The sequence below is a fragment of the Anabrus simplex genome, chromosome 1 (genome assembly GCF_040414725.1).
Source record: "Anabrus simplex isolate iqAnaSimp1 chromosome 1, ASM4041472v1, whole genome shotgun sequence".
Classification (NCBI taxonomy): Eukaryota; Metazoa; Arthropoda; class Insecta; order Orthoptera; family Tettigoniidae; genus Anabrus; species Anabrus simplex.
The window spans coordinates 1,007,747,244-1,007,819,332 of NC_090265.1; the positions used below are offsets into that span (position 1 = coordinate 1,007,747,244).

General features: G+C 38.0%; 2 protein-coding genes across 4 annotated transcripts in view; one reads left to right on the forward strand and one right to left on the reverse strand.

Moving 5' to 3' along the window:
* Positions 1 to 3,567: 3,567 nt before the first annotated feature.
* Positions 3,568 to 43,295, forward strand: LOC136857890 (tubulin alpha chain). Its single transcript, XM_067136928.2, has 4 exons — positions 3,568 to 3,790; positions 14,625 to 15,097; positions 28,039 to 28,395; positions 42,606 to 43,295. The coding sequence occupies exons 1-4, from the start codon at positions 3,610 to 3,612 to the stop codon at positions 42,897 to 42,899; spliced, it is 1,305 nt and encodes a 434-aa protein (XP_066993029.1). The 5' UTR covers positions 3,568 to 3,609; the 3' UTR covers positions 42,900 to 43,295.
* Positions 43,296 to 49,194: 5,899 nt separating this feature from the next.
* The window catches only part of LOC136857891 (uncharacterized protein ZK1073.1), a 405,857-nt gene continuing 382,962 nt past the window's right edge, over positions 49,195 to 72,089 (reverse strand). For all 3 annotated transcript variants that reach the window (XM_067136930.2, XM_067136932.2, XM_067136931.2), the window contains exons 6-8: positions 68,416 to 68,531; positions 66,618 to 66,780; positions 49,195 to 50,406 (exon numbers count right to left, since the gene is read on the reverse strand). In XM_067136930.2, the coding sequence (XP_066993031.1) occupies positions 50,173 to 50,406; positions 66,618 to 66,780; positions 68,416 to 68,531 (513 nt within the window). In that variant the 3' untranslated portion in view covers positions 49,195 to 50,172. The remainder of the gene's footprint in view (positions 50,407 to 66,617; positions 66,781 to 68,415; positions 68,532 to 72,089) is intronic.

The window sequence follows — 72,089 nt, forward strand, 5'->3', positions numbered from 1 at the left end:
CTCATTTGATGTTTGGGCTTCACCGATAGCCTTGTTAGCCTTCGGTATACGCCGCTACTGATCTATGTCATTGTATTACTATATCATTAACAATGGCTGTTGGCTGCAATAAATCATTAATACATGTTTTGCACCTGTTTCCATCTTGGGTCAGCAGCAAACAATTTCTCGGCTTTCAATTGATCGAATGAAAGTTTTTAGTGATGGCGCATTTTATTGACATTTTCATAAAAGGATCGGTTACCGTATGTGAAAACTTTCACAAAATAGTGCACTGCGACAGTTATGTGCGTCGTCTTTATGATCGTTTCTGAAAAGTTGTGTGAACTGTATAGGCTTATCTCCATCATCGCATGAACCACGTGGACTGCAGTCAAAAGATGACATATCGTTTCGTCATGATCTTCCTTCTTGGAAGAAAAACCTTCATAAATGCTTAGAAACATATACAGTATTCTTTGTTCGGAAACGCATCAATTGTTCCTGTAACAATCATTTATTCTCCAGGCAACACACCCACAAATAAACTTCATTACTTTCCAAATTCTGTGGTTTAGTCTCTTAATTTTCCTAATTGTACACTCAAAATTTCCAATTCATTTATAACAGTATATTTAATTAAAGCAACAAAATGGTGAGTAAAACTTCTTATCGTGATTTTTTAAACGTGCGACAAATTACATATGAAGAGTTGCTTAATGTTGGGGTTGTGTTTCAAATGCAGACGATGCTTATTTACAATACAAGGTAGGCGCTATTAAGTGTTGTAGGAGAACTAGGCTCATATTATCTATTGTCATCGGATTTTGACCATATTTCGAATCAGAGTGAGGGAGGTTCGGTTTACAAGTGGCATCAAATGAGTGCATCATGAAGACAACGTGTCAAGTAGAAGTAGTCCAACAGGCTATGTGGCCGCCGCAATTAACTTGCCGTCACAATGTTGCTGGAGTTATTTAAAGTTACTAAGTGTGAAGTTAGTCGATTATTTTCTTCACTGAGTGATGTGTCAGCTGTAGGCAATTTACATGTAAAGCATTAGCTTAAGAAAGAATACGAATCGAAGTACAAAGATGTCATGGTGCAGAATGACACCAGAAGCAATGCTATAAATAAACGGTGCACTAGCACTCTGTTAACCTCGCAAGTCTGCTAGCGTCAAAAGGGTGAAGTTCATCGAAAATGGTCGTACAGACGGAATGAAAGGAAAAAATCATTCCTCAGTTAAACAAAATCAATGTCAGATCGAGAGGAGCCCTGCGGTTATCGCATCTATTGCACCATTTGTGGGAAACTAAGAAGTGAGCTGAAGTTATTTGCGTGTGGTACACGCATTGTAAATATAAATACAGACATCCTGGAGTTCCTGAAGTAAAGCTTAGTATTGTGTTGTAGAAGGCGATGGTATTCTTAATCGGAGTTCTATATAGAACGGTTGTCTTGTGAGGTCGAAGGAGCGTTTTTTGCCACGCAGAGAGTTTTTTAAGATACGGCCTACTCTTTCTAGTGTAGCTAGGTTATCCTGTGATAAGTGTTCTAAGGCGTATGCCATGATAGGGAAATCTTGACGTGGAATAGGGCTATTTCTGTCTCTATAATATTTGTCGAAGGACCTCGATGTCGTTCATTGCTGCTCTGTCTTTGGTGTGTTTGGTGAACACTCTTCCGTGTTTGTTTGAAAAGACACGCCTAAGTACTTGTAGGAATTGACCCTGGCAAGTTCATTATTCTTGTTCTTAATGTTCTCTGTAGGATTAAAAAAAAGCGAAAATATGGATAGATATGTACCGAACAGACGCTATGATGACGTCAGAATGGATGAATTCTGCCTACGAACTGCGGCATATCATATCGCGCTTCGCGGTCCGTGGATTTCATTACAAGCTGTGCCATAGAAAATACCATCCACGAACCAGATGAAAATTGTGTTTGTTAATTGTGTGGGAAAATTTGCCAACGATACCACGCCAAAAAGAACAGTATATTTAGTTAAACTGTGTAATTAAGTTATTTTTACTTCATGTATGCACATTGTGCGATTTTCCTCCATAATAATAATAATAATAATAATAATAATAATAATAATAATAATAATAAATACAAACATCTTAAGGCGGGTCCAGACTTGTTGCGTATCCCCGTATCGTATCTCCGTTGCGTACCGTAACAGTTTGGAAGGTACCCCGTGTCGTCATAACGTTGCAAAATGTTGATACGGTGATATGCAACGGCTTGTTCGCTCACTTGGAGGTCTTTTGCCGTCACATCAAAGGGACGATGCGCAGTGCAGACGTGCTACTTATTCGTATTTTCGATTCAGTGTTTATAGTCGTAATGTAGTGGAGTAAGGAGAAGAAGGACGCGATATGGAAATACCCAAAACACAGAAACCGGGCGAGTTGGCCGTGCGGTTAGGGACGCGCGGCTGTGAGCTTGCATCCGGGAGATACTGGGTTCGAATCTCACTGTCGGCAGCCCTGAAGATGGTTTTCTGTGGTTTTCCATTTTCACACCAGGCAAATGCTGGGGCTGTACCTTAATTAGGCCACGGCCGCTTCCTTCCAACTCCTAGGCCTTTCCTATCCCATCGTCGCCTTAAGGCCTATCTGTGTCGGTGCGACGTAAAGCCACGAGCAAAACGCAGAAGATTTTAATAAAATGACAAAAAATGGGATCCATGGAATGCATCCTTGTGAATTTTTTGTCCATTCAACTGACTGATTGAAAATTTATGCCCGCCAACAGAAGGGACCCATTTTTATACTGCCGTACTAGCATAAATCTGTGATATCCATAAGTGTCCTGATTTCTTATTAGCATTAGCATACGTGGCCACTGCTACCTTCAAGTTAAGTGTAGTCATTGCTTATTGGAAGCTGGCGTGAAACTGAGATTCAGCTCATTTCTTCCCGATGCATGGATTTGATATGGGTTCTCGAATACGGATACACATGGATGATGCAGTGCAGAAAAATTCTCACGTTGCATCGTATCGTATCGTATCGCTGGATGATATGCAACGAAGACACGATACGGAGATACGCAATAAGTTTGGACCCACTTTAAGATATACTATTGCTTAGTTCCATGGCTGAATGGTTAGCATACTGGTCATTAGTACGATTCTTGGCCAGGCTGGGAATTTTAACTATGTACAGTAAATTAATACATTTAATACGCTTCATCTACATACAACACAGCACTGTCAACCAGCACAGACATCTCTGTTCAAAAGATTAGCATCAGGAAGGGCATACGATCGTAAAATGGCTAAATCTACAAATCCAAATAGGAAGAAGAGAAATACCATAAAAGACCAACCAAAAAGTCCTTTTTGTTCACACTTAATCGTTTCAATGTGTGTAAAATAAGGCATTTTATTTTCCTTCCAATTATTCATTCCTCACAATCTAAAAACAATTATTTACAATAAAATAGATAAATAAATGTATTAATCAGTTACAAAGTCAAGGATACAATGCCATCAACCATTTTAATAATGTTTCTACATAAGCATGACCAGTAAACAAAGATAGTTTTAAAATATTTATTTTCTGCATGTTTCAGAGGGAATGCATTTCAGTTCACGTGGGACAAGCAGGGGTCCAGATGGCCAACTCCTGTTGGGAACTCTACTGCTTGGAGCACGGTATTCAACCTGATGGCACCATGCCGTCAGAGAAGACATGTGCCTCTTCAGATAACTGTTTCAACACGTTCTTCTCAGAAACGGAATGTGGGAAAATGATACCTCGTGCAATTATGGTTGATTTGGAGCCAACCGTAGTAGGTAAGTAGGTTGTATCTTTAAATATGGAACAGATAAACAAGATTTCTATGATCATATTTCAGTAATGAAATAGGCTACAAATTTACTCTAAAAAAAAAAAGAAAAGAAAAGTATAGCAATTAGCTAAGCATAGTGTCACGGTAAGGGTGCCTGCAGATACTGATCTCTTGAGAATGTTCTGACCACTTATGGTGTACTTCCTGTCACAAAAAGTGATCGGTTGCCACAATCCTCTATTTTTAATTAGTTCTTCAGTGGCCTCCTTTAGTTCTGTACCTCTTATATTTTAATCGTTAGAAACTAAGTCTAACAAATGTCATCATGGTATGACCATTTCAGTGTGTGGGCATTGCCTGCATCACCTGAAAATGGGATGGTGGAATTCCTTTGCTCAACAGCAAACTGGTCTCTTAGATACTTCTACTTCTGCAGTTTTGTTTCTAAAACTAACACAAGTTAGTCTATAGGTTAGAACTAGTGTGAATCAGTATTTACATAACACATACTGGTACATATTAAATTGACCAATTTTGCAGTCATATATTTTTCAACTGAATCTTCATTCAAGGTCCTTGCTTTTACTTTTTTTAGAATGGGAGCATCTACAGTGGGGAAAATCGTTGCTAAGATGGTTGTTGTGTGAGCTACATCCAAGACATGTACCCATACCAACAAGGGACAGGTTTTAATCTATAGCAGATTTCTATCACATTTTGAAGTTTACTCATGCTACTCGTGCTGTTAATGCGAAATATGTCTGCATAAAATGCCCAACACACTCAGGCTTTATGTTTTATAATTCTAAAAACTTTTATTCAGTTGTGCTGTAAGGTGTTGGAGATACAAATTTATAACTGTGGGCATAGGGAGATATAAAGAACAGAGTGATGCAAATATCATCAGAGCTTCTGACCTTTACCAGTTGCTTCACAATAAACAACTAGAAATTTCCAAACTGAACAATTTACCTAACGCCAATTTTAGATGCCCTTTCATGTTGTTAGGCGATGAAACATACTCGCTACTTCCACATTTGTTGAAAACTTTTGGTGGAAACAATTTAACGTTTGAACAACGTTTCAATAACCATTTTGTCACGAGCCAGAAAAATGGCTGAATGTGCCTTTGGAATTTAATATTCCAAATGGCGTTTTGTACTAAACTTACCATCTCCATTCATTTCTGCACTTATTTCTTCCCAGCACTTATCCACCACATTTCTGTTGCAATGGTAGGCCTATTGTCTTGTTTGTCCCATATAGAAAGTTTATAGTACAAGCAGTGATTAAAACCTCACTATCCATTTCTTTTTTCTTGTCTGCACTTGACCTGCCCTGACAACCACTGAACAAGAACTAAATGATCCATTCCAGTAGTAAGTTAAACTTATCAGCATGGGTTGCAAGCGGTGACAAGTATGAACCTGCTTCTTGCATGTGTGTATCTCATTTGCTAACATTCAAACATTCTTGGTGCTGGGCGGTGCCGGTTGTCTGAAAGCGGGAAACCTGCTTTCTTTGTGTTCGTACCCTTAGCCTTCTTTTTCTGTGTATGTACCTCAACAGTGTGTAGCGTTCATATTCTATCATCTGGCAAGGAAAAGTGATCTGTTGAGTTAGAAATTTCTCTCTCTGTCTCTCTTCATCCCTTCCTCACCCCCCCCCCCCCCACTCTCTCTCTAGATACAGGGTGCGGCAGAAAGACCTGATGAATTTCAAATGTAAATAACTCAGCAATGCAACAAGCCATTTAAAGATTTATTGCACAGTTGGAAAGAGTAGTGTTTGCAATTTGTGTCACATACACATACACACTAAGTTTCAAAAATAATGTCCTCCAAATGCTGACCGTCCTGTTCGATGCACCTCTGAAGCCTCTCCCTGAAGTTGAGGAGATTGCGTAACGGCATGTCTCACTGCACAGACGGTCTCTAGTGTTCGGATGCTACGAGGCCTATCAGGCGGCTTCGCTTTCAAACTCGAACCACTTTTTCTCAAACCGCTCACCCATAACAGAATGGTGTTCCTGCTCGAAACTTTCTCATGTCGACCTAAGCCAAAGTGTCTGCAAAACAAACGCTGTGTTGTGATAACAGAGTCGGCATTTTTGAAATAAGTTTCTATCACGAAATCTCGGTGTTCACCACTCCACGCCATGCTAGCGATTGGCTGACTGACTAGCCCGGACGAGACGATGCACGTGTTCTCCAAGGCCAAGATCGCGCACCACAACAATAACACCTGTTTGAAAGCTGTGGCCAATACAACCTTTAGTTCGCTCCAATCTACTGTATGTGACATAAATGGTAAACCCTGCTCTTTTAAACTGTGCAACAAAATTGTGAATGGCTTGTTGCTTTGCTGAGTTATTTACGTCTGAATTTCGTCAGGTATTTCTGCCGCACCCTGTACTTGTATACTGATAAATTTCATGTCAACAAGTTGTTCAGTTCAGCTTAAATATATTTAAAGGACCATTGGGAATTCAAAGAAAAAATTTTAATAACAAGGTTAATGCTGGTCAGTGAGGTAGTTTGTACGAATGATAGACTTTAAAACCTTTAGTCTCACGTAGTATATGGGATTCTACTTAGGTTAAGTGATGAATGCTGACAAAACCAACACACCTACTGTTGGAAGACCTGTTATTACATTTTGGGGCTTCCATTTGGCAAGTTTCTGCTGAAAGCTCTGATCCTGGATGTTTGCTGCTATCCCCCTTAGTGACCTAATTCAGCTGATCCTGTTCATGTTGACTATCATAAAGCTGTATCTTAATTAAGGCCGCAGTCACTTCCTTCCCTGTCCTTCTCATGTAGAAGAAAATAATACATTATATGGACATGGGTCCAGAAATGCTTTATTTCTGTGTTAGAACTCATTTTCTACAGCTCTATATAGTACATTAATCATGGGAAATATACAGAAACAGAACATACCAGCTTACCATATGAAACTCTTTCTTACTGTCAGTGCTAACAGAGGTCATTTTGAACATTTCATTTCATTTCACTTCATGACCCATGTCCATATAACATATTTTCTTCTTTGTGTGAGAAATGTGTCCTGAAAGTCTGGCCATACCTTATTGTTACAGTTTGTATCTATAGTATACTGTATATACAGTTGTGTCTCGGAAATCCGAGGCTCCATTAAATCCGAACGTTATTTGAATTTTTCTTTTTGCAAATTTAAAATGAGTTTTCTACAGCATTTCATTCTCTGTTTATTTATACTTTGCCTCCCCTCTACTGAGATTGTGCGCATATTTGTTGTCGTGCCTGAAACAAAAACGTTTTTGAGAAAGAAGTGTCTGTCTATTAAAGCAGTTTTATTGCTGGAAAATGCTGGGTCACATCTAAATGAACAGGAACTAGTATGTGATGGAATTCATGCTTTATTTTTACCCCCTAACATAATAAGTTTGATACAACCCATGTATGGATCAGGCCATTTTAGAAGGTCTAAAAAAACAGTATCGTACCACCTGCTACATTCACTCCTGGAAGCAACAGAACGAGAGGAAAACATCATGAACTTCCTCAAACAGATAACCATGAGGGACGTACTGTAGTGTATGGGTTAGCAGAATCATCGAACAAAGTGAAGCCAGACACTCATTAAATCATGGAAGAAGATTTTAGGAAGTGCTGAGTCTGATGACAGTAATTCCAATGACAGCAATGATGATGATGTACCAAACTTGTCAGATCTAATCTCACAAACACCCAGATGTGAAGATGCTAGTGAAATTGAAGTTACAGAATGGATGAAGAGTGATGAACAGTATGAACTTACAAACACTTCAATCATTAAAATGTTGAATGAACCAACGGAAGATAGCGATGAAGAAGTTTTAGTAGAGACGGCGCCAAGTATGTCTCATAGTGAGGGTCTCACTGCTTTGGAGGCAGCACTACGTTATGTAGAACAACAACCAGAGTCAACTCCAACCGACACCCTGCTCTGCAAACGATGGCATAATATTGTTGCACAGAAACAATGCAATATTCAGAAACAGAAGTATATTAAGAAATTAAAAAAAAAAAGAAACCTTAATCCATGCCATAATACTAAGAAATGACAGTACAGGACCTTAGCTTCAGTCGTTAACGATTTTTTTCATGTTTCACAATTTTCCCTGTGGTGTTCCTTGTAGTCCGAGTTATTCCAAATCCGAGGTACCTTCCTCACAGTTACCTCAGATTATCAAGACTTTACTGTATTTCTAACACTCATCACTCATAACACAGCAGGAATGCACATCTTCACTGTCGATATAGAAATTAGAAATTACTTCTAGTTTGTTAACAGAACAACTACAGTGCAAAATTCAATTGCTATAAAATTACTTTTGAGTGTGCTGTCAACAAAGCAGTTATTGCAAGTGGGGTGTCAAACAATATTACATTTTTGAGATTTTAAGTTCACATGAATAGTAATTTAAGTTCTTGATTTTACAATTATTATTATTATTATTATTATTATTATTATTATTATTATTATTATTATTATTATTATTATTATTATTATTATTATTATTATTATTATTATTATTATTATTATTATTATTATTATTATTATTATATTATTATTATTATTATTATTATTATTATTATTATTATTATTATTATTATTATTATTATTATTATTATTATTATTATTATTATTATTATTATTATTATTATTATTATTATTATTATTATTATTATTATTATTATTATTATTATTATTATTATTATTATTATTATTATTATTATTATTATTATTATTATTATTATTATTATTATTATTATTATTATTATTATTATTATTATTATTATTATTATTATTATTATTATTATTATTATTATTATTATTATTATTATTATTATTATTATTATTATTATTATTATTATTATTATTATTATTATTATTATTATTATTATTATTATTATTATTATTATTATTATTATTATTATTATTATTATTATTATTATTATTATTATTATTATTATTATTATTATTATTATTATTATTATTATTATTATTATTATTATTATTATTATTATTATTATTATTATTATTATTATTATTATTATTATTATTATTATTATTATTATTATTATTATTATTATTTATTATTATTATTGGACCGCGCAGAGAGCCATGGAAAGGTCAATGCTAGGCTATACAAAGAAAGATAGGAAAAGAGCTGATGACATCCGGTCTGTTACAAAGGTTAAAGACATCTTAGAGAGAGTACGCTCCTTAAAATGGCAGTGGGCTGGCCATGTTGCACGAAGAAATGATGATAGATGGACAAAACTAGTGCTGGAGTGGAGTCCGAGAGAACATCGAAGGCCTAGAGGAAGACCACCGGACAGATGGGACAAAGATATCAAGAAGATCGCTGGTACCACTTGGATGAGATCTGCCCAAGACCGTTCTACTTGGAGAAGACTGTTGAAGGCCTACCTATACCCACGACTTAAAGAGGCCACATCATTTTAATGATTGAAATGGCTGATTGTATATATATTATTATTATTATTATTATTATTATTATTATTATTATTATTATTATTATTATTATTATTATTATTATTATTATTATTATTGTCTTCGGAGTTCAGATCTCCCTAATCCTCCTCTCTTCATATCTTCACCCCAGTTATACTGTATATAGGATGACTAATTGTAGTTTGAACTTCAGTGGTAACTGGTGACAAAAGTGCTAAGTGTGCTACGGTCTAAAATAAAACCAATAAAAACTCACCTAATGCTAAAAAATGAAATGCTTTTTTTATATATATTGTTAGGTTCTTCAGTCTATTGAAACTAGTCTTGAGTAACAAATCTACAAACTACTTAACAAAAAAAGTAGTATCAGTATTATACTGAAAAAGAAACAACTTAATTTAAAAATAATGAAGTCCAAGCGGCGCTCCTTTTTAGTGCAGAACTTCTCTATCACTTTGGCCTCTTCTGTTTCAGCATGACTCTGACCTATGCTGTGTCTGATCTGCCTCACAACACTTAGGAAATTAGACTGTGCATTCCTTACTTTCATTGCATCTTTCGATCTTGATTGTAACTGTTTGTATAAAAGGTCTACATTTTGGCATTATTTTGCTAAAAAAAAGTTAACCAGTAAATAAATTCTTTGTTATTCAAATAACATAACAAACTAATCGCACCATGGCAACTTTTGTCATGTGATATTTTCTCCAATTCTTGCAAACATTCTTTCAAACTTTCCTTGTTCTCAAATACTAAATTCTTGGTTCTAGATTTAAAGTTCCACCGAATCACAGGACAACTTGGAATTTGACGAGCCACCACTGATTACAATACAGACAATCATTGTGGTGACCTTGAAAAGTATGCAGAGAAAGTTCAAAAATCAAGGAAATAACACCCTTACAAATTTGTTTTGTGAAACAGCTTTTTCCATAATTAAATTCAATTTTTTTGCACTAAGATAGTGAATATATCTGCCCAACTCCCCCTGTTGCGCCACTCATCACGGAACATCCACCAAATGTTTGCATGATTAGTATGTGAGGTTTATCTTTAAACATAGGATTTAGTTCATTTAAGATGCATTAAGAAATTTCATCTCCACTTTGACCCCCAGTTTATAAAATCCCCAAGCCTTTCAAATGGTTCGCTGTTACCTTCGTAATGAAAAACCAGTACCAATTGTGACTGTTGACAGATATTAGCTGTTTCGTCTGCCATTACTGCAACAAAACCTGCTTCCTTCATTGTTTTATGACAGACTTTTAACACACACTATAATAGTTCATTTTGAATAGTTTTGGAAGTCCGTTTAAACACTTGATTTTATTCCATGTGTTCACTGATTTTGTCATGACCTCTCAGTGTAAGCTCAAATTCCCCACAAAACTTGATACAATCAATCATTTTTCTTTCTGCATGTTGTTTGTGTTTCAGTTTTTCTTCATAACATCCACGATAGCTGTTTTGCTACATTTACACTGAGATTCAACACATTTTGTATTTGTTTAATATTATCTTTGTGTTGTTTTATGAATTTGTTCAGGTGGCCTAAATTAGTCATTCCCATTCTACTGCATGAATGAGAATCACTGTTACCAAAGAGCAGACAAGGGAAACAGAAAAGAGCATTCCTTATCTCACACTTGTTTCATACACTGTCCTATGAAATTTTCTATTATAAACACAATTTTTACTGCCTTTTACTTTCTGATTTATGATAAAATCAGGTGTTGGACTCTCTGTTTCCCAGTCACCATGTCTTGTGACCCAGAGAAAGCTTACGACACTACCTGTTGATTATCTTCATATTACACCAGTGGAGATTTCAGGGAAATTTGCTAACGTTTATTGAGAACTTCAACTCCATCCGGCTCTTTCAATCTGAGTGGGGAGTGCGTTTTCTCAATATTACATTCAAGAAAATGGAGTATCACAGGTATCTGTACTGAGTGTCACGCTGTTCATAATTGCCATCAACAGCATAGTTGCCATTTCTGAGTCCGCAGTTGTTCCACCGCTGTATGTGGATGATTTAGCTCTACATTTCAGATCCAGAAGGATGGCAGTTGCTGAGAGACATCTACAGCAAGCTATTAACAGAGTCGACAGATGGACCCTGAAACATGGTTTTTGATTTTCAGTGGCAAAAACTTTGGTTGTACACTTCTATTGATGTTGGCTTATGCATCCTGAACCAGAGTTCTGCTTGCAAAACAGTGTCTTACCAGTGGTAGACACCTGCAGCTTCCTGGGTCTCCATTCATGCTCACATGCAGAGACTTAACATACTTAAGTTTCTCAGCGGTACCTCATGGTGGGCTGACCGTGCAGTGCTGCTACGTTTCTACATGGCAGCTGTCCTCACCTGAATGGACTATGGTAGTGTGGCTTATGGTTCAGCATCCAAAATCTATGCTGAACCTTTTAGACAGTGTTTACCATAGTGGAGTTAGGCTGGCAACGGGAGATTTCCATACTAGCCCCATTTCTAGCTACTTGCTGAAGCGGGAGTTCCACCTTTACGAATAAGGAAGCAGCAGTTACTCCTGATGTACGCTGCCAAAATTCATGAAATGCAGCTACATCCAAACTATCAATGCATCTTCAGTACTCAATACCACCAGAGGTACCAAAACCGTCTGAATGCCACACGGTTGGCTGGGTTTTGAGTTGATAGCTTGTGTTTTGAATTAGATGTGACTATTGTTGGTTTTCATGAGCGTTCTTTTAGTGAGGTACTTGTGTAGTTAGTTCCACAACCAGATATACGGCTAGATGTTGCTCTTTCGTCACTGATAATGTAAACACGAAGATCTCTCCTAATGTTTGTAGCGTGTATACTCTGGAGGTTTTTGCCATCCTGAAAGTTCTGCATGATGAAAGAAACTACTGTCTCATGTGTACCGACTCATTAAGTTCTCTGAAGTCTATTGACACCTGTTTCCTGCAACACCCACTGATGCCTGACCTTCTAGTCAGGTTGTGTGATGTTGGCAGAAGAATCACTTTTACGTGGTTTCCAAGCCACGTTGGGATTGTGGGAATGACCTTGCGGTTGAAGCTGCAAAAGAAGCAGTACTTTCACCTCCTAGACCTGTAAATATACCTGTTGGGGATATTTGTTCTCAGCTATGTCGAACCATCTTGGCGTCCTAGGAATCTGACTGGCTGGTTATTCGAATTCCCAACAAGCTGAGAGCAATTAAGAAGATAACTACCATGTGATGGTCCTCTCTCCAGCCTTTACGGAGAAAGGCCATAGTTTTGTGTAAGCTGAGGATAGGTCATGGAAGATCTACACACTCTTACCTCCTATAGGGGGAAGCCCCACCCCCAGTGTGTTCTTGTAGTGCCGACTTCACTGTGGCCCACATCCTGCACTGATCTCTCTGGTCTAAGACGGAACCTTGGCCTGCAGGAGACACTCAAACTCATATTAAGTAATGACGCGACTACTGCTGATCTTGTCATTCGATTTATATGTGAAAGTGGATTAATCAACGGTATACAAATTTAATCCTTTACTGCATACTGTTGCCCTCAGGCAACATACAAATTTTCACCTGTATAAATGGATACAGATTGTGGGCAGAGGTAGTTTTACGGCACACCGTCAACTGTACAGTCATTTAAAGACATGTACCAGTGACACTCAAACTCATATTAGGTAATGACACGACTACTGCTGATCTCGTCATTCGATTTATATGTGAAAGTGGATTAATCAACGGTATACAAATTTAAAGTGTTCCATTACTCAGGGAACTTCTGTTCACTTTTGATTCATTTGTGACCTTTTCGGTCCTATAAAATAATTTGTCTTATATTTTTTAGTTCACTTCCAAATTCTTCTGTTGAATAAAGAGTTTTGTTTAATTCTCTTTTCCGATTAATTTGTTCAAAGAGGATGATTGCCTAGTTGTACTTCCTCTTAATACAAAATTCACCACCTCTCCCTAAGTGTTTCACCTTTATTTTTCCTTCTATACTTCTCCTAGAGAATGGATTATTCAATAAACTATCGACTGAATTCATTATGGAGGCCACAAAAGAAATACTACTTGATTAAACTTGTAAGACACTTCATATACATGCAGGTTGCGAGTGAGGATGCTCTACTGGCAGGAATAGCAGGCCAGTTCTAAGTAATTGTGAGATGAGAATCAGTCTGCCTAAGGCTACTTTTAACCTCGTCAAGAGATGGTACTGTCGGCTGTATCACACGCTATGGTAGTTGGCAACCTAATGTGGTGTGAAGATTCGCAGCACGCAGTTACTGTTTCTCCAGGGCCAACCTGATCAAAAAAGGAAAGACTGCACTAATGCAAAATGTTTTACAGAATATTAATTTGTAATGATACCATTTATAATTATTTGAATCAGCAAAATTGTGAATGTGCTATAGTGCAGTAGCACATTAGGGTAGGCCACCCCTGTTGAATTTAAGGGGGATTTAGTCATGACAAAAATAGCATAAATAGTGATGGGGTGTCATCCAACAAATGGATAATAATATTAAACAAAGCAATCAAATTACAGTGTCAGCTATATAGAGTAATATACAGATCACAACACAGAATGTAAATTTACAAATTAAGAAATATGTTTTGACCTTTCTTTTATCAATACCTTTGTTCTGCAAAAGGTCAGACCTCTTTCATTTCTCCTCTTATTAGTGTTAACAGTGAGTGATTTTTTATTTTATTGTATTTCCCTTTATGTCAATAATAATTACTACCACCACCATCCTTGCCACCGCCGCTGCCACCACTACTACCACCACCACCTATCTCAAACTGCAGTGCCTGTAATTTCCTTCAGACAAGAGCCAGTTTCTAAGCCAACAATAATAAATCAAGCTGTAGTGTAAAAGATTTGCAAGACCTATGGAGTTTTTCATTTTTGTTCCTTTCATGACTTTTCTTTCTTACTGATTTTCTTTACACAGAAATGTCATAGATCATAGGTTCAGAATGCTCCTCAGAGTGGTATCACATTAATTATATTTATATTCTCATACTCTGCTTGCACTGATAAAGGTTAACGTAATCTGTGTTAGCTGCATTCTTAACTTCGAAAGTTACTCTTGCTTTCTTTCTGTGATTACAAAGGTTGGCAGGGTGGTATGCAGAGCTTCATCAAACCAGTCTATGGACTGTTGACCCAAACTACAACATGAATACCATCATTATCATGTGTAACAAATCAAATAAATAGGAAAATATGAAGTGAGTTTGAAATAATTTAGTAAATATGTACTGTATAAAATTTCACTCAAATCTGTAACTATATTTATACTGAAATTATTAAATATTTTTATTCTGTGACAGATGAGGTGAGGTCAGGAAAGTATCGTCAGTTGTTTCATCCTGAGCAGCTGATAACTGGTAAAGAAGATGCAGCTAATAATTATGCTCGAGGCCACTACAGCATAGGTCGAGAGGTGATAGAAGAAGTTACTGATCGTATAAGAAGGCTCACAGACCAGTGTACTGGACTTCAAGGGTTCTTTGTGTTTCATTCCTTTGGTGGAGGCACTGGATCCGGGTTCACATCTTTACTCATGGAGAAACTCTCAGAAGATTATGGAAAGAAGAGTAAACTGGAGTTTGCAGTATACCCTGCACCACAAGTATCAACAGCAGTTGTTGAGCCATACAATGCTATCTTAACAACACATAACACTATTAACCACTCAGACTGTGCTTTTATGGTTGATAATGAGGCAATCTATGACATATGTCGTAGAAAACTGGGGATTGAGAGGCCTTCGTATGCAAACCTTAACCGCCTCATCAGTCAGGTAATAAATTCTCTCTCTTGTATAACTTGCATATATTCAGCTAGGAAGACTAGCGTGGAATGTATATGATGAGGAATAAAGACAGAACTAACACTTTACCAAAAGTAGTAGTAGAATGTGCAAAGAGAAAAACATATGACAGTATTATGTCAACAGTATTACTGAATTGCACAGGCAATAAGAGATTGCATTTTCCTAGTCAGGAATAAACTTTGCTGGTCTCACGGGCTAGAAGAGAGAATTTACTATATTCATACAATATTTGTGCATAACTGAGTATTTTTGTCATCATCATTCTCCAAAGGTTTAATTACTTTATTATTTGAGTTAAGGTCTTTCTACTTTACATTGCTTAAATGTAATAAATCTAGAATTGATTGTTCTTAATATTCAACTGGCATTTTTTACAAACATTTTCAGTACAGTATATATTTTCATTTTAATTAATACTTCCATCCCTGTTCTATTTCTCTTCTGATTTTAATGCTATTCAATTTTTAAGCTGTGCACTTTATTCCTCATTATCTGTATTCATGGAAACACCAGATATTTCCTTCTTTTGCAGGTGTTGTGTCTCAAGTTTGATCCCTAACTTCAATAATAATCCTGTTCCTTTTCATAGTCATAAGTGATGCTAAGAATTCAATCTTCAGTGAGAGAAACATTAGGAAAAATGTAAGCAACTAAGCTTGTAGTTTTAAATAACTCTTGACTTTATGATAATAACCACAGACCTTTCATTTTTATGTGGAATCAGAACCACAGGGTTATGACTTAATCCATCACCTTCTGCTAAGCTTGTAATGCCTCTCCACTTGAGCCAAAGCTCCGTATATGCAGTAAAGTTACAGTCCTCCACTACTCAGCTCAAAGTGCTGCAAGGATGTTCCTCGTTGTCTTCACATCTGCTATAGCCAGCTTAAACTCATTTTCTTCCCTTTAGGAACTTAAAATTGTTCGTTATTTTGCAGATTATCTTTTTCAAGAAAGGCTGAAATTACTATTTTACATATCGGCTCTCTGTTTGATAGTACTGCTCTCAGAAGACGAGAGTCACATTAGAAAAGTGGAAAAAAAATGTAATTATCTACTCTTATTTATCAGTTGGATAATGCAGTGTCTCTCATGTAAAGGACATCTGTTAGTGGAAACTCATATCACTCTTGCTGATCAGTTGATAGCACAATGTGCACTTTCCTTTTACATTTATTCTTGGCCTATTATAAAACCTCCAGTATACATCATCAGTGCTTGTTCCATTATAACAAATCCAAGAATGGAAATTTAGATAAATGGTGATTGCATGTAAATTATAGGAATAATAGAATATGTCAACATTGTCTTGAATCATTTATTCATCATTGTCTAATGCAATTTTGCTGTGCATGATGGCTGCATGGTTTGGGTTGTGTAGCTGTAAACTTGCATTCGGGAGATGGTGGGTTCAAACCTCACTGTTGTCAGTCCTGAAGATGATTTCTATGGTCTTCAATTTTCACACCTGCAAATGCTGGGGTTGTACATTAATTGAGGTCATGGTTGCTTCTTTACCAATCCTAGCCCTGTTCTCTCCCATTTTGCCATAATAACTGTCAGTGCGACATAAAACCAATGACAAAAAAATAAAATTAGAACATTCTACTGTAACTGTCTTTTTTCTCTAGGTTTGCATTATGTTTTACAATTATTCTACTTTCTGGGGTTATTTTAGGAGGATTATATGTAGAACAATCTTCAAATAGAATGAGAAAAACAGTATCCTTCAATATCTTTATTTTCAGCCACCCACATAAGAAAGAGCCATCGGCCGTAGCCGTGTTGAAACACCGGATCCCGTGAGATCTCCGAAGTTAAGCAACATTGGGCGTGGTCAGGAGTTGGATGGGTTGCCACGCGCTGTTGGTGGGGGGTAAGGGAATGAAGGAGCGGAAAGGAACTGGCCACCCTACCACACGTAAACTCCGGCTCAGGAACACCTCTGTGGAGGTTCGGACCTACCTTCGGGCAGAAGAACCCTTACCTTACCTTACATAAGAAAGAAGTCCTTGACTCAAAATTTGGTACAAATCCATTTCTAGAAACAGCATTGAGCAATTTCTGTTTTGAGTTCTGAATGGTTTGGGAAGTCATGAAATGGAATTACCTTTACCTTCCCGCCATTACTCCTGCAGTTATTCTAGTTACATTGATGGCAGACAACAGTATACCACTGTAGTTAACAATCATACAATAAAACATTTTTCTAACATTTGGTTTACGTTGCACCAACACACATAGGTCTTATGGTGGTGATGGGATATGAAAGGGCTAGGAGTGGAAAGGAAGTGTCTATGGCCTTAACTAAGGTACAGCCTTAGCATTTGCCTGGTGTGAAAATGGGAAAGTATGGAAAAACATCTTCAGGGCTGGTGACAGTAGGGTTGGAACCCACTATCTCCCAAAAGCAAGCTCACAGCTTTATGTCCCTAACCGCATAGCTGACTCCTTGGTCAATAAAACATTATTACTTCTACTGGATACATAGACACGTACGTGCAGAATAATCAAAATACTAAAAAAAGTTTTAAAACATTTAACGCAAGAACCTAGATTTCAACTTTGGATTGGAAACCCTCATTGTAGCATACACTCACCAGCAAAAAAAAAAAAAAAAAAGTATTTCATACATACAGTACCAATATAAATGGTCCATTATTGGACATTATAAATTTTCCAGCTAACTCATTCCTGGTTGCCAGCATTTTGCCCTCGTGTGCTAGGTTGGGCTCATCAGTTGGTACCTAGCACACCTACCAAGACACTGCCTAGTGCATACTGTGGAGGCCACTGCATAGGCTACTTGGAGTCACCGGCAGTGCCAATGCGCTATGAGAGACTTTGTCTCTTTACCAAAAATTGATGCCTGCTTGGCTATCAGATGATATAGATGTTGATTCCCATAGGGAATGCACTAGCCAGCGTCTTGGTAGGTGTGCTAGGTACCAACTGATGAGCCCAACCTAGCACACGAAGGCGAAATGCTGGCAACCAGGAATGAGTTAGCTGGAAAATTTATAATGTCCAATAATGGACCATTTATATTGGCACTATAAATTTACTCATTCGGGACAAATATTTCAGATTCCCTATGGGAATCAACATCTATATCATACATACATACATACATACATACATACATACATACATACATACATACATACGAGGATTGGGACAAAAGTCATGGCAACTATTTTTTTTCTTGTAGATATATGAACAGATCACAAACGTATATGTGTTGTGTGGAAGTTCTGCATGCATAGTGTGTATGCAGAATAACAGATGGCTCTGTGATAGCTGGTAGTAGCGCAGCGAGGGCTGTGAAATCAGTCAATTGGTGAGCGTCGTGTGAGATGGACGTACGCTTACATCAAAATAGCTGTTCTCCGAGGGAGAAATGCAATGGAATGTCACAGTGAATTAGTGGAAGCCCTTGGGAATAATGCCCTACCATACCGTACAGTAGTAGGAAAGTTTCAGCAAGGACGTGTGTCAACCAGTGATGAGCAACGTTCGGGACGACCTGTCAGTGTGCGGACCGATGTGACACGTGCCGTCATCGAGCAGCTCCTTTATGAAGAAAGACGATGGACACTACTGGAGTTAGAGAGGGCAAGTGGCATCGAGAAACGCACCGTCCACAGGATATTGCGCAATGAGCTGCAACTGTGCAAAATCGCATCGCGCTGGGTACCACAGGCACTGATGGAAGTTCAAAGGTGGGTGCGCTTCGCAATATGCGTGGTGGTGGTGGTGATTATTGTTTTAAGAGGAAGTACAACTAGGCAACCATCCTCTATTCGCAATATGCTCTGACCACCTTGCGCGCTGGCAACAGGACGGCGATCAATTCTTGTCACGAATAATCTCCATCGATGACTTTTGGGCCAAGGCAGACGAACCAGAACTGAAACGTCAGTCTGTGGAGTGGTGACATGCTGGATCACCAAGGAGGCAGAAGGTCCGTTAGAATCCATCCCCAGTCAAATTGATGGTGATCGTCGTGTATGACGTCAGGGGTGTCATTGTTTGCCACTTTGTTCCATATGGCAGAACAGTGACCGCACAGTACTACAGGGACTTGCTGATGGGACAGGTACGACGTGGCGTTAGGATGAAATGTCCAGATCTTGTGGACAGTGCACTAATCCTGCATGACAATGCAAAACCACATAAAGCAGAGTGTGTAGGGCAGCTGCTGCGACGTTGCGAATGGGAAGAATTGGAGCACCCACAGTACTCTCCCGACATTTCACCCTGTGACTTTGATCTCATTCGAAAGATTAAGGAACCAATACGTGGTAGGCAGTTTGCAACACGAGAGGACATTGCTAATGCTGTGCGCCAACAGATGATCCAATTCACACATGGTGCGGCAGATGCTGAGGCAGATGGTATTCAGCGCCTCCCACATCGTTGGCAGCGTGTGGTGTCCATAGCAGGAGACTACTTTGAGGGTCTTTAAGCCCAGGTTTGTCATGTCAAATTTATGTGTACTGTGTTGTCATTCTTTTGCCCTGTACACTACTGTAATAAAATAGTGTGTTACGATACTTCAGTGCTATTCGTTGTCCACACATGTAATTAACACCTTGTCCTTTCGTCTGTATATGTCACATTTTCCAACCGGACTGGTATCTTCAAGAAAAAAAATAGTTCCCATGACTTTTGCCCCAACCGTCGTACATACATACATTATCATTATAGACTGTTATGCCTTTCAGCGTTCAGTCTGCAAGCCTCTGTGAATTTACTAAACGTCACCACAATCCTCTATTTGCAACTAGTGCTGCGGTCTCATTTCGTTCTCGACCTCTTATATTTAAATCGTTAGAAACTGAGTCTAACCATCCTTGTCTTGGTCTACCTCTACTTCTCTTACCTTCCATAACAGCGTCCATTATTCTCCTAGGTAACCTATCCTCCTCCATGACCCCCCACCAAAGCCGGTTTATGCGTACAGCTTCATCCATCGAGTTCATTCCTAAATTAGCCTTTATCTCCTTATTCTGAGTACCCTCCTGCCATTGTTCCCATCTGTTTGTACGAGCAATCATTCGTGCTACTTTCATGTCTGTTACTTCTAACTTATGAATAAGATATCCTGAGTCCACCCAGCTTTCGCTCCCATAAAGCAAAATTGGTCTGAAAACAGACCGATGTAAAGATAGTTTCGTCTGGGAGCTGACTTCCTTCTTACAGAATACTATTGATCCCAACTGTGAGCTCACTGCATTAGCGTTACTACACCTTGATTCAATCTCACTTACTATATTACCATCCTGGGAGAACACACAACCTAAATACTTGAAATTATCGACTTGCTCTAGCTTTGTATCACTAATCTGATACTGAATTCTGTTGAATTTCTTACCTACTGACATCAATTTAGTCTTTGAAAGGCTAATTTTCATACCGTACTCCTTGCACCTATTTTCAAGTTCCAGGATATTAGATTGCAGGCGTTCGGCACAATCTGCCGTTAGACCAAGTCGTCGGCGTAGGCCAGACTGCTTATTACATTTCCACCTAACTGAATCTCTCCTTACCATTTTATACTTTTCAGCAGATGATCCATGTAAACTATGAACAGCAAAGGTGAAAGATTACGGCCTTGTCTAACCCCTGTAAGTACCCTGAACCAAGAACTCAATCTACCATCAATTCTCACTGAAGCCCAACTGTCAACATAAATGCCTTTGATTGATTTTAGTAATCTACCTTTAATTCTATGGTCCCCCAGTATGGCAAACATCTTTTCCCTCGGTATCCTGTCATATGATTTCTCTAGATCTACGAAACATAAACACAACTGCTTATTCCCCTCGTAGCATTTTTCATTTACCTGATGCATACTGAAAATCTGATCCTGACAGCCTCTCTGTGGTCTGAAACCACACTGGTTTTCATCCAACTTCCTTTCAACGACTGATCGCACCCTCCCTTCCAAGATGCCAGTGAATACTTTGGCTGGTATACTAATCAATGAGATACCTCGATAGTTGTTGCAATCGTTCCTGTTCCCTTGCTTATAGATAGGTGCAATTACTGCTTTTGTCCAATCTGAAGGTTCCTTACCAACACTCCATGCTGATCTTACTACTCTATGAAGCCATTTCATCCCTGCCTTCCCACTATACTTCACCATTTCAGGTCTAATTTCATCTATTCCTGCTGCTTTATGACAATGGAGTTTATTTACCATCCTTTCCACTTCCTCAAGCATAATTTTACCAACATCATTTTCCTCCTCCCCATGAGCTTGGCTGTTCGCATTACCACCAGGAAGATTTCCTTTTACGTTGAGAAGATGTTCAAAATACTCCCTCCACCTCTCCAGTGATTCCCTGGGATCTATTGTGTGTTCACCTGAATTACTCAAAACACTGCTCATTTCCTTTTTCCCTCCCTACCTATGATTCTTTATTACAGTCCAGAAAGGTTTCCCTGCTGCTTGACCTAGCCTTTCCATGTTATTACCAAAATTTTCCCATGACTTCTTTTTTGGATTCAACAACTATTTGTTTTGCTCTGTTTCTTTAATCTATGTACAAATCCTTATCTGCCTCAGCCCTTGTTTTGAGCCATCTCTGATAAGCCTTCTTTTTATGTTTACAAGCTGCTCTCACTTCATCATTCCACCAAGATGTTCACCTTTTCCCATCTTTACACACAGTTGTTCCTAGGCATTCACTCGCTGTTTCTACTACAGCATCCCTGTATGCCACCCATTCTCCTTCTATATCCTGAACCTGCTTACTGCCTACTGTTCAAAACTTCTCACTAATCATATCCATGTACTTGTGCCTAATTTCCTCATCTTGGAGATTTTCTACCCTTATTCATTTGCAGACAGATTTCACTTTCTCTACCCTAGGCCTGATGGTCTGTATCATCAAAAAATCCCTGGAAAACTCGTACATTCCTAACAGATTTCCTGAATTCTAAAGTCGGTTAAGATATAGTCTATTATGGATCTGGTACCCCTAGCCTCCCATTTGTAGCAGTGAATAGCCTTATGCTTGTAGAATGTATTTGTAACTGCTAAACCCATACTAGCACAGAAGTCCAGCAAATGCTTCCCATTCCCATTAGCTTCCATATCTTCCCAACATTTACCAATCACCCTTTTGTATCCTTCAGTTCTATTTCCAACTCTCGCGTTGAAATCGCCCATTAGCACTATTCTATCCTTGCTGTTGACCCTGACCACGATGTCACTCAATGCTTCATAAAACTTGTCAACTTCATCCTCATCTGCACCCTCACATGGTGAATACACTGAGACAGTTCTCGTCCTAATTCCTCCAACTGACAAATCTACCCACATCATTCGCTCATTTACATGCCTAACAGAAACTATGTTGCGTGCAATGGTATTCCTGATAAACAGCCCTACCCCATATTCTGCCCTTCCCTTTCTAACACCCGTTAAGTACACTTTATAATCTCCTATCTCTTCCTCGTTATCTCCCCTAACTCGAATATCACTTACTCCTAGCACATCCAGATGCTTCCTCTTAGCTGACTCAGCTAGTTCTACTTTCTTTTTTCCGTAAGCCCCATTAATATTGATAGCTCCCCATCGAATTCCATTTCGTTCGCCAAGTTGCTTTTCAAGGAGTCCCTCGCCTGTCAAATGGGAGTGGGACTCCATTACTCCCGTAGGTCCGAAGCTTGCTTAAAATGTTCTGAGCTTGACAAATTCATGAATCAGGATTCTATCCTACTTACACATAGTCCAAGTGAGGATTTCTCCTCTAACGAGTTATGGACCACCGGTGAATTGTATAGTCCTAGCCGCCTGAACACAAGGAGGGACATGACTCAGAATATGTCCGAGATGCCCACTCCCATTCCATAGCAACTGGTATCCCAACTCTGAGGACCACTTACTAGGTCACTCAGCCATTGCCCATGGTTCACAAACTAGGACGTTACTACAGTAACCCACACCATGAACTTAATTTAATGATAGTCCATTTGAAACCTTGTATAAATTAAATGTTATGACGTTACAACAATATGGCAATGTATCATAAGTTAATCCGGTCTAGAAAGCCAATAATAATGGCTGAGAGAATTCATCGTGCTGACTACAGGACACCTCGTAATCTGTGACCTTAGGGCTGAGCAGCATTCGCTTGGTAGGCCAAGGCCCTTCAGGGCTGTAGTGCCACGGGGTTAGGTTTTCCTTATAAAAAGTTATTTAGCCCAATTGAGAAGTTTCAGGATAAACATTATTGATCATGACAATCCCAATACCAATATTGCCGTTTCCCGCCTTTGGACGAGAACAACCATAAACAGTAGTCTTAAGGTCTATTGCTCGGAATTCTTGTGCCACATATTTTTGTGGACATTACAGCTTGTGTACAACAGTTATTCTTCCCTGCCAGGTCATAATGGCTCTTTCACCGGAAAACGCAGTGGAGGATGGGCGCAGTATACACTATGTAGCAGACTTTATAGGCACGTCTTTTTCTAATGTGTACAGAACTGTTAAAAATTATAGAAGGGAGAATATCTATACTAGGGGGCCTGGTTCTGGTCATAGAAGAAGCACTACTGAGCACAGCGATCGCTTTCTCGTAATGCAAGTTCTTCGTAATTGACACACAACAGCTGTGAAAGCCAGAAATCACTTGCAGCAAGTACGGGGCATGAACATCAGTGAAGGAGCAGTGAGAAAGATGTTGTATTGTGGATTTAAAGTCCAAAAGGCACACCACAGGATCTCTGCTTACACGTGAGCACCGTGCCTCTCAGATGCAATTCGCCAATGCCCATCGAAACTGGACTATGGTGCAGTGGAGCTCAGTGCTGTTTATGGATGAATCTAGAAGCTATTTGAGTGCATCAATTGGAAGGGGGTGAGAGAATGGAAAAGGTCCAAGAAATGTTATTCACCTTGTGTTTTCTCTGCAAGGACACCATTCACTGGAGGCTCTGTGATGATCTGAACTGGGATTACAACTGATGCACGCATGGAGCTTGTGTTTATCGAGAATGGAAGACTTGCTAGCCCACTAAGCCATCAAGAAGATTTTAGTGGATCATGTGGTGCCTTTTGCACCTGTTATTGGGAAGAACTTTATCCTGATGCATGACAATGCTCACCCACACTTTGCCGTTTGTGTACGTAAGTACCTGGATGAAGTCGGGATTGAGTACATGGTGTGGTTGCTCATAGTCCTGGGATATACTTGGCAGATGTGCTAGGGGTTGTTTCCCTGACACAATGGCTCAACTTCGGGCTGTGCTCCAGGCAAAATGGGAGCTCATACCACAAGAGAACTTTCAAGACTGCATCTTGAGCATGCCAGATGGAATCACAGCTGTAACTGCAGTTAGAGTTGGTAATACCCATTACTGAGGCAATGGAAATGTGTGAACAAATGGTCTGCATACAAAATGGTGCAGAGCTCCTGGTTTCAACATTTCCAAATTTGTGTTGGTGGACTGTTGTGATTGTCATGATCAATAATGTTTCTCAGTATTGAACTCAGACTTTTCAAATGAGCTATTTAATTTAAAATACATTGCCATATTGTTGTAATGTCATAATATTTGATTTTTACTGGGTTTCAAATGGACCAACATTAAATTTTTTCTGAAATACATGGTGTTTAGCTTTTTTTGTCGGTGAGTGTACGTACATCGAGTTCCTAAAGAATGATACTTATCCTGTCATCGCTACTAACTACAAACCTCATTCACTATCACAAACACCTTATTAAACACCCAAACAAATGTATTTATAAGGGAAAGATTGTGTAGAGGAACTAGAAAGGCTGTCAGGAGTGGCATCCTACTAGTGCTCCTGTGTGAAAAATGTTAACTTTGAACTGTTCGCTGTTTAACATGGAAGTGGAGGCAAATGGGAAGGCATTAAGCATAGCAGAGAGTGATGTTTAATCTTGCATGCAGTGATTGGATTTCGAACCATGAATGCCTTGATGACAAGCCAGTGACAATGTCACTAGTTTGTCATGCACCGCACTAGACTGTATTTAGTGGGTATATTTGTGGAAAGAGGGCCGATGACCTTAGCTGTTAGGCTCCTTTAAACAACAAGCAACAATATTTTTGGAACGTTGAAACAAATAGTTTCTGGTAATGACATTGAGTTAATATTTCTTGAGAAGATAGTCATATAGGTCTATTGTACTCCATATTTTTTTGTGTCTGGCTATATTTGTTTTGCTTTGGTATGGAATAGACCATTCAGTCTGCTACTCAACACTGCATTTTGGGTGCCATAAATTATCTTGACTCCCTACATGGGACAATTGCTTTGGACAGATGAGCTCTTTTTAGAATCTGATGTTTGATTATCTCAATTGCTATCAAACTGCATTGATTTCTGATGACACCTTAGAATCCAATTATGTTCTTCTGCATTAAGCTGCCAGTTCATTAGCTATGAGTCATTTGTCAGCAGCCATAATTATTGTAAGACAGTTGTTTGATTTCTGTTTTAAGTTCAAGTCTAATTATTATGAAATTGTAATTGTAAACTGGTTTTAAAATAAATTTATTTAAGTACAATTTGTGTAGACGGTAGTCTGCAAAATACAAAAATTTTACCTTCTTTTCCTTATAACCCATGATTTTTAAAAATCTAAGGCTGTCTCAGTTCCATCCAACTGGAATTATTGAGACTCCACTGTAGTTATTACATTAGTATGTTGTCCTGTTTCCATGTGACATTATTCTAATAACTTTTTCTTAATATTTAAAATTCTTATATTTATTAGTGTAATATAGTTAGATATAAGGGAGGGCCATGAATCTTAAATTCACCATGTCTAAAGTAAGTAAAAATAAATTCAGTGTACTCCCAATAATTTGCAGTAATTAGTGGACGTACTTCCACACAGATTATAAAAGAAATTGCAAACAACTGCAGATTATTCTTCTACTTAATGTCTAGCAAAAGGAAGGCTACTTCAACAGTTTAACCTTTTGAACTCCATTACTGTTAGTGTGCTTCCTGAATTTGCCATGAGGAAAGTAAATAAAAATAAATACATCTCTTCTTCTTTTCCTTTCATTCCCTTTTCCAGATTCTCTCTAGACAGGGTAGTGTGCCAAAGCCCTCCACTTGCTTATTCTTTCCACCACTCTTCTTCTAGCACTACATTGCTATCGACTCCTCTAGTTTCAATACAGTCCATTACAAAGCTCCACTATCTCATTCTAGGCCATCCTGTAGGCCTCTTTGCAGTCACCGTATCCATGAATGTCTCTCTGGAATTTTCTCACCTGACATTCTCATCCTGTGTCTAAACCATTTCAGCTTTGTTATGTCAATTTCTTCTTGAAGTTTACAAACTCTCTCTTTATTTTTTCATTTCATATTCTATCTCAACTTGTCCTTCCCTGTATGCTGCTCAAGAAACTCATTTCGGCTACCAGTATTTACTTTGGTTCTGCTTAGTCAAGGTTTAGGCTGCTGAGGCATATAGGTCTAAACTAAGATGAATGTAAAATCTTCTTGCACTTCATTGGTAAATTCTTGTTCCATACAATGTCTCTTACATACTGGTAGAAACTTGCTGATTGCTGTATTCTTGAATTTCATACAAATTTCCATCTTAAGACAGCATGCTGCCCAAATATTTAAAATAAGGTTCATTTCCTATTCTTATCACTCCCCTAATGCAAAGTTTTGCTTTTCACAGCACCTATCTTCATTTTAAAATTTTGTATCTCGTCATGCCATAAAAGAACTTGCGTCTGTACTTCCTCTTCATTATCTCCCCAAATTACAATGTTTTCAGCAAATAAGCATATTTTACTTGCTCTCCCCTCATCTTCTCTTTGACATTATGTAGAATTCTATCCATGATGATAATGATGAGTAAGGGGGGGGGGGGGGGCGCAATACATTTCCCTGTCTTAAGCATGTCTTAACTCTGAGCCATTCAGTTTGATCTACTCTGGTTCTGACACAGCTTTCACAGTTTTGGTATAATGCTATTACCATATGCATTTTTTCATTCCCAGTCAGTACCTCAGTCAATGTTTTCCATACCAAATGTCTTTGGAAACTGTCATACAACTTTTCTATATCTAGAAAAGTCATTACCATGTCCTTTCCATATTTCCAATACTTTTTCATCATTTGACATAATGTAAATATTGGGTCAAATGTGGAAGTACCTTTTCTGAACCCATACTGGTGTTCACCAAGTTTTCCCTCTACTCTCTCTCTTATTTGTTTACCCAAGATTCTTTGGAGGATCTTGGCTGTATGAGGGATAAGCGTCACTCCTCTGTAATTTTTACACAGCCCCCTGTCTCATTTCTTAAAGATTGGTGTAATGACCCTTTTGTCCACTTATTTGGAGCAGTCTTTTCCCTTTATATCACTCTCAAGAGTCTGTACAGCCACTGTAAATTGTTGCTATTATCATTTCTATAGTTTAGTGAAGTAAAATTACATAAATACATAATTGAATCAAATATTGTAATATGGAGGGGCTGCCTGGCCGAGGTGGTATAGGCGTGCTCGGTTCACCCGGAAGGACGTGGGTTTGATTCACCGTCAGGAAGTCATAAAATTTAAGAAACGAGATTTTCCACTTTCGGAGGTGCACATGGCCCTGAAGTTCACTCAGCCCACACCAAAAATGAGTTCCAGGTGAATTCCTGGGGGCAAAAGCAGCCGGGCAAAAAGCTAACCACTCTACCCCACCAAGTACCGAGGTTACGGATAGTGGAAGCCTTTACCTTCCACCCCTCCAGGGGCCTTCATGGTCTGTACAGAGATGACTTTGCTTTTTTCTTGGTAGTATGGAGTTATCAAGTTCACTAAATTACATTCTTCATAATACTTCATAATAATTTAGATACTTCAGTTTGAGCCTTCTACATAGATATTGTTTGTAATTTTCTAGGTGGTGTCATCAATAACAGCATCCCTGCGTTTTGATGGAGCACTCAATGTGGACCTTACAGAATTTCAAACCAATCTAGTTCCATATCCAAGAATTCACTTTCCACTAGCTACATATGCACCTGTAGTATCGGCTGACAAGGCCTTCCATGAAGGAATTTCAGTAGCAGAGATTACTGCCGAGTGTTTTGATCCAGCCAACCAGATGGTTAAATGTGATCCTCGAGAGGGCAAGTACATGGCTTGCTGTCTTTTGTATCGTGGGGATGTTGTTCCAAAGGACGTCAACTCAGCCATTGCTGCTATGAAGGGGAAGAGCTGCGTCCGCTTTGTGGATTGGTGTCCTACAGGCTTTAAGGTTAGACAATACAAATAAGTGCCAAATTTTGAAAGTTGAACAGTGGTAAGTACCTGTTAACATTAAAAACAAAGGAAATATTGATAAAAGTATTAACTGATTAACATCTTCAGGTCCTGTCAAACTCTGTACTCATAACTGATGAATGATGATGGTTGCGCAGTTATACTTCCTCTTAAAACAATCACCCCCACCACCATCATCACCGCCATCTTAAATGATAAAATGAGCTGAAAATATTGGATTGACTTGTGGCTGAAACTTGAATTATCCTCATATCTCAACTGGTGTGTTAATCATTCTGTCAGATGACTTCTACTTGAGAAAGTCTGGGGCAAGGTGTTACAATATTTAAATTTAAGAATTTCATTTTTAAGTCCGTACTGAACTGAGAATAATAGATAAGTAAAATTAAAAATCCACCTTTTCAATACTAATATTTACAACATTTACTTGGAACTAGTTTTGACGCTGGTGAGCGTCATCTTCAGCCAAATATGAGAACAGGCAATCATAAATATACATATCATCGTTAAATCAATGCACATATAAACACTCCTAATATGGGACTTATGATGCCCTAAAAGAATCTGGAGAATAAAACTTCAAATAATCACAGTTTCACAGAAGTCACGATTAGAACGACACTTAACACAATATAATTCTTTTCGCTCAAGTTAGAACTTTAAAAGAATTGAGTTCAACTTAAAACTGTATTTTGGGACCAATGACCTTCAATGTTAGGCCCCTTAAAACAACAAGCATCATCATCATCATCATCATAACTGTATTTTTTTTTTATTTTATGAATATCTCCATTATTATTCCTCATAGATTAAAACACATTGAACATAAAAGATCGGAAATCTTCTTTATGCACAGTTTTTCAATTAAATTTTAGAATTTCAGTTTTGAGTCCATGTTGAACTGAGAATAATAGATAAGTAAAATTAAAAATCCACCTTTTCAATACTAATATTAAACTAAATAAGTTACAACATTTACTTGGAACTAGTTTTGACGCTGTTGAGTGTCATCTTCAGCCAAATATGAGAACAGGCAATCGTAAATATACATATCATCATTAAATCAATACACATATAAACACTCCTAATATGGGACTCATGATGCCCCTAAAAGTATCTGGAGAATAAAACTTCAAATAATCACAATTTCACAATCTTGAAGTCACGATTAGAATGACACTTAATACAATATAATTCTTTTCACTTAAGTTAGAGCTTTGAAAGAATTGAGTTTGGCTTAGAACTGTAAGACTTTCAAATAAATAAAACGTCTTTTCGTAAATGAAATGTTATACAAAGGTCGAACCACATGTAAATATGACAGTCACAGTTAGAACGACACTTAATTATTTTACTCAAGATGGAATCTTGGAAGTCCTGAGTTCTACTTAGAATAGGAAGATTCTCAATTTAAATAATAAAAGTTCTTGTCACAACTGATCAGAAGCAGAAAAGATGAAACGTATAAAGTTTCTTTATAAACATTAAAATTATTCTTGAAAAACAAACTATGAACAGTCGTCTGTTTTAAATGTAAATTGTTTCTATAGAAACTGTATTACAGCTGTGGATAGTTTGCTTTAACTTGAATATTGAAATCTATTTAAAAAGGTGGAAGTTGTAACATTAATAAGAACTTCAAGGGAATTTTTCTCAGTTCAAAGTGGGGTCAAAAGAGTAAAAAGAAGAATGAAGAAAAGTAAATTATACAGAAATAAACAAGGGGAAGTAAAAGTTGAAAATAAAATTAAGTAAATTGTCAGGTTGAAAAGGAAAGGGAATAAGGTAGGGGGACAAGAGGAGGTGAGACAAGTAAGAGAGAGAAGGGAATTAAGAAGGGTATAGCAAAGCACGTGTGTAACTTAAGGAAGTCTTATGCATAATATGATAGAGCTGCAATTTGGAGTTTTGTTATTAGTAAGAAGTAAAATAAGAAAATCAAACAAAATTTTTTGTTTTCTTCGGAGATGTCATTTAAATTTAGGCCTGCATTAAAATATTGGTCCACCGAGCTCGATAGCTGCAGTCGCTTAAGTGTGGCCAGTATCCAGTGTTCGGGAGATAGTGGGTTCGAATCCCACTGTCGGCAGCCCTGAAGATGGTTTTCTGTGGTTTCCCATTTTCACACCAGGCAAATGCTGGGGCTGTACCTTAATTAAGGCCACGGCCGCTTCCTCCCAACTCCTAGGCCTTTCCTATCCTATCCCACCATCACCATAAGACCTATCTGTGTTGGTGCGACGTAAAGCCACTAAAAAAAAAAAAACTTGTTATATTTAATTGCATTAATGTGTTCTGCATATTTGATTTTGAAGCAATGACCTGTTTGACCTACACATGAGCATGAATAGTCATTACAGCAAAACCTATAGACTCCTGATTTTGAAAAAGAGTTGCCCTTATTAATAGAGGAGGGATTGTGTTGTTAGTATGAAAAGAAATCTTAACATTTTGTTTTTGAAAATATTTGTGACTTTATATATATCTTTGTTAAAAGTGAATGTTGAAAATGTAACAGGATTTGGTTTGTCTCTTGGTAAGGTGGTTTTGGGATGATACATAAATTTGTTAATTATTCTTTCAATAAAGGCCTCTTTGAAGTCATTTGCTTTAGCTATAGAATGGATGATTTTTAATTCTCCATTCAAATCAGTTTTGGACATGGGGATCTGGAAAGCACGATTTATCAGACTATAATATGTGGCACTCTTGTGCATTTGAGGGTGACATGAGTCATATCTAATGGTAGTAGCTGTTTGAGTTGGTTTATTGTAAATACTATAAGTAAAAGAGGAGGGATGTCTTTTAATAGTTAAATCCAGAAAGTTAATTGATCTATTAGTTTCCGATTCCAGGGTGAATTTGATATGCTGATCTATGCTATTAAGGTTTTTTAGAGTAGAATGTGCGTCAATAGAACGTTCATCAATGATTACAAACGTATCAACCGCATATCTGGCTGAGAACTGAATATTAGCAAATTTAACATCTTTATCAATTACGAAATGCTCTAGATAATTGAGGTAAACCTCAGCTAAAATTCCCGAGGCCGGTGACCCCATCATCAAACCATCTTGTTTGTAAACAACATTGTCGAATGTGAAGTAATTATTATTAATTAAAAATCTTAAGATGGTCATAAAGTCTCGAATTTCTAGTTTGCTAAGCTGACTGTTGGCAAGTAAATTTCTTTCGATAATTGGAAAAAGTAAGCTAGTATCAATACTCAGGTACATGTTAACAATATTCAAGGAATGCATTGAATGAAATGACAGAAGATTAAAGTTATCTAACTTTTTGATTAGTTCTATAGTATTCTTGATTGACTTATTTGAAGAAAACTTATAATGTTTTCTACGAAACTGTTGAATGAATTGTGACAATTTATATAGGGGGCTAGGTTTATAATTAATGATTGGTCGAATGGGGACACCTGCCTTGTGTACCTTGGGAAGTGTTCTAGCTGTAGGCAGACCTGGGTTTATACACATTAATTTATCCTTTTCTTGTTCAGTCAGAAGAAAGGAGGTGTTCTTCAAAATCTGTTTTAAATTGCATTGAATTGATTGAGTAGGATCCCTTTTAATTACTGAAAAAGTTTCATTGTCAAAAAAGTTTTAAGTTTTTTGAGTATAATCAGCCTTGTCCATAATGACTGTTGCCGTTGCCCTTATCAGCTTTAGTAATAACAAGCTGATTATCTTCAATTTTCTTCTTTAAGATCTAAGATGTGTTTCCTATCTTTGAAGGATTCCTTAATAAAATTAATTAATCATAGAGGGTATGATTCTATTTCTTGAAAGAAAAATTTTATTTGTTTTTTATGTACATTCTGATTTCATCTTGTATGTCTTGTGGCATTTTTCTGATTTAATTACTACAAATTATAAATCTTTCATTATTATTTTAACAACAACATAAGTGTATTCTAATTGTCAATATCATTCTATTTCTTGTAAATATGAATATTTATCTCTGACTAGTATTTGACCAATCTGCACAGTTACTCATATCTTGCATCAACATATTATTCAATGTTGTTTGTAATATTGTAAATTGTAATTAGTTACGATGTATTTTTAACATTTGTTGTTATTAAGATCTCGTTCAGTACTCTCCAATGCCAAAGTTTTAGATACAGAAATACATTTGGTTCTAAATAAGCTTTTAATGATGTCTTTTGGTAAATGTGTAAACTGAAAAATCCAGCACAAGAGACAGTTTTCTGTTTGTAACAATACTGTATTAACATGACCAAACCCAAGAAGAAAAGTGATGTTTATTTACAGCGCATAATTCTTACTCTCCAAAACATACAAGTGAAGACATTGAACTCTTTCTTCAAGCCCATGGACAAATATTCTGTTTATCTACATCATAATATTTAACAATACTATGTACACCATAACTTTTATGAAACTGAATCAGTGTACTGATGGTTAGTTCCTGGAAACAAAGCTGGCAAAAAACTGCCCTCCAAACTGTCAAACTCTATCCTGCATCATGAGGAAACCTCCAGCTTTTGAACAGCCTTGCAGAATTTGGTCTGGCTTAAATAGAATATGGAACAATCACGGCAGGTGCGCAGATGTTCTCTATAAGTGGGATAAATTACAATCTCCAAAATGTGACTGTGGACTGCAAGACTGATGGCCATTGCTTCATATTGATGATTCATCACCAACAACAAGGATGAGAAGGTCCACCGATTCAATACTGTATGTAATATGTTAATATTATTTATTACATCAGGACTAGTTTCAACCCTTGCATTGGGTCATCTTCAGCCTTAAATTATAAATGGAAAAGAACATTAAATGTAACTTGAAAACACCAACATCTAATAACACTATTGGCATGTCTTGAAGCATTGAAGTATGTTGTGGTTACACATGAGTCCATTAAAATTGATGTTTCTTGCACATATGTCCAACACTTTCATGTCACTTTTTCTTTTAAGGAAATTATAGTCATAATATAAAACAGTACATTATTATGATGTCCATTTGGTGTAGCTTTTATCTTGAATTATTGTTGTCATTAAAAAGATGGTCTATATGTGATGCATGTCTTTGGTCTTCAGATATAACTATTGCTAAGAGTATGTAAACTGCCATTTTTGTTGTATTAATAGGAACATTCACAATATAAGTCTATGACCTTCTGATCTGGTGGAGTGATTTTTTAAATTATACCACATAAAGTGAATGTTTAGAAAAGAAAAGTAAAGGGAAATTAAATGGGAAATGAAACATTATGTAGAAAATATATGAGATACATCTTTAGGTGCCTTACGAACTAGTGTGTAGATACACAATACCAACACTTAAAGACATATTGGCTAGTGGGGTATAGAGGAATAGCTTATGGTGGTTGAGGGTGGGGAGGGTCAGGTGGTGGTGGATTGGGTATATGAATTGGAGGGTTTAATGTTGTACTTTTATTCAGTTTTCTTTTGATATAAATAGGAATAATTATGTCAAAAAATATGTTATGTTTCTCATTAATTTCATTGAAATTGTAATTTGGATTGATGTAGTGTTCAAGATGTATGTAAAGGTTTTTCAAGATGTTAAGCACTGGACCTTTCTTTTCTGTTTTCGAATTGATAGATCTTGGGTTTCTGAACTACTGTGTTACTGCAAAATGTATGCCAGATGGAATGCTAGGACGAGAGTGATACAGGAATTCTCTCTAATGATTTACAACTGTCAGAGTATAATATATGAATGTATTTCTTAGACATGCTGGTTGGGAGAAGCTTGAGATCACTTCTTTGTTTTGTAGGGATCCGGCCTGTCATGACAAGTGCATTTTGTTCACTGAAATTATTCATAAAGTTGACTGCATGTTTACGATCATCAAAAGGAATAGATTTTATCTGAGAAGTCTTTAATACATTCCGGTGAATTTTAGGCTTTACCCGTTCTTTCTTGAATTGTTCCTTTAAATTTTTTAGCCTCTTAGAGCCACAATCAGATACAACTTGAAAGAATGACTGACACACCTCCTGCCCTCTGAAGTGATAAGCTGTGCAAGTTTCTTTCCTGTTAGAATTTTTTCTCTTAGTTGCTGCCATCACTGGCTGGTTCCATACTAATCGCATCCATCATTAATATGTGGTGGTGATTGACATGTTCTCTGCAGTTGTAGTCTAGGTCCTGACATTCTCTTCTTGAAGAAAGAATGAATGAAGCTTTTGGGAAAAAGACCGTGCAATTTCTTGTACAACTACAACCCTTGTGTACAAATTCTTTAACCTCCTCCATATATTTGGAGGCTGTTTGAACTTTGGGAGTATCGTGTAGAACATTTACGTCCGCGAGCAGAGTAGTCCTGCAACTCGTCCGTTGCGGATATTTCAAAAGGTTCACTTTCCTTAAAATCACTATCATCACCAGAATTTTCACTTTCAAAGTAGAGGGGTGCACTGAAGTAGTCTGAAATAACATTCGATAGTTCTGGCGGCAAGTCACCGTCTGCATATTGTTTTAAAGCTTTTACAATAACGTCTGCTGCATCACTAGGCCCTGACATAGTGAGAATTATCACTCCTTATTTTAGAACCTAACCTATTTTAAATTTTTTTTATAAACTTAAATTCACAACTATACGAATAATGAGGAAAACACTACACTTCTCCACACTGTGAAATGCACTGAAAGACTGCATCAGTATTGGAAATGTTTTGAGCAGACAGGATGTTTATGAAACATAATGTGTTTAAAAGTTCCCATCTAGGGTTTATTGATTATAAGATAAGATATCCGAGTCATCTTATCTTATCTTTGTGCAGCTGTGAGCGTGAGCGTGAGCAGGTAAGTGTGTAGAACCTTGCTTATGATGCGAGAAGTGGTCCCTAGCAGTGATTATTGTCAGAGGGCTTTTAAATTCAGACAGTGAGTAGATGATGGCCTAAGCAATACATAGGCATCAAAAAAGAAAATTCGACATTTTACTCCCTTGAGTATTTTTTTTTTACAATTATTTCGTGAACTGTGACCGAGAAGTGGTCCCTTTTCTTATGCACGCACACATATAAAGTAAGCATTGTTAATTTTTTATGCCTAATTGTAATGTGTAGCCATATGATAAATAATAATGTGATTTTCCATTCTCATGCACTAAGGGAAATATCAGGACAGTTCCTAGCATAGGCCACAGCCGCCAACTCTCTTACCTTCACTGTAGGTCTCCTCGAATACAAATCTTCTGGCCTGAGATGGCGTCACCGTCTAGGAGGCCTGTCTCCCCCTTCAGGGGAGGAATGCAGTAGTAGTAGTAGTAGTAGTAGTAGTAGTAGTAGTAGTAGTAGTAGTAGTGACAGGGGAAAATCTTTTAAAAACACCACTCTGTGTGGGAGTTGGATTTCCACTAACTAAAAACCTCAGTCCTCTTCACTCAGCCCATTCTGGAACTGCTTGACGGCATGACGCCAGAATGGAGTGATGTATATTATTAAGTTCTTCCTTTCTTTTCTTTCTCCTTCGTCCCCATAATGGTTGTCGCCATTGCCTCTACTGTGTTCCAGGCAAGCGGGCTCTCCAACATAATCTTAACCAGATTCCCTGGCATGAGTCGTCGACCAAGTTGTTGGCAGGCTTTCCTTCATTCTTCTTCCCATCGAACACGGTAGAAAAAAGTGTGTTCTACTGTATCCCTTTCAGAACAGTACCGACAACCATCTCCCTGCGTAGTAGGGAGTAGTAGTAGTAGTAGTAGTAGTAGTAGTAGTAGTAGTAGTAGTAGTAAGGCTTCCTGCACTAAGGGGAGGATGCTGATCAGTCAGTTCAATCTTTGCGTGCTCAACACAGGGAAACCTATTCACTTCAGTAGCGTACATAGTCCATTCTTCCACCTGGATGTCACCTTGTGTAGCCATGTGATAGTTCCTCGATTATGGTGGCAAGTACTCTGTAATGGTGACCATTTCCTGATACTTTTCACAATTTTGAATCAAAGACAGTCCAAAGAGCTGAAATGCTGGATACTTCGCCAGCAAATTTGCTGGAATTTGCAAAATGTACAGTGTTGGTCAATAAGGTGCTGGGGTCTGTTCATGACGGTTGTTCCATTACAACTGGAATTGATTGCTGCAGAGGAAACAATACCTTCCTCCTCCAGTATCCCTTACTAGAAACAGGTCCTACGAAAATGCAGCAGCCATATGTGATCATTGATGGGCCTTTAAGCATTATTGTTGAAATCTTACGATGGTCAATCATACAGCATTTAAACACCTACACGCCAAAGCCTGTTTCTTGATTAGAGAGATAAGACAGCTACTCAGTCATCAAAAGTGTGAACAAAATTCCTCCGTATTGTCAATATTCATTACTAGCCTACAGTACCCAGAATCTCCATTAATGGATATGTAGTTATGATTCTTTCAGTCATTGTAGATTGTAGATCACTTCTTACAAGAAATGTAAGAAGTTCAACTGTCAGTACGGATCTAACATGAGATTTGTAGTCTGTAATTGTAGATCACATCATGTCACATTTTGCAGATACGTTCAGCTCTGGGAAATATGATCCTGCATTTCTTTTCATAAGGCACAAGACAGAGGCTCACCACCTCTCTTTCGTCTCTAGTGCTTTGTATTCCTATAACGTGCCTTTCTTGAAGTGGGAATTGCGGAGTGCACTCACGCTGTGCAGGGACATGACTCCTGGGCTGAACAAAATTCCATAATCAAATGCTCAATCATTTGAGTGACTGATGTTGAGTGACATTTGAGTCGTCCAGTTGCAAAACCCGTTATGTCCATTGTTTCTCAAAATGAGTTATCACCGCCATTGTATGCAGGTCCTCAAAATACACAATCCAGTAATGTAATACGTGAGCAAAGGCCATTTAATCCATACGTTTAAAGGTGACAAATAACTGAACTGCTGAAGAAGTCATTATGTCCAGCGTATGTTATGCAGCAAAGCTCGTTATGTCCCAGAACCCTGTAAGAGGATCATACATACACAAACAAAATCAGGCAACTGTGTGATAAGAGGTGAAGTAAACTATAACAGCGATTGTGGTAGAAGCAAATAGCATACTGAAGCATGGGAAACCCTTTTCTTCTATTGTGCCAGTACCAATGGTGGAAGGGGTTTCTCTTAATAAAGAAAAAGCTCAACGATCTTCACACATTGCTGACCAAACATTACGGGAAAGGGTGGATAAGGAATGATGACCTCACGTTCTACAAGGCACTGTTTGACTTGACCAGCGGCAAAATTTAAACAGTGAAATGCTTCTCTATGATATTGATGTGGGAGATTTTGTTTAGGGCAATAACAGATAGTTAATATAACTGTACGAAATGTTAAGAACGTATAAAACGTTTTGAATGAGTGATGATTTCTTGATGTAATCATTAAATCAAAGAGCGGTTATTAGATATCAAAACACTATATTCTAACCTTAAAATTATTTCCATCCATACTATTTTCATATTATAATACTTTCAAACTTAGCTAATAAAACACTTTCACCATACATCTGCCCACTCAATTCCATATACTGCTGCACATATCTTTTATCTCCACAAAACTGCTGCAAAACTTATGTCCAAATGTTTTTTGCAAAAATCATGGGTTCTGTAAGTTAAATTTGATGGAGATTTTGCAGTATGACAAAGATGAATGCTTACTGTTTAATTACAAAATTTCAACCTCCTATTTTTGTTGCATAACAAATGACAGTTTTTTGCGCTTCCTGAAAAATATGTTTGTCTGCACATAACGGGTTTTGCAACTGGACGACTTATTTGGTAAATTTAGATCAACCGCTACAATCATGTTCCTTTCCATATTGTTTCCCACATAGCTGATTATCTTATCAAACAATTCTGAATCAGTGTCTGTGTCACCCTTTCCAGGTCTGTACACTCCAAAAACATCAAATTGCCTATTATCTTTAGAAATGAGCCTTACACCTACAATTTCATGTTTGTCATCTTTAACTTTTTCATAGCTTGCAAATTCTTCTTTCACCATAATGAATATTCTTCCTCCTACCATTCCTATCCTGTCTCTGCAACAAACACTCCAGTTCTGTGAGAATATTTCTGCATCCATTATATCATTTCTCAGCCTTGATTCAACTCCTATTACAATAATGGGTGAGTATATATCTATCAAATTACTTAATTCTATTTCTTTCTTTACAGTACTTCTTCAGTTCAATGCTAACAGTTTTATGTCATCCCTACTTGACTTCCAGATCCCTGTACCCATATCACCACTACCTTGACCACTCTGTTTCCCTAAATATACCTCCCTATAACCCTTCTAAACAAACTTCCTAATTTATATGTACCACTGTAGTTCAAGTGAAGGCCAACTGAGTTCAGATCTCTATCTCCTACCCACCCTTTATGATCTAGAAATATTACTCTCAGTTTCCCACATACCCACTCCATAGTCTCATTTAAGTCCCCAAAAAACAGTGTTAAAATTGCAATGAAACTAATTTATAAATTTTGTAAAGATGACAGAACTGAAAATTAAGGAGAGTAAACACCTGATTCAATGGACTTGAGATTTAATGGACATAATTCAACAAATACAGATAATGAAAACAATATACCAAATGAGTTGGCTATGTTGTTTGGGTCATACAGCTGTGAGCTTGCATTTGGGAGATGGTGTGTTCAAATCCCACTGTCAACAAAGCTGAAGATGATTTTTCATGTTTTCTTATTTTCACACCAGGCACCTTAAATAAGGCCACAGTTGTTCCCATCAAAGTGATAAGACCTATCTATGATGGTGTGATTTAAAATAAATAGCAAAAATAAAAAAATCAGTATTGATGGAAATGAACCAGAATACAATTTTAGAAGTTTTGAAACCTCTGATATTTGTGAAACTTTGAAGCAGGCTAATGATAATTGCAGTGAGAATGGCATTGAACAATGGCTGGACACTTACAAAGGTCACACAGGCTGCCAAATTCTGAGCCCAGAGGAGATTGCTGAAGATGTTCTACAGGGTGATCAGAAAGATGACAAAGAAGATGATTATGACAATGATCAGCTAGTCCAAAACCATCAGAGGTTAGAGAATACATCGATGACATTATCTCATTCATAGGTGCCTCATCAGATCTTTCCTACTTTAAAGAAATCCATTCAAACTTATTTGTCTAATAATGACATTACATGCCATCTCTCTCCTGACAGCTAAAAACATACTGCTTAGTCGAGCAGCTCATCTCCTTATTCACAACTCTCCCCAGACCAAACTTTGCAAAATATTCGTATCACTACTCTTGAGTCAGAAATCACCCAGTACAAATTGTGCTGCTTTCCAGTTCCTTCATCAAGTGGTCCTAGTGCAGACCACATACACTTGAACCATACTCTAATTGGGGTCTTACCAAAGACTTACATGCCCTCTCCTTTACATCCCTACTACAACCAGTAAATACTCTCATAACCTTATGAAAAGATTTGTAATATTTATTTACAACCTTGTTCATGTGATTATCCCAATGAAAATATTTCCTTACATTAACATGTAGGTACTTACAATGATCTTTGTGAGGTACTTTCACCCCACCAACACAGAATTAAAACTGAGAGGACTTTTCTTCACGATGAATGTTAAACAGTACATCAGTGAAGATAAATATATTGTTATATAAAATAAGAAAAACATATAAACTTCACTTTATGTAAGACGTTCATTAACTCTTCAGCCTGGTACATTAATTAGGATCCCAACCTTCATTTTCCACATCATCATTTGGAGCTAGATGTAATTGTTCATAATGCAGCAAAATAGTAATTACATTTCTTGAGTGATAGTTCCACCTAGTTTCTCTGGGACTTATTAAATGCACATTGTATTAACAGTTCATTTTTTGTTTTGCTAGCACAGCTGGAAATGTTATTAAAAACCTCTCAGATTTGTGACAAACAGCTTAACGTTACGATAAGAGTTCTGAAGAAAATTGATTCTCTTGAAATATGGTGCTGAAGAAGAATGTTACATATTGTGTTTTTACTTTACAACAATGAAGGAACACTAAATTCAGTCTATGAGCATAGCAATAAATAAACATTGCATTTGGAAAATGTTGTACATTAACACCACTGTTTTTTCCTGTCATCACACTACATCCATCATATGTCTGACATACTAATTTTTCTTTTGAAATTTTCCAGTTCTCTACTACCTTTAATAATGCTTTGGCAACACTTTCAGCTGTTCTGCTGAAAGGACACATTGTAAAAACTAACAAATCTTATTTTCTGTTTGCCTTGATAAATTATTAGCATATCTCAAAATTACTGTGTGGTGTTGGGATTTTGTTGTAACATCTAAAGTCTTGTCAGCTTGGACAGAAACAAAAGGGCTATTGTTGTTTTCATAAGAAAGCTGATCATTGATTATGTCTGCAATACATCTAACGAGATCATTCTGGATGTCTGGAGACATTCCTTTAAATACATTGCTGTGAATAAGATGGTCTGAACTTCATGTTTGGCTAAAAAAAATTCAGCATTTCTAAGTAATTAACTTTGTTCTAAAAACCATCAGTCTCATCATGACCCCAGAAAGCAAACAGTAGACTTTTAAGAATGGATCCATTTTGATTGACTTTTTCATTATGTTTTATTGCAGAAAGCTGTGCAGCTTCCAATAAAGCATGCTGCATCCTTTTAGTCCCTAATTTGTGAATGTTTAATTGAACCCTAACACTTTGTAGTTTTTGCGATGAAGTTCTTTAAGCTACCTTCCTCTATCCATACTTCACACCATTTATCTTTCCTGAAAAAATAAAAATAAAAGACAGTGAAAACAATAAAGTTGTTTTTCTTTATACTGCCTGTCAACCACAGCTTTGTGTGATACCATTGTTTCTGAAAATAATGCACACATTTCTCATCAAGTTTTTAAAACTAAAATTTGATGGGATTTTGACTCCCGATCTTTACTCATATGTTAATTTACTGAAGAATTATGAATTTTCTATTAAACTATCTCTCAGATCATGGTCATTGATTATAGCCATATTTCCTGGAATAAATAAAATAGGCCTAATAAATAATTGAAAGAAAAGTAGTCCGATGATCATTTCCCACCTGCCTATCTTTAATATAGAAATGGAGAAATATGCACCTTGATAACAACTGAAAACTAATCATCATTTAAGCTCAACAATGATAACAATCAGCAGTCACTGCAACAGTAACCGCAGAAAAAATTTAAATCTAAGTAACTATGACAGTGCGCAATTAGATGCTAAAGGCAAGACGCTGGGCTAGCCTAAGATATGTGCAAACTCCAAGCCATAACTTGAAAAGTGCATGTGCAAAAGGCTGGTGAAGTGAAGGGTCATACAAGTTTATTTATTGTTAGGGAACCAGGCAGAAAAATGTATGAGATGGCCCATTGCACGGCAGATCTGTCTGTAGCAGCCAGAGCTTTTACTCCCATGCAGTCAGATAAAATATTGTTTTGAACTTGAAAATACAGTAGATTAGTTATAAGTAAACGTAGATGATAATAACATAATTAAAGAATTCTCCTTTGGGTAGGTTCAATCTTACAACATTATAGAATGCTACACCCTGCTAACTGGCCATAAATAACTTGTAAGAAAGAATAAAGTTTCCTTATATATTTCTGTTCATAGATAATCCATTTTATGGCCAGAAAGTGGGTAAATTCTCACTAACAACTGTCACACACAATTCTCACACATAACTGTGTTCCATACAGATCAGCTTGGAGCATTAGCAGCATGATGTTTTAGTTTTGCTGTCCTACTTCTGAAAATTCAAAGAGGTTTGAATACTTGTCCATATCTTCTTTTCTGATACGGTATGTCCTTTAGAGGTCAATTTATGATTGTTCAGTAAATGCCTGATGAGAGCATCATTCATAAATCATTTGTCACAATGAATGTTCTGACGAGATTTTGTTACGCAGATGTGTGGGGTACAATCTATCCCAGTCAAACTTTTATGACATAACACTCTTTAACAGTATCATAGGAACTGGCTGACCTTCTGTGGACATGTGACAGAGGCAGTGATGGAAAGGTATTGTGAAGAACAAAAGAATTTGAGCCTTTGTTTAGGGTAGATTTGCTCCAACATGTATATTTGTGGGATAAACTTATGAGTAACTTTATGTACTTGAATTCTAAATGCATGTTTTCTTTTTTTATAGGTAGGAATCAATTATCAACCTCCAACTGTAGTCCCAGGAGGTGATCTTGCTAAAGTACAACGGGCTGTGTCCATGCTGTCAAATACAACGGCTATTGAGGAAGCATGGTCCAAATTAAATCACAAATTTGATCTTATGTATAACAAGCGTGCCTTTGTACACTGGTATGTAGGTGAAGGAATGGAGGAAGGTGAGTTTGCAGAGGCACGTGATGATTTGGCAGCACTGGAACGAGATTATGAAGAGGTGAGCATTGAATCATCAAGCCATGAGAAAGAAGAAGAAGAATTTTGAGCTTCACCTGGGAAAATACAAAATAAAATAAAAGTTATGATAATGAATATTTAGATGTGTTTTATCTGAAGAGGTAGACTTATTTTACAAGCAGGAAATATAAAAGTTAGGAAGATTTGAGGAACATGAAATTTAGAATCAATTTTTCAGGAATTTATTTCTACTGGGGTGATACAAAAGAATTTACATGAAACATGAGTGGGACAAAATTCACTATCAGTTCCATATTTATAGTGTATCCTTTAAAGCATAATTATACAACAAAATTATTTTGTGATATTGTTAGTGTTTTATTGCTTATGGGTTGTTTTTATATTGTCTGGTATCTAGTGAATGTGTGTTATGAAGTTTATTAAATGTGTATAGTTAATTCATGAAAGACATGTAAATATACAGTCAAATGTGCTTTGTTGCCTGTCCTCTGTGATTCCAATGTTTTCTTACAGGAAGAAAAATCTATTCTAATTCTTTCATGCATAGCATTTTCAACTGAAGAGCTGCAGCCAAGAGAGAGGCCACCATCTATTGCTATTCCAAATAAAAGTACATAAATACACATTTATTGGACAATGATAGACTTAAGTCCATATTTCTTAAAGGAATTCTTTATACTTTAGAAAAACTTCTGAGGTATAAAATGCATACTCAGTAAGAGCATGTTATGGCTTATGTATTGATTGCACCTCAGACCTTTAGCCCTTTAGGAATCAACTTGTAGGCACCTAAACTAAGCTCTAAAAATTATGAAGTTGACACAAAAAATGTAGGCACCCAAAATACAATTTTAGGCTGCTGAAGTATAATTTTATTAATCTATAATGTGTTTCCACCTACTCAGATTACAATAATTGAGATAGTGCCATTAATTAATAAATAATATAATGTTAGAGGTGAAGCTTCCACAGTCAGAATTAGTTTATTTTCTGGGTTGAACCGTGTTGTTGTTTTCTGTGCATTACATACAGTTTGCTGACTGTAATGTATTCGAAATGTCGGCAAACTGTGCGTAATGTACAGAAAACAACAACACAATTCAACCCGGAAAATAAACTAAATAATATAATGTTACTGGCTTCACGTCTAACTAACTACTTTTACGGTTTTCAGATATGCCAGAGTGCTGGAATTTAGTCCTGCAGAGTTCTTTTACATGCCAGTAAATCTACTGACATGAGGCTGACGTATTTGAGCATCTTCAAATACCACCGGACTGAGCCAGGATCATACCTGCCGCAGTTGTTTGAGACACTCAGTTCGGCCATTTAATTAGTGTTGAGCATTACTTTAGTGACAAGTACAGTAAAAAGTTATTGTGGTTAGAAACTGTTTTCATTCTTAATTATATATTGAAGTACGTGAGTTTTTTTAAGCCTTTTCAATTGTGAAATTACCAGCATTTTGTCTCATTGTTGCAGTGAGCTCGTTAGTTCGATTGCCCCACCTTTTCAAAATGCTGGCGGCTAGTGCACCATTGAGCCACCACTGCACTGTTCTAAATTCTGGCCTTGGTTCAAGGGGTACCAGGTTTGATTCCCAGCCAGGTCAGGGATTTTAACTTTCATTGTTTAATTCCTCTGGCTTGGGGGCTGGGTGTTTGCCGCTGTCTTCAACATTAGAAATCAACTTAGGAAGGGCCTCCTCCTCACAGACATGCAGGTCACCTTCTTCTTCTTAGAACGCCGTCTCCCTGTGAAGGTTAGCGATCTAATTGATTATGATTAGCTGGGCTGAGTGGCCCAGAGGATTGAGGTGTTGGCCTTCTGACCCCAACTTAACTGGTTCGATCCTGACTCAGTCTGGTGGTATTTGAAGGTGCAGAAATACATCTGCCTCGTATCAGTATATTTACTGGCATGTAAAAGAGCTCCTGCGGGACAAAATTCCAGCAGCTCGGCAACTCCGAAAACTGTCAAAAGTAGTTAGTGGGATGTAAAAACAATAACATTATTATGATTATGAATTCTCAGAAAACAGTGGCTCAATTGTTTTTTAATTGGCTTTACATCGCATCGACATAGATAGGTCTTAAGGCGATGATGGGATAACAAAGGGCTAGGAGTGGGAAGTGGTCATGGCCTTAATTAAGGTACAGCCAGGTTTTGCTTGCCGTGAAAATGGTAAACCACGGGGAAACCTTCTTCAAGACTGCCAACAGTGGGATTCAAACCCACTATCTCTTGAATGCAAGCTCAGTTCGAAAAATTTCAATAGAAGTTTCTCCATACCAGTGGTGCAAGTCTTTAAGCCAGGAATGTCTCCATCTTCCTACGGATTGTCGTCCTTCATTTTTCTCCTATATGATGAGTTGGAGAAGTTTATATCATTGACTTTGCATGATGTGCCCAATGTATCTGAACTTTTACTCCTTGATGGTTGTTAGAAGCTCTTTTTTCTTATTTAACAAGTAGAGGACTTCCTTGCTGACCTTCATTTCTACTGAGGATGTTCAAAGCATTCTTCAAGTACATTTTGCAAGGTTCAATCTACCTCTCCAGCAAAGTGCTGAGCATCTAGCCTTCAAAACCATTCAGAAGGATAGGAAAAACATAGCATCACAACATCCGTACTCGGAACTGAAGATTGAGATCTCTACTGGTGAATAATGCCCTCATACTGTTGAATAAATTTTTTACTTGCCCCATCCTTGATATGATTTCATTCTTGGGATTGCTTACTGGCCATCAACTTGAAAGCCATCAGAATCAGGTTTGCGAGGCCTAGGGAGTTTCTCATTTTCTTGCCCTTCGTGGCTCTTCCCTTTATTTTACTGCTCCTTCATTTTGAGTTGGACCTCTTCCTCAGTCTTTCCTTTCAGTGAGAGATAGACCTTTCCCACTATGGGTGGAGGCTGTAGAATACATCCATGTCATCTGCTGCCTTTCATAAGAGGTGATTATAATAGGTCACCTCCCACCAGGTCCGACTCGTTGGCTGAACGGTCAGCGTACTGGCCTTCGGTTCAGAGGGTCCCGGGTTCGATTCCCGGCCGGGTCGGGGATTTTAACCTTAATTGGTTAATTCCAATGGCACGGGGGCTGGGTGTATGTGTTGTCTTTATCATCATTTTATCCTCATCACGACGCGCAGGTCACCTACGGGTGTCAAATAGAAAGACCTGCACCTGGCGAGCCGAACCCGTCCTGGGATATCCCGGCACTAAAAGCCATACGACATTTCATTTTTACCTCCCACCAGGAGCTTTCAACTTGTGAACATGGGTTGGTGACCACAGGGCCCCCTACCTGAGTCTGGCATTGCTTCCACTTATTTATGCCAGTCTCTTTCCTTCAGTCTTTTCTATTTGACCTCTCTTGATCAACTCTACCAATCCTAATGGTAATAGGTTTGCGAAGCTTTGGATGTGTCTCATTTGCACACCATTCCTGCCCCTTTCTATTGCCGATACCTTAGTTCTTCAAACGATGAGAAAACTCACTTTTTCCCTCTGCTTATAGTTAAGGGAGGATGCTTACCCAGTTGTACTGTATTTCCTCTTAAATCAATAATCATCACCAAATTAAGCTTCTGCCAAAATCAGTTAAGAAGATCAATCTATCCCATCATCCTTCATTCTTATAAATTATAGAGGTACCTATTCAAATACACAAAATCATGAAGTAGGCATTATTAAATAGGGTAACACTAGCATTGAATGGTAATACCAATCATTGCTGCTTTCTTTCCATCAAGAATACATTTGTGTCCTTATCCCAAGGTGCTGCAGCTCTTTTCAGGTGCAACCCCAGTGGAGGTGAGCTGTGTGTACCTATTTAACCACATGCTTTTCTTTCATTTTTGGCAGTACCGGGAATCAAAACTGGCTGACTGAGGATGTCAGCTAATAGTGCTAACCATTACACTATGGAGGCAGACCTTGAAACAATGAACATTAACTTTGAAATACATACCTATGATTGAGGAATAAAATAATTCTACTATGTATCACCATCTGGTATATGAGGGTACTGAAGGAGTAACCTACCCCTTTCAGGGGCTTCCAACTTGAGAATGTGGAGTGGCAAATAAAAGGGCCCAAGCTGAGTCTGACATTGCTTTGTTTTCCTTCTATCAGGCTTCTCACTTTCATTGTGGTCAACTCTCACTCTCTCCTATTATTAGAGGCAATTAAATGAAGTAATTGCCCAGAGGCTTTCAACAGGAATGTGGCTAGCGATCACAGGATCCCTAGCTTAATTGGTATCACATGTCAGGTTCCTTCTCCTACATTCCTCCACCCCCACCCCCACCCCCACCCTGCCACAAAAAAAGTAATTGAACAAGTGCTAGATGGCTTGAGAAATGCCCTATCAAAATATCTCTTCTTCTGATGAACTTTTGCCAGATCATTCTCATCTCAGTGACTTCATGCAGTATATCTTTATTTGGGTTATGATCTGTATATCTTGCCTTCAACATTCTTTTGTATAACCACATTTCAAAAGTTTCTATTCTTTTTTATTTCTGTGTCAATATAGTCAATGTATCACTTCAATTTATTGTTACACTCTGCACAAAAGTTTTCAGAAATTTCTAATACACTTATCTATATTTTAGGTAAGCAAATTTTCTTTCTTTAGAAAGGTGTTCTTTGCCTGGACTGGTCTACAGTTAACATCATATTTATTTCTGCCATTGCTGGTTACTCCCCTACCCAAGTAACAATAGCCTATTCATCTATTACCTTATCCCTTTCCAGTCTATTTTCTGTATTGCCTGACATCATTGTTCCTTGTTCCATTCCCTTCAAGATTTACTTATTTTCATCTTGTAGTTCTTGTTCATAATTACATCTTTACCATTTAATAACTCCTCCAGATTCTTTGTAGACTCAGATAAACTAACAATATCACCCAGAAATCTTATTGTGATTAATCTATTTAAACTGCAAATGCTTTAAAGGTCCTTTTGATTTCCTATATGACCTATATAAATATTTAAAAGGTTGATATACAAACTGCATCTTTACCTTTCTCCTCTTTGGATATTTGTTTCTCTTTTATGCTTTATTAGTACAATTGTATTTTTGCACAGATTGTAGATTCCCCTTCTTTCTCTGTAGCCTATTTGATCCCTATGTTCTTCAGAATCTTAAAACTTTTTGACCAAAGGTTTTCTAGGTTTCATTGCTCATTCTATCTCACTCTGTGGATCAGTGGTAGAGTACCAGACTATGTATACCAAAGATCATTGGCTAAAACCCAACAGAGAGAGTTTTTTGATGGGTAGAAAAGAGTCCATTTGGTACTCAGTGTCAATGTTGTGGACTTGTAAAACATCTTTGGTTACAAGGCCAAAGCCAGGGTTACTGGGGGGTTAGATTCCCACCCCACCATGGAAATTTTTACTTAAATAAAATTAACAGAAGCTGATAATAAACAATAAACTAAATAAACATTCATGGAGACATAATTGTAAAATCAACAGATCTGCTGAATCTATTTTCTAAGAAGACTCCAAAGTTGGATTTTAGATTGTTAACTGAACATACCATTTGCTGTAAAAATTTTGACCTTGATCATATTGTTTTTGTTCTGTATTTTAATGCAAGGTTTTCTAGTGTACTGCAATCTGAATATCAACATAATTCCTTGTATCAGTGTCCTTATAATGACAGTCATGCACGTGTGCACCACACAATATATTAACTATAACCACCCCCTGCCCACCCCCTACACCAGTCAAACCTTTGCTATGCTACTGCTGGTTACACATTCACTGTTCGTCCAATTCAGCAGCAGATCACCCATTTGGTAGAGTAAAATTAAACTTTAAATTTGACAGCTTAAATACCATTAAAAGGAAGTGTATGCACATGGTAATAATAATAATAATAATAATAATAATAATAATAATAATAATAATAATAATAATAATAATAATAATAATAATAATAATAATAATAATAATATCATTTATTTATTTTATTTTATTTTAATATCATTTATTTATTTTAATGTATTATTATTATTATTATTATTATTATTATTATTATTATTATTATTATTATTATTATTATTATTATTATTATTATTATTATTATAATATCCCTACTTTTTAATCACTCTGTACCTTCAGTCTTTGAGTGTTTCCTCTTCCTCCTCCAGTTATGATGTGCTATTTTTTTTATCACATTAAACAACAATCACAGTATCTCTCTCTTTTTTTGCCAAATCTCAGTAATTTAATTTTCATGTAATACCTACCTTAGAGTTGTTTACTCTTGATATAAGTAACCCTGATTTTGAATGTATTTGAAAGCAGGAAAAAATAGGTCAAATGAAAAAGATAAAATATCTGAGAGTCAAAAAATATATATTGCAGAACAGATTATAAAATCTATGTACATAATTATATCAAATACATTGGATGATATTGTTCCCACTACGAACTTTAAAAATGCTTCAAAATATATTCCTTTATAACAACAAATAAACAACTTGAGGCCTGCACTACTCCTTTTCAATTGTCATCCCAGGAAGGAGCATCAGGTACACTAACAGTTGCACATTTGTCACACATGAGGAAATTAAAAACTAGTTGCCAGTTAAATTAAGACAAGTTTGTAGTTTCTCAGATTTGTGAACAATTTCTTTACAAAAGTTCTAAATACAACATCCAAATTATTCATTTTAATGTCTCAAATGTACAAATTCTACACATTTTTTAAAACCATTTTGTCTTTATACTAGTGATTATTTGGGGTCTTAGCAACAATATTCATCTGACAAGATGCATCAGATGATTCTGTGTTATATTTTGGCATCGACTATACTTGCTTTCACTGGCATCTAAACATTTTCAGTCCTTGCTTCAGCTAGAAGATGCTACCACACAACACCAACTACATAAACCTGCTCATTGCTTTCTATTCAGTACAGATTTAAACTATCTAATTATAAAACGTTATATATTGTATATAAGATATTGTTTATTGTGCAGAAAGTATTTGCGCAACATCGTTGTGGCTTTTTATTGCAGCAAGAATGTTCATACCTTAATCAAGCCACGTATATATGAGGCAACAGGTTCACAGATTCATAGATAAGCAGAGCCTAATACAGTAGTTACAAAATTATGGGAGAATTAACTTAAAACTGCAACTGGGTACAATCAACATATAAGTGCATCTATAAGAGCAAAATTCATACTTAAGTTTAGGTATTTCAGTTCTAGGTCTCTATTACTCATCATGTACAACTACTGAAATAACACAATGGCTGGGCTTTGCCAGGAATTAAGGTACCAATGAAATTGTCCGCTCTTTTCTTCAAATTCAGTTGTGCTTATTGGGTACACTGTCGTTGTTGATGGTGATGGAGAGGCGCCTGATATTGGGCTTATCATACTCTTCCATGCTCATACCACGGGACATCCGTCGTGGATGACCTTCGGCATCAAAGGACCCACCCAACGAGGCTCTCTGCCGATCGACACCGGGTAATGTCAGGGATGTGAGAAGACCTTGTCCTTTGCAGAACAACAGGATGCTCTGGGCCACCTTATAGGGCTGAAATAAAATATTTTTTAAATGAAGGGCTCATGTACACTGTAATACATATGATACAAGTGATTAGAAGAGAGGAACATGGATGGAAGCACATAGGATCAACACAATGACAGGTCAACATCAGAACAGGGAGCAGTAGAAAAACTAGGCAAGGATGAACATGAAAACAAAAGGACAAAGACAATCTCCGCATCTTAATACACTGCCATCTTCAAATAGACATGCTCTCTCCTCATCAGTCTCAATTCTTCTACATCCATTTCTTCTCAGCTTTGATGAGCTTGTTTCTGCTTCCCAGCTTCTTAAGATGAAGAGAATATCTCTGTCCTTTTGTGTTTTTATGTTTCATTGCCTCCTTTCCTATTTTTCCCTCTTCCAGTTCTGACCTGCCATTGTGTTTATCCTATTAGGTGTTCCTATTCATGTTTCTCTCTTTCCATATATGATAACCGTCACTTTTTCTTTCCATTACATAAATTACTTAAACAGCTGAGGATTGAGTACTGTTTAGCAACATTGCCAAGATATCATCCTTACAACTTTACAACTAAATATTGTTGACTGGTTAGCTGATGATTAATTTAAGGGGCATTAATATCAAAGTCACCAGCAGAAACATAGTGCCATGATTATTTTGAATTAAGGAAATCAGGAGATTTAAAAATAAAAAACTGAGAATAACTACAATATATTTCCACAACAGTATCTCCAGCTTGCAGACACAAGAAGGTCTCTACAACATATCAGGAAAGCTAATATCAGTATAATTGTCCATTATTGGACATTATAAATTTTCCAGCTAACTCATTCCTGGTTGCCAGCATTTCGCCCCCGTGTGCTAAGTTGGGCTCATCAGTTGGTACATAGCACACCCACCAAGATGCGTGGCTAGTGCAATATTTCAGGTTCCCTATGGGAATCAACATCTATATCATTATCAGGAAAGCTCTCAGGGAACAAGAATATAAAAACTGGCATCAACTAAGATAGGGAGGGGTATCAAGAATTCATTCCAGCAAATCAGTGGATAAGGAAACAGGATGGGCTAACTTGTACAGGAAGGAAAGATGACAGCAAACATTGCACCTGTACATGCTGTTCCAGGCAGATCCAAGGATAACTACTGCAGGAGATATAGTGAGATAACTTTGGCTCAAGCCTTAGGAACCTATTGGTACAGCGAATGTTGAAGACACTCAAGACACCACCAAAACTGGTGACATGCTACAAGAAAAAGGGTACACAGTGCGTAAAGAATTTCAGGGTCTGGAGAAAACCTGATGGCAAAAAGGGCATCATTCTTGATCTGACCATCAAATTTGGGACCCATGTATAACAACCTCAAGAAAGTGGATGCGGAGAAGAAGTGAAAATGTATGTGTAGCATCCCATATTACAAAGACAAGAACAATTTAGAAGGCATTGAGGTCATAGGTCTCAGCCAGAAGCGAGGGGAACTATTCCCAAACTGCTGGTCACAGTGATGAGACATTTAGGTGTATGGGGTGAAATAATCATCATCTGGGGCATCTGCATACTGTAGCCTAAATATCTGTCCTATGACATCACCTCTATTCCACCAATTAAGAGACTTAACAGTAATCTTTCTGTTTTTAAGCATTAGCTGTATACTCATGCACTGAATATCAACCATGAACTATGTACTTACATCTCTTTTTCCTACTGACTTAGCACAACTACAGATAACTTGATCAGTATTCATTGTCATCTTCAGCAACCTTAACAGTTTGAGGAAGAATAATCAAATTTTTAAAAATGACTGTAGATCCACACTGATTCCCAGAAGCTTTTCCCCAAAATTAATCCTCTCAATACCAGTTTCCCTTCGTCAATTATTTCCAAGGCATTTTTTCCCAATTGTTAATTTTCCCAGTACATATTACCTGATGAAACGTTTGTCCAAAATCTTTTCAAGAAATCAATATATATATTATTCCAAGTTTATGGAAAAATAGTTATCAAGCAATGTACGTCAAAGGGAGAAAAAATGTTTCAGTGTTCTTAAGTAATCGGTAATCAGATACAGGATATCCTGTTCTCTTTTTTTTACACACAGAGTAGATGGAAGTTCAATTTTATTCTTTCTTGCATTCTTACTTGGCCAAGCAACAGAAGCAAAATGGCCATTTCCATGTCCTCTTGTTCCTTCTGGAATTCTAACAGAACTGAATATAGTGAGGGGTGGTGCTGGAAATGGTTATGCCACCCCTCACTGGCATTGTAGGTACGGTTCTCACTGAGTAATGTAGTTGTGTAGATGTTCCACCTTTCCAGGGGATATCATGGTGGTACTAGCCATCTCCTCCCCCATCCTGGGTGTCCAGTGATGTACATTTTGCAAAAGTACTCTGCTATTTTGGTTCATTTTTGTGGAAAATGTTGTAATAGACTGAATAAACACTGTTGTATATCTTCAAGTGAGAGACAGAAGCATGTGTACTGCCTCATTAATGAACCTGTCATTCGGATCATTGTGTTGTCTTTGTAAACCACAATGTTGGGTTTTGTGATACATTGACTAACACAGGTGGAAAAAGCAACACAAAGTGTTTGATTCAGGGTGGATCCTCAATACAGCATTAATTATAACTACTTCAAAGACATTACTCTTGGTGATGGAGTAAATTGTATCTGTAGCCGCTCTGCTTCGTCCTTGATTGCCTGCAGTACTTGAACATAGAGATTTTCAGTCTTTGCAAACAAGAGAGTGAAAATAAAAGGGAATGTCACTTTTTGATCATTGTTAAGTGACTTAATGGACCCTAAAACTGTGAACATTTGTGTGAATAGGTTTGGCAAGCATTTGAATGTTTTATCGACATACCATGTCTCTGATTTTGCAACTCCAAATTTCTCTTTGTGTGAAAAATCTCTGCGGGGTCACTCTTCCTCATCTGCTTCTTACATCCCAGGGACTCTCAACTTGGGAGCGTGTGTTGACAACCACAGGGCCCTGAGCTGTGTCCTGGCATCGCTTCCACTTACTTTCATTTTCACGCCCTTCATGGCCCTTGTCTTCCTTTGGCCGATACCTTCATTTTTCAAAGTGTCGGATCCCTTCCATTTTTTCTCCCTGATTAGTGTTATATAGAAGATGGTTTCCCAGATGTACTTCATCTTAAAACAATAATCACCACCCTCCACCACTCTGCTTCTTGCACATCTTCTTGGTAAGACTAGTATGCTCCTGCAGAGTAAGAAGTTATTGGAAGCCACAATGTTCGGGCCAGTGTCAGTTAAGATTGAGAGCCACAAGTCCCTTAACTCCTGTAAATAAGTCATCTTTCATAGGGATTTGATTAAGGTCTCCGATGATGACCTTATCCTGAGCCTTGTTTGTAGAGTTGTGTCTGATATTAAACGTCTTAAAAGGCATGTCGCTGACAACCTCTATGACACAGGAGCTTTCACCTTAACTTTTGATTTTAAGAAACTGCCTGAACGTATTAAGGTATCCAAGTACACCCTTACTGTTTGGCCATATTTTCCTTCTCCTATGAGGTGCTACAACTGCTAGCAGTTTGGTCACACCTCACCACACTGCCAGGGATCAGCGATATGCAGGGCATGTGGAAAAGGGGCGCATGCCGGTGTGGAGTGTACATCACCACCAGTGTGCGTTAACTGCACTGAGAGCACGCCCCTCGGTCCAAGGAATGTCCTACATTTAAGCAGGAGAAAAAGTAAGACTCTGGATAAACTCTCTTATCCAGAGACACGGAAGAAGTATAAATCAATGGCTCCTCCGGAATTCTCCGTCTCCTTTGCAGAGAAGGCTGCTAGTGTACGCATATCTCCCGTAAGTTTTGTACTCTCTGTCCCACCATCAGTTCCGCAAGCAATACAAGCACCCAGCAAGTAATCGTCAAACCACAGGTTCAACAGTCAGCAAGTGTGTAATTGCCAAAGACATATGGGAAGAACTCTTCCTAGACATATTCGACTGGGAAATCCTCCCTCACAAGGGCGGGGAAAAAGACTTCGTCAACAAAGGCAGGAAAATCACCTTCCAACCATCCTTCAACTGGCCCAAAAAAGGAGGAGAAAGAGAAGCCTAAATGCTTCCTTACACGTTTTGAGAAGAAACCTTCTCCAACCAGATCGGGGGTTCAGGAATCCCTAAAGAAACCTGGCAAGTCATCTGCTAGACCTCCTCCAAAATGTTTGAAAATGGTGGCGAAGAGTGAGGAAATATGATGTCCCTCTACTCGATTACTTTCTGAGACCTGGACATGATATTACTATGAGAGGATATCGTCTTTATTCCAAAGACAGAGTAGCTGTGGACAGTGCAGCGACTGAGAGCGTTTGTACCCTAGTTTGCTCCGACATCTTCAGCGACAAAGTACCGCTCCATACTCAGCTGGGTGTAGTTGCAGTTCTCACTCCATTGCCAGTAATGACAACGGTGTGCAATGTGTACATTCCACTGGACTACAATCTTCACATGTATGCACTACAAGATTTGATCGCTCAGTTGCCTCCTCCTTTTCTCTTGCTGGGGGATATGTATGCCCGTAACACACTCTGGGGTTCTCCGTCTTCTCGAGCAATTGATCAACCAGTTTGATCTTTGCGTGCTTAACACAGGGGAACAGGCACATAATCCGTTATCACAAGTATGGACAAAATTCTGCCGTATTGTTGGAGTACAGAACTTGTCCTCATTCCCCGGAATCTCCATTAATGGAGATATAATTGCGATTCCTTCAGTAATTTCAGACCATGTCACATTTTGCAGATATGTCCAGCTCTGAGAGATACAATTCTGCATTTCTACCAATAAAGTGTGAGTCAGAGGCACACCATCTCTCTTTTGCCTGTATTGCTTTGCATTCTTATAATGTGCCTTTCACGATGTGGGAATTGCGGAGTGCACTTGCGCTAAGCAGAGATACAGCTCCTGAACTGGACAAAATCCACAGTCAAATACTTAAGCATTTGAGTGACTGATGCCTCAAGGATATCTTCACTCTATTTCCATCTCAATGGCATGAGGGAATTGTGATACCAATTCTCAAGCCAGGTAAAGATCCAAAATTTCTGGATAGTTATTGGCCAATATGCCTTAATAATGGCCTTTGTAAGCTATTTGAAAGGACGGTTAACCAGCATCTTATGTGGGCTATGTAAAAGGAAGGTGTCTTGTCTAACTACCACTATAGTTTTCACTCTCATCGGTCTGCCACCAATCATCTGGTCAGACTGGAGAGTGCCATTCAGAAGGCCTTTCTCCGGAAGGAACACCTAATCACCGTGATTTTTGACCTGGAGAAAGCTTAAGATACTACTTGGTGATATGGGATTCTCTCCACACTACACCAGTGGGGATTTAGGGGAAATTTGCCAACGTTTATTGAGAACATGTCCCTCTGACTCTTTTGAGTCCGAGTAGGAAATTAATTTTCTCGATATTACATTCAAGAAAATGGAGTACCACAGGGATCTGTACTGAGTGTCTCGCTGTTTGCAATCGCCATCAACAGCATAGCTGCTGCTGGGCTCGCAGTCATTCCATTGCTGTATGTAGACGATTTAGCTCTACATTACAGCTCCAGAAGGGTGGCATTTGCTGAGAGACAGCTACAGCAAGCTATTAACCGAGTCGACAGATGGGCCCTGCAACATGGTTTTCAATTTTCAGCAACGAAAACCTCAGCTGTGCACTTCTGTTGAAGTCAGATTGTGCATCCTGAACCAGAGCTCCACTTGCAAAACAGTGTTTTACCAGTGGTAGACACCTACAGATTCCTGGGTCTCCATTTTGATAAGAGACTAACGTGGTAGCCCTACATTCGTCAGCTGAAGGTTTTCTGCATGAAGACACTTAACATGCTTAAGTTTCTCAGCAGCACTTTGTGGGGGACTGACCGTGCGGTGCTGCTACGTTTCCACAAGGTAACGGTCCTCTCCCGAATGGACTATGGTAGTGCGGCTTATGGCTCAGCATCAAAACCTATGCTGAGCCTTTGAATCAGTGTTCACCATAGTGGAGTTAGGCTGGCAACGGGAGATTTCCGTACTAGCCCCATTCCCAGCCTACTTGCTGAAGCGGGAGTTCCATCTTTAAATAAGGAGGCAGCAGTTACTCCTCACATATGCTGCCAAAATCTGTGAAATGCCACTACATCCAAGCTATCAGTGCATCTTTAGTACCCAGTACCACCAGAGGTACTAAGACTGGCCGAATGCCACATGGCCGGTCAGGTTTCCAATGGATAGCTTGTGTCGTGATTTTCGGTTATCTTGAACAGATTTTTAGCGAGATGCCTCCGTGGTCAGTTCTGTGTCCATATATATGTCTAGATCTACTCCGTGGACCCAAGGTGAACACAGATTCCTCCGTTTATCGGAGGTATTTCCAGGACTTTGTTCACTACTATCCGGCCGCGAGACATATCTTCACAAATGGTTCTAAAATCTGAGGAAATGTTGGTTGCTCTTTCGTCACCAATGATATGAGCTCGAAGATCTCGCTTCATAGTGTATGTAGCATGTATACTGTGGAGCTTTACACCATCTTAGAAGCTCTGCAGTTTGCACTGGGTGATGAAAGAAACCATTTTCTTATGTGTACCAACTCAAGCTCTCTGCAGTCTATTGAAACCTGTTTTTCGCAACAGCCTCTGGTGCAGCAGATTCATGACTTTCTAGCCAGGTTAAGTGATGCTGGCACCAGAATCACATTTGCATGGCTTCCAAGCCACGTTAGGATTGCGGGAAATGAACTTGCGGATAAAGCTGCAAAGGAAGCAGGACTTTTACCTCCAATACCTATTAATATACCTGCTAAAGATATTTGTTCTCAGCTACGTCAAGCAATCTTGGCGTCCTCAGAGTTGGAGTGGCTAATTATTCAAACTTCTAAAAATCTGAGAGAAATTAAGAAGACAACCACCGTGTGATGGTCCTCTTTCCGGTCTTTATGGAGAGAGGCCATAGTTTTGTGTTGGCTGAGGATAGGTCATGAGCAATCTATGCACTCATATCAGAAGACCCCCCTAGTGTGTTCTTGTGGTGCCGACTTCACCATGGCCCACATCCTTACAGAGTGCGCCAATCTCTCTGGTCTAAGACGGAGCCTCGGCCTGCAGGGAACACTTGAACGCATATTAGCCGATGATGCGACTACTGCTGATCTCGTCACCCGCTTATGTGCGACAGTGGATTAATCAAGGGTATGTAAATTATAAGTGTACTGTTACTCAGGGAACACATGTTTCCTTTTGATTCGTTAGTAAATTTTTGGTTTAATTCAATAATTTTTTTATTTTATTTTGTACTTCGTTCCAAATTCTTTTGTTGAATAAATAACTTTGTTTTATTTTAAATTTCTTTTCCACTTAATTTGTTCAGAGAGGATGATTACCTAGTTGTACTTCCTCTTAAAACAAAAACCACCACCACTAGACGGTGTTATGTATCAACCAGCTAAGGGACCATCTATCACCCAACGGGTAGAACTAACTGCTTGAATTCTCATGAAGCTTTGTTTGAATTTAAACAGCTATAACAGAAGAAAAACATAAGCACCACTATCACAATGTGGGGTTACAAGTTATGCATCAACTGTATATCTGCCTTATCCAAAGAATTGATTCACTAAGTGGTATATGGCTTTCTGTAACATCCAGCTAAGTGACATAGCATACCATTTTACTGTCCTTGAATATGGATACACTGTTTGTTTATTGAGAATCGGTGTGGTGTGCTCGTCACTCTTAACCTCGTATGATGACACAGAGAATACAAAAAATACTTGCATTATCGTCTGTGGAAAAGCTGGAGAAGATAGAAAATCGAACTGAAAGGGACATGTCCCATATGTCACAGGTATGTAGTATGAGTTATTGCTATCCTGTGCATTATCATTAGTGCATGCTTGGTTTTTACTGTATCACACTATAAGTGTATTGGAAGCGATATTTAATGCAGTTATGTTGGTAAACACCAAACTGAATGCTGGGGTCGAAAATGACCTATGCTGCAAATACTACAAACTCTGATTTTCTAAATTCCTTCATATTTGGAATAAATTACTCTTAAATTAATGCATAATAACAAAAAAACATGTATTTTGTAATGATTTCTAATCTTGGCCTAAAATGGGTTAATTTTACCAAGCAGTTTAGTAATAAATACCGGCCCTGTGATGTAGGGGTAGCATGCCTGTCTCTTACCCGGAGGTCCCAGGTTTGATTCCCGGCCAGGCCAGGGTTTTTTACCTGGATCTGAGGGCTGGTTCGAAGTCCACTCAGCCTACGTGATTAGATTTGAGGAGCTATCTGACGGTGAGGTAGCAGTCCTGGTCTAGAAAGCCAAATAAAGGCCGAGAGGATTCATCATGCTGACCACACAACATCTCATAAATCTGCAGGCCTTTGGGCTGAGCAGTGGTCGCTTGGTAGGCCAAGGCCCATCAGGGCTGTAGTATCATGAGGGATGGGGTGTTTGGGGTTAGTTAGTTTAGTAATAAATAACTGGGCGAGTTGGCCATGGAGTTAGGGGTGCGCAGCTGTGAGCTTGCATTAGAGAATTAGTAGGTTTATCGGCAGCCCTGAAGATGTTTTTCCGTAGTTTCCCATTTTCACACCAGGCAAATGCTGGGGCTGTACCTTAACACGTTGAGTGCCATGCGACCCCATATGGGTACGTGAGAGTAGCCAAGTTTTTGAACTTCTCGTCCCCATATGGGGTCGTACGTTCGCTCTAAATCGAGGACGGTGCGAACCCATTTGGGTACGCAGTATGTATGTGTTTCGAAGATGTATAAAGTCTCTTCCTGCCATCTGCTGGTCGTCTATTTATGTACATGCGTAGTCCACTTTCCATTCCTCAATTCCTGTTTTGGCGCGACCCCATATGGATACAAAAAGAGTGCTTTGTAGGGTGACAAAGTGATTGGCTATCCCGAACACGAACTTTTTATGTAAGTGTGCAGTGCTCTGAGTTTCCTTTTCTTTTTTTAAGTCGTTACGAGTAAATCGAGCAGTAAAAGACTTAGTGCAGATAGTCTGGACGATATATCGAACAAGTCGAACAATGATGATATAGACGAAGTATATAGTTACTGTGATTTTGAACCCAGTACAGAGCAAATAGCGATCTCGCACGTTCATCCAGATTGATGAATTGCAGTCTTCAGCATACACAACTTCACTGTACTCCGGTTTTCCAAACTAGCTGTTGCAACAATTATGACGGTATTCAACGATATATTCACTGGTTTCCCATGTTGCACAACTATCGCTGCTAGGTTCTCTTACTCAAATTAAAAGTTATACAAACAAAATTATATATGGTACTTATTCAATATTCCGTAACTACTAATTCTTCTTACATTATTATTCTGTTACATCCTAATTTACGAAATACATTATGTAACTACATTTTATACGAAAATTTCCTAACCTAAAATCGGAAGATCGTCATTTACAAATATTTCCTGACCTAAAATCGGGGATCGTATATTTTTACGGCTCCAGTATGAATAAGCTAACATATCTATCAAAATCAACAGCATATAACGCGTCCCTGCAAAGGAAAATGTAAGTATGAACGAGCGACGGGACAGTAACTACTGTATAAGTACGACCCCATATGGGGGCGCGTGTACGTGTACAATTCGTAATGACCAATACGACCCCATATGGGGTCACATTATTTTACCTAATATACATAATAAGTTAACATAATATATCATAAATACATCCTAATTTCAGCGATCATTTGCTTGGTTAAGCCTGTGAACGTTTTGGCACCAGGGAGTAACTCGATGTTATTAGCTCGCGGCACTAGACGGCAATCCTATTAAATTCGGTCTGGCATTCAACGTGTTAATTAAGGCCACGGCCACTTCTCTCCCACTCCTGGGCCTTTCTCACCCCATCGTCACCATAAGACCTATCTGTGTCGGTGTGACATAAAACAAATTGTAAAAAAGAAAAAAATAGTAATAAATACAGCAAGGTCATAAACATTCATTACGTAAATAATTAATTATAAGTCATTCACTAAGGCCTTGAAGTAGGTGAGCTAGCACAGGTGGTACAGCTGTGTCTAGTAGGATGTGGGTTCAATTCCTCGTCAGGTAGTCAGAATTTAGGAACGAAAAAAATGAAATGACTCATGGCTTTTAGTGCTGAGAGTGTCCGAGGACAAGAATTTAGGAATACTATCACTTCCTTCTTTTCTGCTTATGATTTTTTTATTCCACTGTGGTGGGGATGAACTCACACCTAGATGAACAAATGTGCAAGATATCAAAAGTTCTAACACATGTCCTCCAAATTTCCAAAACATTGATAATGATTCAATACAAGGAAGTAATGTAACAGAACAACATGTTATAGAGAACTGTCAAACCACTTCTGAAGTGATACTTTTTAATATCCCTGTTATGGAAACCATAAACTCTGTTAATACAGTGGAAGCCAGAAATGAAAGTGTCAATGATTCCAAAGCAATTGCTGATTCACCTTCATTAAATTCAGAAAATTTGATCACAGCCCCCAAATCAGAAGGCAGACCAAGAAAAGGATGAAAAAGAAGAAAACCTGGTCAAAGCAAGGATACCAGAAAAAGGAAATGCAGCTAAATGAGTCATATGTTAGCCAATGTGAGAAGGTTGTCGATGATAAAGAATTTTGTGACTTCCATTGCAAGGATAAAATGCCATGAAAAAGTAGTCATAGAAGATAGAAGGAAGGAATTCAACAATTCCTGGAGTTTAGAATCTAATGAAGCTAAGGTTTTGTTAATTTCTAGCAAAGTATCCATAGTCGAGGTAAAGAGAAAGGGAGTCAAGGAAACAAGCAGAAGAACCTGCACTAGAATTTACACTTTGGTGGGTGTGCAAGTACACTAACAAATTTTCACTCAAACTCTTAGAATATCTGGGCGACGGGATTGATGAATAAATGAAAAAGACAAGAAATTTCCAGGGGGAAATCTAACACTGTAAATAGATTACAAGAAAGGAAGGTGGCTGAAATAATCAGCTATATAAACAAATTCCCTGGGTATTAAGTCACACTACTGCAGGGCACAGACTCATAGTGACTTCCTTCCAACCATTCTCGCCTCTATAAAACTGAACATTTGGAGCCTGTATCACTGTCCTCCTATAAGAAAATATTTTACTCTGAATTCAATCTGAGGCACAAAGCATGTAAGTATGTAAGAAAGACACCTACAATGTTTGGTCAACTGAAAAGTCATGAGGATTCGTTTAACCTAAGGTGCCAACTGGAGATCAAGAGAGGTAGCAGGAATGGCATGTTCAGAAATGAAGAATGACATGAAGCGTGCTGCTGAGGTGAAAGATTTAGTAGTTCTGACATTCGACCTCCAGCGAGCTCTACCTTTGCCAAGTATCTCCACTAATATTATATTCCACAGATGCTTATTGTGGCTGTACAACTGTAGAGTTCATGATGGAGACTGCTTTGTCTGGGTAGAAGGGCAAGGTGGCTGTGAAGCACAAGAGATAGAGTCATGTCTCTGACAACATCTCATGGAAAATTTAGATGAGGGAAAGAAACATGTAATATTGTGGTCTGATTCTTGTGGGATTCAGAGCAGATGCATAAAGCTTGTTATTATGAAAAGATCCTGGCTTCATATCCAACATTAGAAAACATTCAAATGAAATTCCTAATATCTGGGCACAGTTTCTTGCCCAATGACGACGACTTTGGGGACATAAAGTGCTCCTTAATATGCAAGTCATGAAACACTGCCATAGAAAAAATAAATTGGTAGTAAAAGAGATGAAGAAGGAAGATTTCACTGGATCTGCTTGTTTGGAAAAGAAGGTAACAAACACGATCGCCCTGTGAGTAAGGGCAGTACAATAACACCCACAGTATCCCCTGCCTGTTGTAAGAGGTGACTAAAAGGGGCCCCAAAGGCTCTTAACTTGGGATCATGGGTTGGCAACTATGGGGCTCTCAGCTGAGTCCTGGCATTGCTTCCACTTACTTGTGCCAGGCTCCTCACTTTCATCTATCCTATCCGATCTCCCTTGGTCAACTCTTGTTCTTTTCCCAACCCAATGGTATTAGAGTGCTTGAGGCCTTGGGAGTCTTATTTTCATGCCCTTCATGGCCCTTGTCTTTCTTTGGCCAATACCTTCAGTTTTAAAAATGTCGGATCCATCCCTTTTTTCTCTCTGATTAGTGTTTTATACAGGATGGTTGCTTAAAACAATAATCGGGCTTATGACCTAGATGTCAGGCTCCTTTAAACAAGAAGCATCATTATCATCAAAACAATAATCACCACCACTAATGAACAGGAAGAAGAATGCTGAAGGTAAGACTGTGAGTTGGCTGAAAGCCAGCAAAATCTAAATCAAAGAGCAAACCATATTCTCTTATTATGAAAACTTCTTTCAGTAGCAGTGAAGGTCAAGAAATTTGCTTGAAGAGAAGAAGCTCATCACGTCTGAGTGATCACGATGTATTTTGGAATGATAATCTAGAACTTCTATGGCCTAATGGGAAGCCGATATCAAAACCCAAACTGAAAGACTTGAAGAGTATCATGCATCTCATTCCAAATGACGGTGAAAAACTGTATTCAAATGGTGGAACATAATATGATGGTACAAATGGTTTTTATGAAGACCTCAATTTTACACTGTACCCAGTAATCGGGAGATAGTGGGTTCGAGCCCCACTGTTGGCAGCCCTGAATATGGTTTTCCGTGGTTTCCCATTTTCACACCAGGCAAATGCTGGAGCTGTACTTCCAATTCCTAGGCCTTTCCTCTCCCATCGTCGCCATAAGACATATCTGTGTCGGTGCGACGTGAAGCAAAAAAAAAAAGAAAAAAATTACACTGCAAAGTGAGAGTGTGTGAGAAATGAAGAACTAATGTATATATATATATATTTTATATTTCTGTAACTAGATTTGTATTTTGCTTTAAACTGTGAATGTTCAGTAACTAGTAAACAATTTCCACTGTTAATATAGTCCTATTGAAGTATGTTTCTGTGAAATTCTTATATAATAAAATACTAATAGGTATTGTAAACTTAATATTTTGTTGCTGGTTCTTGGTTATTAACAACAAAATCTCACATAGTGGCACTTAACTTGTTGTTGCATAACTACATGTTCTGTAGCCCTGAACATCAACAAGTTTACTGCCACTGTTTGGTGCTTAGTCGCTTGATGCATATCTTTGATCCGCAAACTGCCAATACGGCTAAGTTAAATTTGAGGAAAACAAATAAAATAGCACTGAATGAGTTTTCTTGTGAATAATTGCATTACGTGCACCACATTATGTAACTGTACCAAATATTGACTTATTTTGACTAAAATGTATTTTATAAGATGGTTTTAAATATGAAAACCATTGAATGCATTTTGCTCAAAACTAAGATTTGACACATAGCTGCATGATGCACAACATCATCCAATTATCATAAAAGCAGAAACTGATCCCCATTTAATTTTTGTTCTCTCAATTGATTTCTCATGCATTCCTGCCTTACCATTCTTTTTAAAAAATTTCACTCCTGGATGTCTCTTAAAACACCAGAGGAAACTGCAGGGAGATTGTTGTTTAATAGCCAGGAAGGGGTAATTTATGGATGATCAGATGCAATTTGTTTAATTTTGTTAACCAACATCTGAGTTTGAACTTCTTCCTCATTTGGTGCATGTCCTTCCTTCAGAATGGTGGCGGTATTCCCAATGCTTTTTGTAACTGCAGTATTCTTAAACTGCAGCAAACACAGTGGCCTCTGTTGCCTTTTGTATCAATGGCAGTGATATATGTAGTCACTGAGGGCAAGTATTTTTCACCTCTGGGAAAAGTCACGATGACAGGCTCATTAGACTGTACAAATAATTTTGATATTGCTTTAGAAATTGGATATCACAATCAAAAAATCATAATTTTTCATAGTTACTTTTTTTTTTTAACAACTTGCTTTACGTCGCACTGACATAGATAGGTCTTATGGCGACGATGGGACAAGAATGGGCTAGGAGTGGGAAGGAAGCAGCCATAGGCTTGATGAAGGTACAGCCCAAGCATTTGCCTGGTGTAAAAATGGGAAACCACGGAAAACCATCTTCAGGGCTGCCGACAGTGGGGTTCGAACCAACTATCTCCCGAATACTGGATACTGGCCACACTTAAGTGACTGCAGCTATCAGGCTAGGTTTCATAGTTACTACTGTAAGTGTTGCTTCAATAATAATAGACTTTGAGTACAAAATTAAGAGATTTGGGAAAGCTAAACATTGGGAAACAATGCATTGGGAGAGTTCTTTGGTAGAAAAATGCATAGGGAAAAATGGTCTGGAGAAAAATTGTTTTGGAAAAGAGGAATTGAGAAAAGGGGTTTGGGAACAATTCACACCAAGTACATAATAATAATTTTATCTATTAAGTCATCAGCTTGAAGATGGTTGGATCCTTGAATAGTACCATCCAAGGTTATAGGGATAGTGCAAAAACCAATGGCGGTGCCAAAATGAAGCATACGAGGCAAGATGAAGATTGATGTAATTTGCTATTGCTTTCTCCACTGGGGGGCTGCCTGGCCGAGGCAGTAAAGGCATGCTCGGTTCGCGCGGAAGTACGTGGGTTCGAATCCCCGCCAGGAAGTTGTAAAATTTAAGAAATGAGATTTCCACTTCCAGAGGTGCATATGGCCCTGAGGTTCACTCAGCCTACACAAAAATGAGTACCAGGTTAATTCCTGGGGGCAAAGGTGGCCGGGTGTAGAGCTAACCACTCTACCCCATCACGTGCCAAGGTTAACAATGGTGGAAGCCTTTACCTTCCGCTCCTCCAAGGGACTTCATGGCCTGTACGGAGGTGACTCTGCTTTTTCTTCACTGGACCAGAAAGCGTTTTGCAGCATGACTGACCTTATGAGTAGAACACTCAGACAAGTGACAGATGAAAAAAATGCTACATCCACCAAGAAATAGCAACAGGTGGACTGGGAATAATTAGAAAAATTAAAATGTAGGAAGTCACACTGCTTTCATTTTTCATTGTCCTGAATGCTAGGTAGGTAAGTAAAAAAGGTACTTTGAATTTTTCTTACCCCACATCCTTCTTTTGTAACTTTTGCTAAATTTTCCATTCTACACTTCATGATTTCAATGCCTAGTTCAATGAAGGAAGGCAAACACTTAAATGAAACTTCATAGTATTGTTAACAATGGCTGTGTTCACTTGTTCTCTTCCATCTCTGAGTGTGTTTCATTTTTCTGCTTTCCATCCCCTTCTTTAACCTCTGTGGGTGGGAGCGGTAGGATATCATCAACGGTATCCCCTGCCTGTTGTAAGAGGTGACTAAAAGGAGCTCTTAACTTGGAGCATGGATTAGCGACCACGGGGCCCTTAGCTGAGTCCTGGGATTGCTTCCACTCACTTGTGCCAGGCTCCTACCTTTCATCTATGCTATTCGACTTCCCTTGGTGAACTTTATTCTTTTCTGACGCTAGCGCTATTAGAGCATTTGAGGGTTAGAAAGTCTTTCATTTCCACGCCCTTCGTGGCCCTTGTCTTTCTTTGACCATTATCTTCATTTTTCAAAGTTATGGATCCCTTCCATTTTTTTTCTCTTTGATTAATGTTACAGTATATAGATGATGGTTGCCTAGTTGTACTTCCTCTTAAAACAATAATCACCACTACCTCAGTTAGTTTGTCTGTTTTAGTTTCCCCTGTGGGTGGGGATGGTATAATACATCCATAGTATCCCCTGCCTGTTGTAAGAGGCAACTAGAAGGGAAATCCCCTAGGAGCTCCCATCTTGGGAGCATGGGTTGGCAACCATGGGTCCCGTAATTGAGTTTGACACTGCTTCCACTTAATTGTGCCAGGCTCCTAACTTTCATCTTTATTATCCAACCTCTCTTGGTCAACTCTTGTTCTTTTCCGAACCCAATGGTATCAGGTTTATGAAACCTAGAAAGTCCTTTTTTTTTTTTTTTTTTTTTTTTCTTCACACCCTTCGGATCTGACAAGTAAAATCTTTGATAAATCTGAGTGTGTAAGGTACCATTCAGCACAAGAATTGAACTTCAGACTTACATATGGTGCAATTCACCAGTCCTATTGTGAATCACTCAGCATTAAAGCTGTGTTAATTACAGATAGTACATGTGACTAATATCAAATGACAGAGATATAGATCTAAAATACTTACAGCCTCCAGCAACACATCACCAGCTCTTTCCACCTTGAGCAATGTGGCTTTGGTCTTGTCCAATTCCCGATGCAATTTCTCCACCACAGAGGAATAGGAGCTGAGCATTCCAGTGATGAGCAGTACATCTGTCTTGCAATTTTTAAGGGGTAAATCCTTACGCCTGGAATCAGTTGTAAAGATACATATCAAATCAGATTGAAAAGAGAGTTGCATAAATATAAAGTAAGAACAGAGTGGAATTAAATCTCTGTTCTTCAATGAAAAACTATATGTGTAAATACAAAATGTATAAAAAGTTAATGAAAGAGTCAACATAGTAATCTGCTAGTATCTGTAGTAACATAGTAACACAGTTCAGCCTGGAAGAAGTACTAAATAACTCTATACACTGTGGAATTTTCACTTCCAAGATAGTAATCTATGATAAAATTATAAACTAACAAAAATTAAACTGGCCTCACAAACACAATAAAGTTGTTTCTACATTAATGATAAGCAGTCTCTTTTTGAATAAATGTCCAGGGTCGCTGAACTTGGGTGTGTAGTTTGGTGAGTGGTGGTGATTATTGTTTTAAGAGGAAGTACAACTAGGCAACCATCCTCTATATAACACTAATCAGAGGGAAAAAAATGGAAGGGATCCGACACTTCGAAAAATGAAGATATCGACCAAAGTAAGACAAGGGCCACGAAGGGCGTGAAAATGAAAGACTCCCTAGCCCTCGCAAACCTAATAGCATCGGGGTCGGAAAAGAACAAGAGTTGACCAAGAGAGGTTGGATAGGATAGATGAAAGTGAGGAGCCTGGCACAAGTAAGTGGAAGCAATGCCAGGACTCAGCTAAGGGCCCAGTGGTCGCCAACCCACGCTCCAAGTTCAGAGCCCCTGGGGCCCCTTTTAGTCACCTCTTACGACAGGCAGGGGATACCGTGGGTGTTATTCTACCACCCCCACCCACAGGGGGATGTAGTTTGGTGACCACAGGATACTAGTGAGTCTAACATTGCTTCCACTTACTTGTGCCCGGCTCCTCACTTTCAACTTTCCCACCTCACCTCCCTTAGTTAACCCTTCCGAGGTTGTTAAGATTTTGTGGCCTAAGGAGTGGGAGACAAAGAGTGAGAAACAGGAGACAAGGGCAAATATGAACATGTGAAAGGATAAGAACAATAGCTACATCTTCACACACCATTGCCTTTATTTCTTTCCTTCCACACTAGGCTCTCTCTTCTTCAATCTATCCTGCAGATAGAGGTGCAGAATTCATTCATGTTATCTCCTGCCTGTTATAAGCAAATAATTCCTAGTGGCTCTCAAATTGGGGTGGAGTTGGATGGCAACAATGAGGTCTGTAGTTTCTTGTGCCAGGCTCGTAATGTTCACCTTTCCTATCTGACCACTCTTGGCCAACTCCTGTTTTCAGAGCCTGATGCTATTTGATTTTCAAGACTTAGGGAGTCTTTCAGCTTCTTGTTTTTTATTGGCCCTTTTGTTGATATCATTTTTTGAAAGGTTGAATCTTTACCTGCTTTCCCTCTTTCTTTGCTTTCAACACCTATCCACTCTGCACTTGGTGTGCAAGACTGGAGTGCTGTTTAGCCAGGCCTACTGTATGGTAACTCATACACCTAGATTTATACTCTTGGTACTTGAGGATTTCAGGAGAAGTTATATCCCAATTAAATATCCATTAAAACATGCCTCTTGTGGATTAATATTCATTATTACTGAATTAAGAATTCTAAGAATATGCATTATAAATTTGTGTTTACACAGAGTGAATCATCCAACTTACGCCAAAAATGCATTGACATATAACTTGAGGTTCTTGCTGTTGATAGTCCCTCGTAGTCGAGCTTGAAACTCTTGCATGACTTTCTCCTTATCTGGATTAGTTTCATTTACAAGTTGCTGAAAAACAAAACACATGTAAGTTTAATATCCATTTTAAGGAAATGTATGATAGATTTATATATTAAACCCACAGCAATATCATTCCATTTACTATACCCTTTGATGTCCTCATTCGATTGGAATAGAATATGAGGAGGCTAATAGAAGAGGCACCAATATTATCATTAAAACATGGCAAAATTCTTTATTAATACAGTATTCTAGTTATTTTCTAGGTATTTATCCTACTTGATTATTTTTATTGAAAACACCAAGAGAGATGTTACAGCACACATTCAGTTCAGGAAAATGTCTGTATGGAGTAGTTCCAAGATCTGTGTTTAGGAAAGAGGGGATGAGAAACTTACAGAGGAAAGGAGACAGTGTAAGAAAGTGGTAGCTATCAAGAAGCCTGCTGTATGTCACTGATCCTAGAGTTTGGAAGGACTTTTGTTGAAATATTCTTATTCTGAAAGTAATTTTAGTCATAAATATAATTAGAATCCTTAAATAAAAGTGACATCAATACTTATTCTGTGTAATTTTATGCAATGGATTTCAGTGTTCATGAATTTAATTTATTTAATGTGTATATGAGAGGGGAGGCAAAGAACTTTTATCTTTTTAATACATAATAAGTTAAATCATGCTTGCTGTTGCGATTTTCAGGACTCATAATCACACTGAAAATAAGCATGTACACATATTAGAAAAAAAAGGATGATAAGTTTTTATTATTATCAAAAGTTAATTAAAAAAATAAGGGGAATCAAATATAAATGGGATTTTATTTATCATTTAAATTTATTTATTGAAAAACACAAGGCAATTATAATTTATTTTTCCATGTAGTTTCCTGCTTTGGGAATGCATTTGTCCCAGCATATGGGCAGCTTTTTGATGCCCTCATCGTAAAAAGAACAGGGCCCTGTAACCAGCCAGTTGCGCACGAAGTCATCTACACTCTTGTCATCTTCAAATTGTTGCTCTCCTAGAGCTTCTTTAAGTGGTCCAAACAAATGGAAATTGCAGGGCGATAAATCTGGACTGTAAGGAGGATGATCAAGTGTAGTCAGTGAATCTCCTGTAGCTTGGAGAGAGTTAGAGCTTTAGTATAGGTTTGCACATTGTCGTGGAGGAGGATTACCTGTTGAATCAGTTGGTCTCATCTTTTGCGACAATATGCAAGCCTCGCAGTAGTAAGCAGCATTGATTGTGCGTCGCTCATGCAAAAACATCAATCAGCAAAATGCCCCGCTGATCGAAAAAAATGGTTGTAAGAACTTTGCCAGCTGAGAGTTGAGTCTTGGCTTTCACTGGTGCTGCCTCCCCTTTCCTCTGCCACTCCTTACTGGCTTGTTTGGATTCGGGAGTGTAGTGGTGGAGCCATGTTTCATCGCAGGTGACGATCCGACTCAAAATACATCTCCTTTTTTTAAAAATCTTGCTGTAAGCCTCTGACAGACTTCAAAATGTCTGAACTTCAGATTTTCGGTCAAAAGGCGAGGGACCCATCTGGAACACATTTTACGGAACGCTAGGTCATTTGTAATGATTGCTTGGCAGCTCCCATAACTGATTCCGACTTGTTCTGCAATTTCTGATACTCTTGCCCGTTGACTGTCGTCAATAATGTCTTTAACCGCACAAATGTTTTTGTCTGTACTGCTGGTCCAAGGACGGTGATCATGTTGCTGATTTTCCACACGTTCTTGTCCTTCCTTGAACTTTTTATGCCAGGCAAACACACGCATCCTTGACAATGTTTGATCACCGAACTGTGCAGTCAATCTTTGGAAAATTTCCACCACTGTAACTCCTTCACGAGCAAGAAATGTTATAATTATGCATTGCGCAGTGGAGGGGTGCACCTGTTGTTCCGACATGGTGAGCGTTACTGATGAAACATCAGGAAATCTCTAACAGCACACTCTCCCCACTCCTAATGGTCCAGCCTAAGCATAGCAGAAGCATGGGGCCAGTCCTACCAATTGTTGATGTTCAGGAACAAAAATCCTGTTTATATTTGATCGACCTTCGTACAATGCAACATCAATAAGGTGTAATGTGAACGCACAGAGTCATATCACAGAATAAGGAAACTGTCTCAATGTCTAGGTGACATTAGCTCCATTTGCAGAAATGTTCTGAACTAACAAGAGTCACTACATTATTCCTAACCTCTGTAGGAAGCATAATTAAAAAAATGAAAAAAGACTTGAATCTGAAACAAAATCTTATAGACAATAGAACGTTAAAACAACACATTGAACTTTCTCATTTGGTAATTTTTAAACTGAGTGGGTAAATGTCTTTCTCTCTAAGGCTTTCAATGTAGAACAACAGGTGTTGTTTCATCAGGAATTGGCTGAGACTCTTGATCAGTCAAAAGTCCTGGATCAGGAGGAGGTGTCACTGGAGTTGTTGGGATCCTTGGGATGTGAAACAATGGGCTGGGGCCAAAAGTTACAGTCGATTTTGACTAGGGAATCTTTTGTTCTTCCTGAGTCCTGGTAATGATGTTTTTTAAGCTTTTTCAGGACTATCCCACAATGACCAAATGTTTGTTTTCAATGAAGTGTCCAACTTGGATTTTCTTCCCCACTTGAAAAGAACTTGCTGGTTTAGCTGCAACTTGTGAGGTTTGGTGTTGATATGGAAAAATGGTATTTAATCAAGTCTTTAGTTTTTGATACAAATACAGCTTGAGTGGTACTGTCTTCTGCCATTCAAAAATCTGACTAACTCTGCTGAGTTTGAACCTGCAATCTTAGGATCCATAGGCTGTCATTCTACCACCAATCCATAGAGGGATCAATTTCTATTTATTTTATTTGGTTACAAGCATGTGTGTACACTTTCAAGGAAGCAGTTTATAGTTTTATTTTACTATCTTAAATGGCTTAGTCTACAACTCTGTACTCCTTGGTGTTACAGAGTACATTTCAGTAAGTGAATAACAAGAGAATGACTCTGATATTAAGGAAAACTTGAAATAATGTCCTATAAACTTGCACTGAAAGTCTATTTTAAACGCACATAATGATGATGAATAGGATCTGTGAAACTGACTTCAATCAACTCTCTTTATAAAATAAACAATCATCATTATCAGTTACAAAACTACAGTCAGATATATTTTTATACAGTTTTTGAACTTTCAGATCCTTTTTTTTTAAACTTTCTCACAACTCTTATCATAATTTATATACCTAGGTGAACATCAACAATCAGCCTAACTAAACAGATCAAATATTACAGTAATCATGGTAAGAATTCCAACTCTTATACAGATAGTATAGTGTATCTACACATCTAGAGCTGTTCAAGCCAACTACAATACATGTATGTGCAAGCAAGTGTATGTGTATGTACACTCAAAAGCAAGCAAAGTATAGTTCCATTTTTCTATCTTAAATGTCTTAGAGTCTCCTCAATGTTACTCAACAAAATTTCAATGTATGAAGAAGTGACAAGATAATACTCTGATAGTAAAGAAAACTTGAAACTATATTCTGTAAACTAGCAGGACACTTACTTTGAAAGTCTTTTTTAAAACAAACAACTCTTCAGCCA

Coding starts and splice junctions, on each gene's coding strand:
- LOC136857890 (XM_067136928.2), top strand. CDS start 3,610: ATGGCCAACTCCTGTTGGGAACTCTACTGCTTGGAGCACGGTATTCAA. Junction 3,791..14,624: donor TTTGGAGCCAACCGTAGTAG/GTAAGTAGGTTG, acceptor ATTCTGTGACAG/ATGAGGTGAGGTCAGGAAAG. Junction 15,098..28,038: donor TTAACCGCCTCATCAGTCAG/GTAATAAATTCT, acceptor GTAATTTTCTAG/GTGGTGTCATCAATAACAGC.